Source organism: Salvelinus sp. IW2-2015, linkage group LG25 (genome assembly GCF_002910315.2).
Source record: "Salvelinus sp. IW2-2015 linkage group LG25, ASM291031v2, whole genome shotgun sequence".
Lineage (NCBI taxonomy): Eukaryota > Metazoa > Chordata > Actinopteri > Salmoniformes > Salmonidae > Salvelinus > Salvelinus sp. IW2-2015.
Genome location: NC_036865.1, coordinates 14,280,871 through 14,351,746, shown reverse-complemented (window position 1 = coordinate 14,351,746; position 70,876 = coordinate 14,280,871). Strand labels below are relative to the sequence as shown.

The window sequence follows — 70,876 nt, the reverse complement described above, 5'->3', positions numbered from 1 at the left end:
CCACAATGCAGATAGCCCGGTTAGCCAATGTGCGGCCCAATTGAGGTAGTATGTGCATGAAGTATAGTTAAAGTGACTATGCATATATGATAAACAGAGAGTAGCAGCAGCGTAAAAAGAGGGGTTGAGGGGGCACCACACAATGCAAATAGTCCGGGTAGCCATTTGATTACCTGTTCAGGAGTCGTATGGCTTGGGGGTAAAAACTGTTGAGAAGCCTTTTTGTCCTAGACTTGGCACTCCGGTACCGCTTGCCATGCGGTAGTAGAGAGAACAGTCTATGACTGGGGTGGCTGGGGTCTTTGACCATTTTTAGGGCCTTCCTCTGACATCGCCTGGTGTAGAGGTCCTGGATGGCAGGCAGCTTAGCCCCAGTGATGTACTGGGCCATACGCACTACCCTCTATAGTGCCTTGCGGTCAGAGGCCGAGCAATTGCCGAACCAGGCAGTGATGCAACCAGTCAGGATGCTCTCGATGTTGCAGCTGTAGAACCTTTTGAGGATATCAGGACCCATGCCAAATCTTATTAGTTACCTGAGGGGGAATAGGCTTTGTCGTGCCCTCTTCACGACTGTCTTGGTGTGTTTGGACCATTCTAGTTTGTTGAACAAGAATCTCTGGTCTGATGAAACCAAGATTGAACTCTTTGGTCTGAATGCCAAGCGTTACATCTGGAGGAAACCTGGCACCATCCCTACGGTGAAGCATGATGGTGGCAGCATCATGCTGTGCGGATGTTGTTCAGCTGTAGGGATTTGGAGACTAGCCACGATTGAGGCAAAGATGAATGGAGCAAAGTACAGAGAGATGCTTGATGAAAACCTGCTCCAGAGTGCTCAGGACCTCAGACTGGGACGAAGGGTAACCTTCCAACAGGATCACGACCCTAAGCATTCAGCCAAGACAACACAGGAGTGGCTTCGGGACAAGTCTTTGAATGTCCTTGAGGCCCAGCCAGGGCCTGGACTTCAACCCAATCGAACATCTTTGGAGAGACCTAAAAATAGCTGTGCAGCAACACTCCCCATCCAACCTGACAGAGCTTGAGAGGATCTACAGAGAAGAATGTAAGAAACTCCCAAAATACAGGTGCGCCAAGCTTGTAGTGTCATACCCAATAAGACTCAAGGCTGTAATCACTGCCAAAGGTGCTTCAACAAAGCACTGAGTAAAGGATCTGAATACTTATGTAAATGTGATATTTCCATGTTTAATACATTTGCAAACATTTCTAAAAACCTGTTTTTGCTGTGTCATTATGGGGTATTGTGTGTAGATTTATGAGGGAAAAAACTATTTAATACAGTTAAGAATAAGGTTGTAACGTAACAACATGTGGAAAAAGTCAAGGGGTCTGAATACTTTCCGAATGCACTGTACGTCAGTGAAGACCATCTCTTCCCATAGAAGGCACCCTATTTCTCTCTATACTCAGCCAGGGAGCAGAATAATCAATCAATTTTTTCAATCAATTTTATTTTTATATAGCCCTTCGTACATCAGCTAATATCTCGAAGTGCTGTACAGACACCCAGCCTAAAACCCCAAACAGCTAGTAATGCAGGTGTAGAAGCACGGTGGCTAGGAAAAACTCCCTAGAAAGGCCAAAACCTAGGAAGAAACCTAGAGAGGAACCAGGCTATGAGGGGTGGCCAGTCCTCTTCTGGCTTGCCGGGTGGAGATATAACAGAACTATGCAAGATGTTCAAAAATGTTCATAAGTGACAAGCATGGTCAATAATAATCATGAATAATTTCAGTTGGCTTTTCATAGCCGATCATCAAGAGTTGAAAACAACAGGTCTGCGACAGGTGGCGGTTCCATAACCGCAGCAGAACAGCTGAAACTGGAATAGCAGCAAGGCCACGCGCGGACTGGGGACAGCAAGGGATCACCACGGGCGCAGCTCCGACGCATGTCCTAGGCCCAGGTCCGTGCCGAGAGAAGAAAGAGTAGAAGGAGAAAATTAGAGAGACCAAGATGTTTCAAAATGTTCATAAATGACAAGCATGGTCAAATAATAATCAGGAATAAATTCAGTTGGCTTTTCATAGCCGCATTAAGAGTTGAAAACAGCAGTCTGGGACAGGTAGGGTTCCATAACCGCAGGCAGAACAGCTTGAAACTGGAATAGCAGCAAGGCCAGGCGGACTGGGGACGCAAGAGTCACCCAGGCCGGTAGTCCCGACGTATGGTCCTAGGGCTCAGGTCCTCCGAGAGAAAGAAGAGAAGAAGGAGAAAAATTAGAGAGAGCAAGATTTTCAAAATGTTCATAAATGACAAGCATGTCAACTAATAATCAGGAATAAATCTCAGTTGCTTTTCATAGCCGATCATTAAGAGTTGAAAAACAGCAGGTCTGGACAGGTAAGGTTCCATCAACGCAGGCAGAACAGTTGAAACTGGAATAACAGCAAGGCCAGGCGGACTGGGACAGCAAGGTGTCATCATGCCCGGTAGTCCTGACGTATGGTCCTAGGGCTCAGGTTCTCAGAGAGAAAGAGAAGAACGAGAGAATTAGAGAGAGCATACTTAAATTCACACAGGACACTGGATAAGACAGGAGAAGTACTCCAGGTAACCAACTGACCCTAGCCCCCCGACACATAAACTACTGCAGCATAAATACTGGAGCTGAGACAGGAGCGGTCAGGAGACACTGGGCCCCATCCGAAGAAACCCCCGGACAGGGCCAACAGGAAGGATATAACCCCACCCACTTTGCCAAAGCACAGCCCCGCACCACTAGAGGGAAATCCTCAACCACCAACTTACAATCCTGAGACAAGGCCGAGTATAGCCCACAAAGGTCTCCACCACAGCACAAACCAAGGGGGCGCCAACCCAGACAGGAAGATCACGTCAGTAACTCAACCCACTCAAGTGACGCACCCCTCCTAGGGACGGCATGAAAGAGCACCAGCAAGCCAGTGACTCAGCCCCTGTAACAGGGTTAGAGGCAGAGAATCCCAGTGGAGAGAGGGAACCGGCCTGGCAGAGACAGCAAGGGTGGTTCGTTGCTCCAGAGCCTTTCCGTTCACCTTCACACTCCTGGGCCAGACTACACTCAATCATATGACCTACTGAAGAGATAAGTCTTCAGTAAAGACTTAAAGGTTGAGACCGAGTCTGCGTCTCTCACATGGGTAGGCAGACTGTTCCATAAAAATGGAGATCTATAGGAGAAAGCCCTGCTCCCGCTGTTTGCTTAGAAATTCTAGGACAATTAGGAGGCCTGCGTCTTGTGACCGTAGCGTACGTATTTGATGTACGGCAGGACCAACTCGGAAAGATAGGTAGAAGCAAGCCCATGTAACGCTTTATAGGTTAACAGTAAAACCTTGAAATCAGCCTTGCCTTAACAGGAAGCCAGTGTAGGGAAGCTAGCACTGGAGTAATATGATCAAATTTCTTGGTTCTAGTCAGGATTCTAGCAGCCGTATTAGCACTAACTGAAGTTTATTTAGTGCTTTATCCGGGTAGCCGGAAAGTAGAGCATTGCAGTAGTCTAACCTAGAAGTAACAAATGCATGGATTAATTTTTCTGCATCATTTTTGGACAGAAAATTTCTGATTTTTGCAATGTTACGTTAGAGAAAAAGCTGTCCTTGAAACAGTCTTGATATGTTCGTCAAAAGAGAGATCAGGGTCAAGAGTAACCGCGAGGTCCTTCACAGTTTTATTTGAGACGACTTTACAACCATCAAGATGAATTGTCAGATTTAACAGAAGATCTCTTTGTTTCTTGGGACCTAGAACAAGCATCTCGTTTTGTCCGAGTTTAAAAGTAGAAAGTTTTCAGCCATCCACTTCCTTATGTCTGAAACACAGGCTCTTAGCGAGGGCAATTTTGGGGCTTCACCATGTTTCATTGAAATGTACAGCTGGTGTCATCCGCATAGCAGTGAAAGTTAACATTATGTTTTCGAATAACATCCCCAAGAGGTAAAATATATAGTGAAAACAATAGTGGTCCTAAAACGGAACCTTGAGGAACACCGAAATGTACAGTTGATTTGTCAGAGGACAGACCATTCACAGAGACAAACTGATATCTTTCCGACAGGTAAGATCTAAACCAGCCAGAACTTGTCCGTGTAGACCAATTTTGGGTTTCCAGTCTCTCCAAAAGAATGTTGTGATCGATGGTGTCAAAGCAGCACTAAGGTCTAGTAGCACGAGGACAGATGCAGAGCCTCGGTCTGACGCCATTAAAAGGTCATTTACCACCTTCACAAGTGCAGTCTCAGTGCTATGATGGGGTCTAAAACCAGACTGGAGCATTTCGTATACATTGTTTGTCTTCAGAAAGGCAGTGAGTTGCTGCGCAACAGCTTTTTCTAAAATTTTTGAGAGGAATGGAAGATTTGATATAGGCCGATAGTTTTTTACATTTTCCGGGTCAAGGTTTGGCTTTTTCAAGAGGAGGCTTTATCACTGCCACTTTTAGTGAGTTTGGTACACATCCGGTGGATAGAGAGCTGTTTATTATGTTCAACATAGGAGGGCCAAGCACAGGAAGCAGCTCCTTCAGCAGTTTAGTAGGAATAGGATCCAGTATGCAGCTTGAAGGTTTAGAGGCCATKATTATTTTCATCATTGTGTCAAGAGATATAGTACTAAAACACTTAAGTGTCTCTCCCGATCMCAGGCTCTCGCAGAGCTGTGCAGATCCAGGACAGCTAAGCCCTGGAGGAATACGCAGATTCAAAGAGGAGTCCGTAATTTGCTTTCTAATGGTCATGATCTTTTCCTCAAAGAAGTTCATGAATTTATTACTGCTGAAGTGAAAGCCATCCTCTCTTGGGGAATGCTGCTTTTTAGTTAGTTTCGCAACAGTATCAAAAAGAAATTTTGGATTGTTCTTATTTTCCTCGATCATGTCTAAACCAATTTAGGATGAGATGAAACCAAGGATCTCCAACATATACTCTCTGATTACAACCTCATTAAGACTAGACTAGTTATTCTCTGGCTTACTACTTAGAATATGTCAACCGTGGTGGTTGACTAGCTAGGCTAGTTARGTTGCTAGCCTAGCTAGCAGGCAAACATAACTAACTTTAGCTGGCTGGCTGGCTATGATAACTGCATATACCGGTAACATTATTTGATAGCATTATGTATTTCCAAAATGTTGGTTTACTTTAATGTAGTGGTAAACTAGGTGTTGAAAGCAACTGGCTGACGTAACGTTCGTAGAGATCGTAGAGATAACGCTGGCAGGCTAGTTTGCTGGCAACCTTGCAGGCTGATTTCTAACAATAAATTCATAAATGATTTGCTTGTAAATTGGCTGAAAATTGAAACCAGTAGTCATGAGTGCAAAAGTTATACATTTAAAGTTATTTCTGGTGGAGTTTACATTATAGGGAATAGGCAGGCTTTCTGGGTCCTCCCTATTACGTCCCACACGACAATGTTTTTTCTGCTATGACTCCGGGATTCTGACCAGTTTTATGTAATAACTCGAAAAATAGAAAAATGAGGTGTATTTTTGCATTGGGACTTTCTAATGCAAATCCATATGTTACATGTCCTTGGGTTTATGCTACCTACCCTTTAAGGAAAGTGATTCTGCCTTCTTGGTCTTCGCCTATACCAAGGATGGTGATTTGGAGTTTCTTATGTTTCATTATGATTACACCGTTAGTTTTGTTTGGGGCTGATGAAAAAGCAGCCAGTTTGTACATATTATTCTCTATTCTGTGTTTCCTTTTGGAGTAGGTGTGTTTCTTGGAACACTGCTATACCAATATGGTTCTTTCTAGAATATCAAGACAGCTGGAAAGCTTGAGCTTTTCTCTCTCTCTTTCTCTCTCTCGGAGGACCTGAGCCCTAGGACCATACGTCAGGACTACCGGGCATGATGACTCCTTGCTGTCCCCAGTCCACCTGGCCTTGCTGCTATTCCAGTTTCAACTGTTCTGCCTGCGGTTATGGAACCCCTACCTGTCCCAGACCTGCTATTTTCAATTAATGATCGGCTATGAAAAGCCAACTGAAAATTATTCATGATTATTATTTGACCATGCTTGTCACTTATGAACATTTTGAACATCTTGGCATAGTTCTGTTATAATCTCCACCCAGCACAGCCAGAAGAGGACTGGCCACCCCTCATAGCCTGGTTCCTCTCTAGGTTTCTTCCTAGGTTTTGGCCTTTCTAGGGAGTTTTTCCTAGCCACCGTGCTTCTACACCTGCATTGCTTGCTGCTTGGGGTTTTAGGCTGGGTGTCTGTACAGCACTTCGAGATATTAGCTGATGTACGAAGGGCTATATAAAATAAACTTGATTTGATTTGATTTGATAGGAATATTAAGGCCTTTCAAACTCCATGAGAGAATAGCTAGTGTTACCATAGTTTTTCTAATATGCAATTGATATCTTTAGAGTTGATAAGCCCATGGATGTTAAATAAAAAGCAGGACCCACAGGGAAATCTACCCATTGTTCGCTCCACACCCCGAAGACCATTTCTATAAATCGTTCCCCCTTCCCTAGCCCCCAGCCGTTTCTCCCTGGTTCCCCCTGCCCTGCACTATAATTACTGGGGTGTAGCATAACGGCGAGTGACAGCCTTACATAAGAAATCTCTTAAGCAGCATATTTTTGGTCTTAAGGTATACAAAAATTGAATAATAACAAAAGTAAAACAAAATAAGTAACCAATTCAGACCTTTACAATTAAGTTAGCAGACTTGAAGAGTACTGGTGGGTAATGAAGAAAAAAGTTAAACAAAAAAGATAATGCCTAAACAGTCAAAAATAGGATAGCTGCAGGATCAATATATTGTCCATTGTTCATTAATTGGCATGGTGTCGTCACTATGTAAATGTCCTGGACCATAGTCAATATAATTATAAGTTCAATGCTCAGCAAAAACAGTAATATTGTTCCTTGTACACAAACATGAGTTTGTAATCTCATCATTGTCTTATGCTGAGGGCAGCATCATAGCTACAGGCTAGGCTGCATGATTGTGCATGGATAACAGACCTGAATAATGAGCCTGTGAACCACACATTGAATCTATGGGATGATTTTCGATTGGCGGTCTTCTCCAGTTTTTCCACTTTGGTTGAATAGGTATCCACTTAAGCAATGAGCACTGCCAATGATTAATTTACCGGTTTTAATTGTAAATCGGGGGCAGAGGTAATCTCCTCACAAACAATCTCTCGTATAGTAGCAGCCAGCTTTTAAAAATAAATATATATAAGAAAATGGGGGTAGATCGACTTCAATATTGCAGGTAGATTGTGGCTTCCATCAATGTAATTGTCTGCATAATTTCCAATAACCCACATATTTTTTTGTAAATATACACTATCGTTCAAAAGTTTGGGGTCTAACTGGCAACTTCATTAAATAGTACCCGATAAACACCAATCTCAGCGTCAACAGTGAAGAGGCAACTCTTCGATGGTGGCCTTCTAGGCAGAGTTCCTCTGTCCAGTGTCTGTGTTCTTTTGCCCATCTTAATCTTTTATTTTTATTGGCCAGTCTGAGATATGGCTTTTTCTTTGCAACTCTGCCTAGAAGGCCAGCATCCCGGAGTCACCTCTTCACTGTTGACGTTGAGACTGGTGTTTTGCGAGTACTATTTAATGAAGCTGCCAGTTGAGGACATGTGAGGCATCTGTTTCTCAAACTAGATACTGTAATGTACTTGTCCTCTTACTCAGTTGTGCACCAGGGCCTCCCACTTCTCTTTCTATTCTGGTTAGGGCCAGTTTGCGCTGTTCTGTGAAGAGAGTAGGTCACAGCGTTGTACGAAATCTTCAGTTTCTTGGCAATTTCTCACATGGAATAGCCTTCATTTCTCAGAACAAGAATAGACTGACGAGTTTCAGAAGAAATGTCTTTGTTTTTGGCCATTTTGAGCCTGTAATCGAACAAAGAAATTATGCTCCAGATACTCAACTTGTATAAAGAAGGACAGTTTTATTGCTCTTTTAATCAGAAAAACAGTTTTCAGGTGTGCTAACATAATTGCGAAAGGGTTTTATAAAGATCAATTAGCCTTTTAAAATGATCATCTTGGATTAGCWAACACAACGTACCACTGGAACACAGGAGTGATGGTTGCTGATAATTGGCCTCTGTACGCCTATGTAGATATTCCATAAAAAGAATCTGCCGTTTCCAGCTACAATAGAAATGTAGAACAAAAACAATGTCTACATTGTATTTCTGATCAATTTAATGTTATTTTAATGGACAAGGACATTTCTAATTGACCCCAAACTTTTGAACGGTGGTGTATATATAAATATTTTTAATACATTTTCCTTTATTTTCTCCTAACCCTATCACCCCTCCCCTAATTGGAGTAAACTAATGGACAACAACACTTAGGCTTCTACTTCAAGCTTAAAAATTGTATGGAAATATTATATTTGACAATAGTTACCTTTTGTTTATTTTTAGTCCCATCCTTCAGCTACCCTCAACCCCTCCCATCTATCTCTTTAGACAATCCAGTTTTGATTTCTATTTGCCATATACTTTCCAACTGTGCTGTTTTGCAAAAGTTCTGAACCTACAGTTAAAGTCAGAAGTTTACATACACCTTAGCCAAATAAATTTAAACTCAACTCCTGAGTGCCTTGAAATTGTTTAACTTGGGTCAAACGTTTCAGGTAGCCTTCCACAAGCTTCCCACAGTAAGCTGGGTGAATTTTGGCCCATTCCTCCTGACAGAGCTGGTGTAACTGAGTCAGGTTTTTAGGCCTCCTTGCTCGCATAGGCTTTTTCAGTTCTGCCCACAAATTTTCTATGGGATTGAGGTCAGGGCTTTGTGATGGCCACTCCAATACCTTGACTTTGTTGTTCTTAAGCCATTTTGCCACAACTTCGGAAGTATGCTTGGGGTCATTGTCTATTTGGAAGACCCACTTGCGACCAAGCTTTAACTTCCTGACTGATGTCTTGAGATGTTGCTTCAATATATACACATAATTGTCCTTCCTCATGATGCCATCTATTTTGTGAAGTGTACCAGTCCCTCCTGTAGCAAAGCACCCCCACAACATGATGCTGCCACCCCCATGCTTCCCGGTTGGGATGGTGTTCTTCGGCTTGCAAGCCTCCCCMTTTTTCCTCCAAACGATGGTCATTATGGCCAAACAGTTCTATTTTTGTTTCAACAGACCAGAGGACATTTCTCCAAAAAGTACGATCTTTGTCCCCATGTGCAGTTGCAAACCGTAGTCTGGCTTTTTTTTATGGCGGTTTTGGAGCAGCGGCTTCTTCCTTGCCGGGCAGCCTTTCAGGATATGTCGTTATAGGACTCGTTTTACTGTGGATATTCTTGTACTTGTTCCTCCAGCATCTTCACAAGGTCCTTTGCTGTTGTTCTGGGATTGATTTGCACTTTTTGCACCAAAGTACGTTCATCTCTAGGAAGATGCCTGAGCGGTATGACGGCTGCGTGGTGCCATAGTGTTTATACTTGCGTAGTATTGTTTGTACAGATGAACGTGTTACCTTCTGGCATTTGGAAATTGCTCCCAAGGATGAACCAGACTTGTGGAGGTCTACAATTTTTTGGGGTGATTTCTTTTGATTTTCCCATGATGTCAAGCAAAGAGGCACTGAGATTGAAGGTAGGCCTTGAAATACATCCACAGGTACACCTCCAATTGACTCAAATTATGTCAATTAGCCTATCAGAAGCTTCTAAAGCCATGACAATTTTCTGGCATTTTCCAAGCTGTTAAAAGGCACAGTCAACTTAGTGTATGTAAACTTCTGACCCACTGGAATTGTGATACAGTGAATTATAAGTAAAATAATCCATCTGTAAACATATGTTGGAAAAATTACTTGGTTGAAAAACAAGTTTTAATGACTCCAACCTAAGTCTATGTAAACTTCCGACTTCAACTGTATATACATTTTATGGACACAGTATATTTTACATTAGTTCTTTTATTTTCATTGACACACTTCAACTGCACTCTACCCCTCCCATTCTATTGGTTGCAAGAATTTTGTATAATAAATTGAAATAGAAAAACTCAGAAGTTTTGATTCCGGTGACGTTTTCTGTATCAATTGGTAAACCATGTACCATGGTCTGGTGTTGAGAGCCGCCATGTTCCCAGAGTTGAATTGTGGAGGTACAATTTCCAGCTGCCGGAGCGTAATATACCTGCTACTTATTTCTAGTCACACAATGAATGTCCCACACCTAATAAGATGTTTAGTATTGACAAGTTTTAGGAAATAAGTCTGTTAGTCATTATAATTTGCAAAAGAAAGCCACGAAAAGACTACAGGTTTCAATGCATGCCACCGGATCCGGAACGTCCGTATTTTATTGTAAATGTTTACAATTCTACATGTGAGGTTATAGTTTGACAAAACAAAAAAGAACGATAATAAAACGTAACAAAAATAAATCCATCTGTTGAATAGACAATGGTATGGGTGGAGACGAGTTGATGCAGAATTCCTTACCATGAATGAGCTTTCATTAAACTTGCTTTAGAGATTTTAAGGAAAGACACCTTGTCTGACATTGTAAGCATTAATCTCTACCATCTCTTACTCTTCAAGCCAAGCTACATAGCATGTGAATAAGGTCCCTTGAAGTTTACCCTCTCATCCTTCCTACATGGCTAAATGGTCCATTTAAATGCAGGGACGCCATTTTAGAAACAGATGACACGTGGATTTCACTAGTGATGTCATAGTTTCCGAGGAATGTCTACTGTGACAATAGCACAATAACTGTAGTACTTACCTGTTTGTCATATCTCCACCATTAAGCCAGTGTAGAGAAAAATAACGAGTGCTGCTTATATCTGCTCACTTAGCCTGTGGTACAGTATATTTTCGATCTTAGCATCATCGAAGAACAAGAGTCAAAAGCAATAGCTCATTCAACAGTGGTATAGGCTACATTTCAACCAACCAAMCGTTTCATCATTTCATTCCCAGTTTGATAAGTTGAACAGTGGTAATAGTGGTAGACACTCAGACATTAACCCTTGCCAGTACAGTAGGGTCAATGCTGAAACATGGGCTTCTATTGTAGATATACTGAATGGGACAGTCACTAAAAACAGGAAATGACATAAGCAGACTGAGCCCACACAGGAATTGTCATGGTAACAGAATACCTGTTCATACAGAATTCATCACATTCATCATGTATTACACTCATTCATTCACTCAACTAACACATTGTTCAGCTCCAGCTCTTTCTGACGAGGTTAAAATGAAAGAATAACAGTTTTAAAAACTATGTAAAAGTGTAAAAAAATCACCTTTCTACATAAAAATACTGTTTGTTCCATTTGACATTTATCCCCAGACATTCTGATCAATATCTATAACTGCAGATACTTGATCGGAAAACAATACGACAAACATGTAGAGAAACATAATGCCTTTAGTGTCTTATACACACACAGTGGTCTGGGAAAATAATTGTGGAAAACCTCTTCTCCTGGTATATAAAAGTGCCTCAGATGGGCCAAAGTCAGTGGTCATAGGCCCGTCTGTAGTGTTCTTGGGTCAGTTTAAAATCCTTCATGTGGTTTGGTCTCAACGTTTCTTCATGTGATTGTTGGCCTCTCCTTGTACGATCCTATTAAATAAAGCCTGTGTGGATCTGCATCTCAATTGTTGCTCCATTTCAGTCATCTCAACCTTCCCCCGTATTACTTCACAGATCAGAGCAGATGAAGGAGAGAAGATGAGGAGAGGTATTGGACCAATCAGACGCAGCCAGTGTCCATGCCTCCTGATATATTTACAGTTCAGGATTGACAGGGGGTCTAAGCCAGGCTTCTCTGTCTGGGCTTAATTCTTGGGTAAAGCTGTTGAGAAAGCAGACACACAAACACCTTATTAGATACATTGGAACACTAGCAACCAATCAACATCTTAATGGAAAGTTATTCAGTAAAATGTTTAACTTGACGAAATGCAGTTCTGACACAGTGCGACTCACCCCCAGAAGGTTCCGAGGGATGTACCCCTCCGTGTCGCCCGTGCCCGCCCACCACCACTCGGTCTCGTCCTCGTCCTCTCGGCGGACGATGGTCATGCAGTCTCCCTCGTGGAACRCCAGCTCATCAGAATTGTCATTGCTGTAGTCCCACAGGCCGTACACCACGCCCCTGTTCATGATGCCCATCTTCTCCTGCACACCTGGAGGAGAGAGGAGACCGGGTGTTAGCGGAGCAAGAACACACAGAAATATACACGCACGCACACAAACGCCAAATGCAGATGACACCTACAGGTGTGCATCCAAATACACCATCACAGTATCATCAACAACCACACTGCCCACTGTCTCTTCTACGCAAAGAGAAACAGAGACTTTCCCCTGACATAACACTCAAGGCTGTTGTACCAGTAGCTGTTGAACTACTGACCGTAGAGGAACTGGGAGCACTGGGTGTATCCCTCCTCCATCTCCTCACACTTATCTGCTGCCGTCTGCATGTCGCTGTAGGTCATAGCAAACACCGCTGCTCCCGACTCAACCAGGAACTTACACACCTGCACGTTATTACAGGAGGCCGCGCAGTGCAGGGGAGTCCTGAGAGAGAGGGAGAAAGAAAAAACAAAGCATACATTCAAAAATACTTTCAAGTTAGACGAGTCAGACTCCCTCGCTGGCTTTTGTAAGGGTCAGAATCAGAGCTGTTGGTAGAGTCCACTCACCAGCCATCGCTGTCGGCTGCGTTGACGTTGACACCAAACTGGACCAGGAACTTRACGATCTCTGTGTGTCCGGCACAGACTGCGTTGTGGAGGGCTGTGATCCCCTCATCATTAGGCAGACTAGGGTCCTCCACCTGAGACAGGAGAGAGGTGGATCTTTAMAACTCACTTTACAAACACACATTTTACACAATACACACTCGATACAAATTWTCATCAGCTAAGACTACAAAACGTTAAGACTAAACTTTTTGAGTACGATGGTTTACCAGCTACCATGCTAACCTGCTATTACAAAAACACCTTACACATTTTTCTTCACTACACACAAGCACTTGTAAACACTGTTCCTCTGTGAAAGTCTTTTTTTTTTTTTTTTAAGACCTTAGTGGTCCATTTCAGGAAATATGATACGGTATTCACTACAGTATCTATACATCCAGAAATGTTACCTCGTAGATGATCCTCTGGACCAGGTCAAACTCTCCCTCCAGAGAGGAGTCCAGGAGCAGGGCCAGGGGGTTAAACTTCACCCTCATGCTGTGGTCGATCCTCTCAGAGCCGGTCTTACGCAGGTTGGTCCTCTTCCCCTAGTACAGACACACGGAGAGGAGTACACTTTTTACACAACGTCACACCTAGATGATATCGCACAGCCACGATGACACGCTCTCACGAGGAAGTGTCTGAGGGTGTTCGCTAGTGTCCTGTCCCATCTCTGTCTGGATGGATTTGATTTGTGCAAGTCTTTGTGTGTCGCATAGAAAATCTATTTGCAGTTCATATAAATGGGTTCCAATCCACAAAATATTAAGAAACTGAATGCAATGCATAAACGATTTGAATGAACATCCAGAGTATCCTTTGAATGAATACAGAATCTACTCAAGATTGAAGGGACCTGTTCCCTCTGCAACTACCCCAATACTGATCTGACTAACAGAGCCAAACCAGTCATGAAACAAACTGAGGTTTTACTAAACATCACAATTATTACACAACCAGATTATAAACTATTACTGGCCACATGAAAGAAAGGGCCCTTTTTTGGGTCTTAACAGGTGTCCATTGGGTTTAGTGGCAGAGAGCAAGGACTGGGAGGCAAAAATGAGTCAGACCACTCATCAACACTCCAAAGGGTAGGACCCCACTGACAAACCTGCCTATATGGGATCAACAATGGAATGCAGCTTGTTGTTTACYTACAGGGCAGAAAATAACCAAAGCTCATTTCAATGTCACCTTTGGACGAGGGAATGTGAATGCTTACTGAAATGCAGCCATTCTGTGTCAGATTAGGACATAATGAACAGGTTCCACTTTCTACTATACTTGATCAGGATTACTGTGCTTATATAACCAGTGAGAGGGTGGAGGGTAGCTAGCCAGGGCGAGATGAGGTCAACACAGGTGAACATGTACTGTACAACCTGAACAGTCAGGACAACCCCATGAGAAACAAGTGAGGCACATTCAGTACTGTAGAGTATAGTACAGTTGGCTATTGTTAATATGGCTTAGGACTGTGATGTTAAAGCTATTTGCAGCAAGWAGAAAGGTTGTGTCTGATTGTGGGCTGGTGTTTATGGGTGTCATGGAAGGCACTTAAAATGAGGTTCCTTACCGGTGGCAATGTGACCTGTCCTGTGACCTCCGGTGCCTGCATGCTGAAGGTGTCCTCCCCCAGGATCTCCTGCTCAGCCCCGCTGGGGTAGGGTGGTGGAGGGTAGGGGGGGAATTCTTCCATGAAACTCTCTGGAGGAGGGTGCAGGCTGGGTGGGCTGGGCTCCTCCATGCCTGCAGCAGCAGGGGGCGGTGGGGGGAACCGGGGCTGGTCAGGTCGAGGGGCAGGGTGGGGTGGATGGGGAGGAGGCGTGAACTCCTCTCTGTCTCCCTCTGGGATGGCTGGTGGGGGAGTCTGCTCTGCTGGGGGTGGGAGGAGGTGGTTAGGGGTGGGAGGAGGGACTTCACGCACCTCCAGTTTCACACTTCCCGGTTGGCTTCTCTCCCCAACAATCTGGGCACCTGGAACACCAGGCAACGCCCCTCCCTCCTCCTTTACAGCCTCGGGTGTGGTGGGCGTGGTGAGGATGGTCTCCATGGCAGCTAGCGTGGTCTTCTGATAAAGCAGCTTCTGGATGTTGGGCCCTGCGGGGCCCTCGGGCTCTGTGATGGAGCTGCGTTTCTTCAGGGGCCGCGGGGCGTTGTACAGCTTCTTCCTGAGGGCCTCCAGGTCCCCGTCACTCTGATGGCGGTAGGGGTTGGATATGAAGGGCAGCAGCTTGGTGGGGCTGAGGGGACGGGGGGTGCGCTCTGTCTCCCCCTGCTGGCCCTCCGCGGGGGGGCCCTGTGGTGCCCCGTGGTCCACCTCAGAGGGCTGGTCTGGGGAGTGCCGCTGCTCGCTGTATGGGTTCTCTGGTTGCTGGGGGCCACCACCGGAGATCACAGGCTTACCGTACACTACACACAGAGAGTAGGTCAGACTTTAAAATGGTCTTTGAAAATACCATCAACTAGACAACCTATTTTCCTGCTGGTACACAACAACACTCCAGGACAAGGATTGATGAAAATATAACGTTTCAATCTATTGTTGTTGAGGCAGGCAACACACAGCTTAAAATGTTTATAGTGGGAGTAGCCTATGTGAAGATGTGTGTTTGAGGATGAGCGCTGTAAGAGAAGGCGGTTCTCCTGACTGCATGGCTGAGCAGTGGTGTGTCAACATGCGTCAGCCAGGTCAGGTTGGTGGATTTGCCTTGAGGGAGATCCACAGGGCAGGGATGACACGTGCACGCTGGCCTTATTGACTCTTAGTGAAGTCTCCAAGTACACTAAATACCTCACTTTTACAAATTAGGACACAGACACTGTCAGAAAGACCCAAGAGCTTCTTCTGATCATGTGACCTGACCAGGAAAAACTCTAGGTTCTTGTTATATCCTATACGTATATCATAACTAGGACCACACATTTTTCCTGGCCGTTGCAGACTCCAGAGAGTTCATGTCCTCTGCTTCACTCAAGGGGAGAAATCCCACAGGGCTGAGACTAACTCATTACAAACCTAACTTTAGTCAGACATATCTGYGTATGTGCAACCCGTTAACACTAACAGGGTGACGAGGAAGATTGCTTTAATGATTTATTTAACGGTTGCCATGCCTCAGGGATTATTATCTTTAAATAGATTCACTAACTGCAGCTTGTTCTGAGTCGGGACCCTTTCCGCTGGCTAAATGAATCACTGTACTCTCCTAGGTACATAGCATAGGACTTACGTCAGCCTGCTTTAAAGTCTCTGTTAGGAGTTAATCTACCAGTCAGTGTAGAACAGAGAAAAGAACAAGAGCTGACAACACTGTTTCTAGTACACTGGTGTTCAGTGAAATGCTTTGGAGCCATGGTTCACATACCGGCCTTGATTGACAAAGTCATATTGCGAAATCAATCCTCTTCATTCATTCTTTAGAGAAATAGACAAATGTCTCCAGACAGACGGTAGTCCAGATACAGTCAACAGGAAATGAAGAGGAACCAGAAGGTAGTCTTACCACTGACAAATCCGTTGCCTCGGCTCTGGCTCCTGTTGAGAGACCCCTGTATGGCCGGTGGGTAGGGCTTGCCTGGGGTGGGCTGCTGAGTGTACATGGAGTAGATGGAACTGGCTGCCAGGGTCTGGGGCTTGCTCAGGTCCTTAGGCAGCTCTGGTGTGAAGGGTCTTACGGTGGCTGCCAGAGGGGGGTCCTGCTTGGAGGGCAGGGGCAGGGTCTGGCTCTGCGAGGGGGGCAGTGGGACGCGGGCCTTGGCCGCCTCCTGGGGGTGCTGTTGCTGGCTGGGGGGCTTGGCCTTGGGGAAGGTACCGGTGTTGAGGCCTGGCTTGCCATAGGGTGCGCAACTGGGGGCTTTGGGTTTGCTGGCGACGGGTGGGGGCACCTTGACTGCAGCTTTAGGAGCAGACTGGAGAACAGAGTAGACAGAGGAGCTGATTAGATGACAGGTACTCACATCCTACTCACACCCTACTCACACACCACCCACACACTCCTGATGCCAAGAGTTAATGTTCATGATAATTACATTACAGTTAACCCATTACAATACAACTTCTCATTTAACCGCAATACTCACAGGCTTCCACTCAAAGTTCTGCATGGAAAAACCCCATTGGGGATCAAATGTCCTGTTAAAGGTGTACTGTGTACATGTGTTTGTATGGTAGGTACATAGTGCCTTCGTAAAGTATTCAGACCCCTTGAATTTTTCACATTGTTACGTTAGCCTGATTGTAAAATTGAATGAATTGTTCCCCCCCCCCCAATCTACACATAATACCCGACAATGACAAAGCAAAAACAGTTTTAGAAATGTTTGCAAATTTATTTATATATATAAAAAATAAATATCACATTTACATACGTTTTCCGACCCTTTACTCAGTACTTTGTTGAAGCACCTTTGGCAGCTTTTACAGCATCGAGTCTTCTTGGGAATGACGCTACATGCTTGGTACACCTGTATTTGGGGAGCTTCTCCCATCCTTCTCTGCAGATCCTCTCAAGCTCTGTCGCGTTGGATGGGAAGCGTTGCTGCACAGCTATTTTCAGGTCTCTACAGAGCTGTTCGATCAGGTTCAAGTCCGGGCTCTTATTCAAGGACATTCAGAGACTTGCACCGGAGCAACTGCTGCGTTGTCTTGGCTGTGTGCTTAGGGTCGTTGTCCTGTTGGACGGTGAACCTTCACCCCAGTCTGAGTTCCTGAGCGCTCTGGAGCAGGTAATCATCAAGGTTCTCTGTACTTTGCGCCGTTCATCTTTGCCTCGATCCTGACTAGTTTGCCTTTTGGCAAACTCCAAGCGGGCGGTCAGGTGCCTTTTACTGAGGATTGACTTCCGTCTGGCCACTCTACCATGAAGGCCTGATTGGTGCAGTGCTGCAGAAATGGTTGGCCTTCTGAAAGGTTCTCCCATCACCACAGAGGAACTCTAGAGCTCTGTCAGAGTGACCATGGGGTTCTTTGTCACCTCCCTGACCAAGGCCCTTCTCACCCGATTGCTCAGTTTGGCCAGGCAGCCAGCTCTAGGAAGAGTCTTGGTGGTTCCAAACTTCTTCCATTTAAGAATGATGGAGGCCACTGTGTTCTTGGGGACCTTCAATGATGCAGAACTTTGGGACATCATATAGACAGATGTGTGCCTTTCCAATTCATGTCCAATCAATAGMATTTACAACAAGTGGACTCCAATCAAGTTGTAGAAACATCTCAAGGATGATAAATGGAAACAGGATGCACTTGAACTCAATTTCGAGTCTCATAGCAAAGGGTCTGAATACTTATGTAAATAAGGTCTGTGTTTTATTGTTAATACATTTGCAAAAAATTCTCGCTTTGTCATTAAGGGGTGTTGTGTGTAGATTGCTGAGGATTTTTACATTTCTATTTAATCGATTTTAGAATAAGGCTGTAACGTAACAAAATGTGGAACAAGACAAGGGGCCTGTATACTTTCCAAAGGCACTGTATGTGTGTGCGCATTGGAGAAACTACTCTAAGCTGTTGGTAGGAAGGTCGGCAGGTATTGGATTCAGTTCAATTAAAGTTCACGTTTTCAACTTGCTGGACACCAGCCATTTTGGGTCTGCAGTAAAAGCAGCTAAGCGACCATTTTGGTTCAGTTGCACTGTTCTTACCTGGGCGTCTCTGACCAGGTCGTCACTGCTCTGGTTCTTGCGGAGGGAGGAGGCGGGCACCTCAGTGGGCTCAAACATGGAGAACGGACGCACCCGCCGGTCCCTCTTCATCCCCTCCGTCTCACCTACACACAACACCACCACAGGTGTTACCATAACAACTAGACACAAACAGGGAAAACAATGGCACAACCCTATCTGGACTGTGTAGCTAATTCAAAGATAGCCGTGTTAGTGTGGGCAGGCGGATATGATTTGGCCACTACATACCTAGTCATTGTGTGGTCGAGTCTTACAGTAACATTTGTGTGTGGTTGGGCTGAGGTGGTGGTTACCTTGCTCTGTGTTAGCGCTGGAGTGAGAGGTCATTCTGGGCAGTATGGAGGATGACCCATGACTACTGCTGTTGGACTCTGGTCCAGAAGCGCCCCACTCTGCCAGCTTACCTGAGAGAGGGGGGTGGGGGTGGTAAGGGAGTTGTGGTTTAAGGGGTGTTTTCTAACAATACTTTCAATTCAAACCAATGGTAGGTCAAATATGTTCAGACAAGGTCTGGACGAAGCTGGGCTACAATATACATGATAAGCCTTTTGACTGGGACTCCCCTTTTCTCCGAAAAATGAAGACGGTACAGTAGGGTTTCCTAAACGCGGTCCTGTGGCTCCCCTTGGCTGCACGYTTTGGTTTTTACCGTTGCACTACACAGCTAATTCAAATAGCAGAGTCATCAGCAAGCTTATTTGAATCCACTGTGTAGTGCAACGGCAAAAACCAAAACGTGCACCGCACCGGGAAACCCTGCAGTACAGGAGTGCAAGATGTGGTAGATCTAGCTAGTTCTTCCTATCTTCCACATTTCCTCAATAACTGATTTAGAGCTGATTGGGCAAGTCTGAAACCACATGGCTGTCAGACCGTCAGTTCTGCTGGAGGTAATGTGTTTGTTCCAACTGACCCAGTTAGAAACRCTGCTGAATCCAGCGTGGAAAGAAAATGGGAACAGGCACAGTTTAATTCAACAAACAGGCAGTATTGCCTCACAGCAACACAAACAACAGAGATCTGGCAGAAAAAGAGATGACAATGAAAACATTAAATAAGAATGTATTTTCGTGTTCTTCCACAACAAACATACCCCCATGTGCGCACACACACACTCTCTCTCTCTCTCTTACATGCACACACAACAAAGACCATATTGCATCCACTGAAAGGGTAACACACAGCAAGCTCAAGCTGACACACACAAACACACACAGAGAGAGCACATACACACAGAGTACAGCACAACACCAGAGGGAGTGTGTACCTTTTCTCTTAGCCCGCAGGTCTTTCAGAGGCTTAAGCAAGAACATGGCTTCTAAAATGCAAACAAGAGACAAAAAGTAGGAGCCTTAGATATCCAGAGTTGAAGGTCCGGTCCGTTATAGGCCCAAGCAGGGGGCCCAGTGTGGGCATGGTGAGGGGTGCAGATGGCCTGGCTGGACCTGGGACCAGGCAGGGACCCTTCACGTCAGTCTACAACTCGATGGAGAAGAGCTCTGGAGGGGTTTGGACAGGCTGCAGAATCCCCTCTTCCCTTCCCAATCTGTCCCCCTCTTCTTTCCCACTGCATATTGGCTCATCACGCAGAAGTGATTGCATGCAACATCACAGCAGACTGGGGAAAATCTGTTACTTTAACTCCTACGTTTCCCTGGCTTCCGCTGGAGACTACGTGTAAAGGAAAAGACGGACCGAAGAGGAAAAGGGGGATAGATAAAAAGGGAAGGAGGTCCCTTGTGGTGCTGTGTTGTTTAGCAGTTGAAATCACTAGCTTTGGTGTGATATCATTCATTTTCAATGTCACCCCCTCCCCCAGTAGAAGGTGTGTGTGTAAGAGGGAGAGTTATTTTAGGCGGACTGAACGAGTGAGTGAACAAGTGCGTGAGTAAGACTGAGTCATCCTGTAGAGAATAAAAACAGGCCAACGTCTGTGCATGGCCTTTCACTGGTTGGCTGTGTGTGTGTGTGTGTGTGTCATTAGTGTTGTATTTATGCAATCTGACTGAATCAAAGCCCTTAGTGTGAGCGTTTTAGCGGCGTTCCCTCGTAACGGTGAAGAGGGAAAAAAATAGTTTTAAAGTTAATTTCCTGCAATTCTACTCATGTTGCCTTGAGGCGGAGAGACACATTTTTGCAATTTTGTATATGATAACTGATGATCAATGGGCCCCACACCGGTTACTACAAGTATAGATAGCTGGCCGCTAGACTAACTTACCAATAAATAAATAGCTGGCATGGGCTAATTGAGTGACTGCTTATGAACAACCAAATTTCAAAATGGCACCTTGTGTATTATTTAATCTAACGCTCAACAGTAAGTTGAGACCCCGGCTGAGTTCCTATATGTACAGTATATACAGTACTAGTCAAAAGTTTACACCTACTCAAGGGTTTTTATTTATTTTTTACTATTTTCTACRTTGTAGTATAATAGTGACGACATCAAAACTATGAAATAACACTTGGAATCATGTAGCAACCCAACAAAAAAAAAGTGTTAAACAAATCTAAATATATTTTATATTTGACATTTTTCAAAGTAGCCACCCTTTGCCTTGATGACAGCKTTACACACTCTTGGCATTCTCTCAACCAGCTTCATGCATTTCAATTAACAGGTGTGCCTTGTTAAAAGCTAATTTGTGGAATTTCTTTCCATCTTAATGCGTTTGAGCCAATCAGTTGTGTTGTGACAAGGTAGGGCTGGTATACAGAAGATAGCCCTATTTGGTAAAAGACCATGTCCATATTATGTCAAGAACGCTCAAATAAGCAAAGAGAAATGACAATCCATAATTACTTTAAGACATGAAGGTTAGACAATACGGAAAATTAAGAACTTTGAACATTTATTCAAGTAGAGTCGCAAAAACCATTAAGCGCTATGATAAAACTGGCTCWCATGAGGACTGCCATAGGAAAGGAAGACCAAGAGTTACCTCTGCCTCAGAGGATAAGCTTGTTAGTTACCAGCCTCAGAAATTGCATCCCAAATAAATGCTTCACAGAGTTCAAGTAACAGACATATATCTCAACATCAACTGTTCAGAGGAGACTGTGTGAATCAGGCCTTCATGGTCAAATTGCTGCAAAAGAAACCACTACTAAAAGAAACCACTACTAAAGGACACCAATAAGAAGAAGAGACTTGCTTGGGCCAAGAAACACAAGCAATGGACATTAGACCGGTGGAAATCTGTCCTTTGGTCTGATGAGTCCAAATTTGAGATTTTTTGTTCCATTCTCCGTGTCTTTGTGAGACGCAAAGTAGGTGAAGGGATGATCTCAGCGTGTGTGGTTCCCACCTTGAAGCACGGAGGAGGAGGTGTGATGGTGCTTTGCTGGCGACACATTATTTATTTATAATTCAAGATACGCTTAACCAGCATTGCTACCACAGCATTCTGCAGCAATACGGCATCCCATCTGGTTTGCACTTAGTGGGACTATCATTTGTTTTTYAACAGGACACTGACCCAACAAACCTCCAGGCTGTGTAAGGGCTATTTGATCAAGAAGGAGAGTGATGGAGTGCTGCATCAGATGACCTGGCCTCCACAATCACCTGACCTCAACCCAATTGAGATGGTTTGGGATGAGTTGCACCGCAGAGTGAAGGAAAAGCAGCCAACAAGTGCTCAGCATATGTGGGAACTCCTTCAAGACTGTTGGGAAAGCATTCCAGGTGAAGCTGGTTGAGCAAATGCCAAGAACTGCAAAGTTGTCATCAAGGCAAAGGGTGGCTACTTCGAAGAATGTAAAATATAGAGTATATYTTGATTTATTTAACACYKTTTTGCTTACTACATGATTCAATATGTGTTATTTCATAGTTTTGATGTCTTCATTATTATTCTACAATGTAGAAAATAGCAAAATAAAGAAAAACCCTGGAATGAGTAGGTGTGCACAAACTTTTGACTGGTACTGTTTATAGCCAAGTTATAATTTCTCATTGTGTATTTATTCCTTGCGTTATTATTTTTCTCAGATTTAAAAAAATCAATCTCTGGGAAGTACGCGTAAGTAAGCATTTCACTGTTAGTCTACACCTGTTGTTTACGAAGCATGTGATAAAGGGCAATATGATAATTTTACCTCAAGGCAACCTGCACTATACCCCCTCTGGTGGATTAAGTATGTCATTACAGAATTAAATGAACACTACTGGCAATGTACAGTAGATGAGGTAAATTGATAGTAGCTATGTTACCAAACTGAAGAGGATACCACTGAGCTTTCCCTGGCTCAACCTCTTGACTGCACAATGACACAGCAACATGAGGGCTGGAATTCCGGGCTCACGGGCTCACTTTGCCCGGGCCAAGAGGGAAGAAGAGAGACGGGAAAGGTGAAAGGTCGGGGTCACCATCTCACCTATGTTAGCTTTGTCCTGGGGTTCTGGGTGTGCGGGCAGGGTGGCGGTGCCATCGGGGTAGGCAGCAGGTTTGACCAGCAGCTCGTGTCTCACTGGGCCGCGAGGCATGGTGGACGACTGGATGTAAGGTCCGACAGCCGCCACACGAGACRGACCCTGCTGCTGCTGACCCACCGGACCATCAGAGGGCAGCTAGAGGGAGCAAGAGAGATGGAGGGAGAGGATGAATGGGAGAGAGTTAGACAGACAGTACAGAGTGAGACAAACACACAGATCCAGCAGGTTATGAGTGGGGGAGCATCAGTGGGAAAGAATAACAGGGTCACTCACAGACACAGATGTACATAAAGAGTGAAAAGTATAGCGCAAAGACCAAAATAATATATTTCTTACGCATCTTCCTCAGCTTAGTAGTAGATTAGACAGTTACTATAACATCCATTTGCCACTAGTCCAAAACACACAGAGTGGTTGACGTTATGGATGAAAATATGATTAAAAGCTCATTTAAAGTGGCACTCCTTTTCACTTTATTCTTCACCTGATTTACTTAACCAAAGACCTCTTAATTTAGTATGTGTACTTTACTGAATTTATACTTGGGATATCGCTTTCAACAGTAAAACTTTATATATATATATAATATATAAAATATATATATATATATTTTTTTAATCGCTGGAGGAAATCTTTAAGGGAGCTAAACMATGTTGAAAAATTCTCCACAACTACCCCACATAAAGCCTGATCAAGTCCAACACTAAAACATTTRGACCAAACCAGCTCGTTTTACTTTCTAACACGGCCAGAGCCTTAATCTGAAAGTTTTTCTGTTTCGGAAAAATCTTCAGCAGCTGTGTGAAACAAGGTCTTTACGCAACAGAGCAGATTAAATAAGTCGTGCCCTTTAAAAACAGATCAAATCAACTGCACTCCGTTACTGGAAACAAAATGGGGGGGGGGGGGCAGTAATCCTATGCCTGTTGCTGCTCTGCAAGTTCTGCAGAAGAGATCAGTGTGTGTCTGTCAGGTCCAGCTCTGTCATCAGTTACTGTACCTGCGGATGACTGTCTTTATAGCCTCTCCTTACCAGGGAAGCCATTCTTGAGAAACAAAAACACAAAAGGCAACAGCAGTTTGAACACACTGGTAGTCAACCCCCATACAAGTACATAAGTCACTATTGATMAGTTCCTCCCATATGTTTAGACAGAGCAAGGCGAGGTGATTCTAGGCTGGTATCTCTCAGGCTAGCCTTTCGAGACCAGTATGGTTGAAACATGCCTGCCAGGTGACATCATTATGATACCAGGGAGACTGTCACTAAACCACCTCCTCAGCGAGTCCTGCTCTATTCAGCCTTCAGCTCCTCTGCTTCCATATGTTACACCTTTACACATATTACACCTTCACACATATCACACCTTTACCTCTTCAGCCGTCTACTTTCTTTATCTTAGCTCTTCCCTTCATCAAACGAGAGAGGTAGACTACTTCAATATTGGATGAAATCCTTTCCCATTTGTGAYGTGTGGTTTTCATTTATATAAAAGGATTCAGTATGGATATTAAAGGAAGGATTCATTCCACTACTGTATTATTAATTCAGTGAGTTTTAGCGCGGCAGATCGGAGCGGGATCTAGTGGTATAGAATGTGTTTTGCTTAGTAGACACTTGCATCCAGAGGTGCTTACAAAGCAGACTATTTGCTCATAAACAGCTTATATACAGCATTGCACATTATGGCATTCTCTCTGCAAATATATTAACCAGGGAACATTGWGATCACAGTGGCATACAAACATTAAAAGGAAATGTACAACATTTTCAAATTCCTATTAATCATCTCCAGCACCACCCCAACATCAACATAAGTGAAAGTGGCTGGTGTCTATGTTTGAAGTCAAAAGGAAACAGGTAGATAAGTGTTTCTGATGACACCATTCGGCAACACTTACGACAATCTGGTGGGCATCATGTGATTTTAACCAACTATGAGTAGTCAAAGCTTAGTAGCAGGTCGCCTAGTGGTTAGAGCGTTGGGCCAGTAATCGAAAGGTTGCTGGATCRAATCCCTGAGCTGACAAGGTAAAAATCTGTTGTTCTGCCCCTGAATAAGGCAGTTAAACCCACTGTTCCCCAGTAGGCTGTCATCGTAAATAAGAAATTACATTTTTTATTTTCATCATCTGGTGAGCATCTTTTAGAAAATAGAAACCTGCCATTTTCACATAATATGTTGATGTTGGGGTGGTGCTGGAGATGAATATAAAGTAAAAAAACTTTGGATATGTCCCATTAAAATGATAAAACTTGGATTAGTAAGCATAAAGTTACCTAAATGGAGAGATGCATCTCAACTCCACACATTAAGTTAGTTTCAAAATGAAAGAAAAGGGTGTYAGAATCAATAAGACCACCAAATCACCAGGGATTGTCTATTCGTTTGACAGAGGTTAGGTTTTTCTATTAAAACACCTCTGATCGAGAATAGATTTTGCCAACCACGTGTAACATGTGAAATGATAATAAATCGTGCCTGTGATTCAGTAACACAGTTTCAGTGCCAGAGCAAATCCTCCACAACCTCAACCACTCTTGAGTTTCCATTTTACAAACACTCCTCAMCCGTACATGTTGTTCTTGTCCACTTATAGCTACAGCACATCTCACATGTCCTGACAATTTCCTCACAAAATCTTTCAAAGACACAACCGAGTATGTTTACATAGATTATGAAAGTGCCATGGAAACCACAGAAGTCAAAAACAACTCGGAGGAAGAGGGGTAGAGAGATAACACAGGCAGTGATGTCAGAGCTCAGGCCTGATACCATCTCCACTGGCATTCCTGTSCTCTAGTCTCCACTCCTCTCCTGGAGTTGTTTTGCCAAGCTGGGCTGAAGAGAGGGAGTGTTGAGTGTAAACTGAGATAGCAAATCAACTCTGTGACATCAACTCCTTMAATCCTGATCTTTGGGAGCCATCAGGTGTGCAGGCTTTTGCTCCAGCCAGGCACTAAAATAACTGAATCAGGTGTTATAGTAGGGGGCTGGGGGGAAAGTTCCCCACTCTGAGTCCCAGGGACCAGGATTGAAGAATGCTGAATAGACAGAGACAGAACAAGTGAACTGTGGAAGGAGAGATCAGAGGGTATTTCAGTCCTGTAAGACAGTGATTTGTTTGTCAGTGCAGAAAGGCAGTGAGAGACAGTGTTGAGGAGTCTTACTTTTTTGATAGGGGCCGGCTCTGAGGGCCAAGGCATCTGTGGCTTTCAGAGGTAAACAGAGATACAGTGTGTTTATACTCTCCAGCCCCTAGGGGGCGCTCAGGTTATCACTTTTGATGGGGTATGCTTCACTATGTAAATATTTCCATTTCTTTGACCAAGTCTTGAGATGTCAAAGTAAGTGTTCTGCATTCGTGTGTGTGTGTGCACTCACCGGCAGGTTCTCTTTCTGCTGCAGAGCGGCCTTCTTCTTCCAGAGGCGGTCTCGGAGCTCACTGACGCGTTTGTCCATAGAGGCCACCTCCATGTTGCGCTTGTTCAGACTGTCTCTCTGATGCTGCAGCTTGGCATTCTGCTCCTGGTTAAGCTTGTTACGCAGCTAGAGGGGACAAAAGATGACATGCCAGAGAGCTGAACTAGGATGGAGGACAGGGTAGAGGACATATGAGGCTTTGAACTAGTGGTTCTGACAGCTCAGTTGATTAGTTAGGTCACAGTGGTAGGCATATTTAAGGGTTTGAGTCTCACATGAGCGACATGCTAAACGTATGTGATTTGAAAATATAGACATGGGTCAAATTGCACGCATATGTAAAATACTTTCAAACAATTGAGCTCCTGGGATTGAGTTTTCCAGGTACAATGGAATTGTCAATAGTCCCAAAAGTGCAAACTCGAAGCATACACACCTGCAGCTCCTTGTAGAGGTGGTCCAGTTCAGCCACAGAGCTCTGGTTGTCTTTGAAGCYGTCCATCTTGCCATTCTTGAGCATCTCCAGCTGTCTGTTGAGCTCCTCAACCTTGGACACAGCCACCACCAGCTCTCTCTGCTTCTGTTGGAACAGACCATTCATCTGCTCTATCTCCTCCACTACAGAGAGAGAGAGACGGAAAAAGAGAAAGATACACGCAAGATACGCACACACAGGTTAGAACCAATCGATTAGTCAGTCATCCAACACAAATCCACCAATCAATTCACCACTCAATCAATCAACCGAACAACCAATTCCTTGCCCATTCATTGCAACACTGTGCTCACCCAGCTTGCCGTTGCTGAGGCGTTTCTGCTCCACGTGGCCCTTGAGGGCCCGGACCTTCTTGAGCCTGGTCTCCTGGTTCTCCACGTTCTCCCTGAGACGCTGCAGCTTCTCCTGGTCTGATGCCTGCTGCTGCTGCCTCTCCTCCTGCTGCTGCTGCTGCCTCTCCTCCTGCTGCTTCAGGTAGTGCAGGCGCTGCTCCTAAAGAGGGAGAGAGGAGGGGTAGGGGAGAAAGAAGACGGGATGGTTACGGAGCCCTGCTTGCTTCAGAAACCACCACTGCACAGAGTGCTTAACCATAATTTCATAGACTGCATAATGGATCATTTTAACAGGCCAATGTGACAGGAATCTCCTAAAACAGTGTCTTTATTAAGCTCCCTTACAGGTGATCTGTGGTGATGGGACGGCATGTTTATATGGCTGCTATCTCAGGGCTACATTCCGAAGCCTGTTGTGCTATCCTCTGGCTTCCCCTGACAAACACAGTTAGGATGAGCAAAGACAGACAGGCAGCACAGGTGGGCACGCAGCGTGGAACCAACTGTGTTGATCCAAGCAAAGGCAGAACAGGAAGAAAAAAAACCTCAGTTTTTTCTCAGTTTGGCTGAGAAAAGAGAGACTGCAAGAGAGAGAGAGCAGACAGGTCTCTCTTGAAACAAGAGCATTGATCTCCATGAAACTTGAGCCTTGATAAATAAATGTAAGCAAAAAAATATACCAGTGGAAACAGACTACGGTTCAAGATGCCTCAGCAGCTACAGACCCCTCGAGGGAAAGAAACCCATCAAATCAACCAAACTGGATTGCGTCAGCCTATTGCCCTCATCCAGCCAATACATCTTCCTTATCTGAAAAAAGTCCTTTGTTTGAAGCATGGTTATAGTGATTGATGACCAGAATCACATGTTAATGAGATGGGGAAAACACAACTGAAAGGCTTACTGCACTACATCCTACAATAATGTTCTGTCATGACGTGGCCCTTTCTGGGTATAGATCATGGCTTCTCACTCTCTCCTACACCCAGGTTCTGTTATCTGAGGTCGTAAATTCCTGGCGGAGACTCTCTCCCCCTTTTCATGTAGGATGGAGAGAGTTCGACAGTAGAACAAAGGAACTCCCGCCAAATTCTACTACATTCCAGAATTTGAGACTGGAACAATATCCATATTTTGGAGAATGTGTAAACGGTCGGTGGAGAAGCCAGCTATGACACGGTCCGTTTTGTTTCATGTTTGTGACCTCATGAAAGACAACACAGTCACATTACCCTAACTATGTTTATATAGGTGCCTCTGTTATGAGGTTTGCATCTAATTATTGTATCAAATKAATGAGTAAATATGAAACTATTTGTGAAATTATGTAATGTGATGTTACACCTTTAATGTGAAAAAATTGTAATTCCCTTTGAAGTTGAATGAAGTCATTGACCTGCCCCCGTGAGCACAGACATGATCAGGCATCATAGAACMACCTTTCATATTGTTACGAATAAAAGCTTCTCCTAAGAAAATCCTCTTCAGACCACGCGTACCTCGGTGTAAACTGCAGTGGCACAGGTCTGAGTACCAAGACTGAGCAAACCCACAGCGTGAGCTGTGTTAGACTTCCTAACCATACCACGTGGAACATTGGCTACACGCCTGGAAATAATTAAACTCAGACAATCGATCCCTACAGAATAAGAGCAAATCTTAGATACTAATTACTAGTCTGCAGCTAGAAATTCTGGATGCGAAGACAGACAACCGCCGAAACATCTATTCTATGAGAACATTTCTGGATGGTACTCTGAAGTAACCATTCTAACCACGAAAGACTTTGATCTTCAGGCAGGCAGGCAGAGACAGACAGAGACAGACAGACAGACCGACCGACAGAGACAGACAGACTCTCCAGCAGACGGATTCCAACAGAAAAAAATCACGACACATGTGCATAAATATATATATTGCTTGCAATTATTCCCAAATGAGTGAGCGTTCATGTGCAAAGGATTAGCATTTAAATTAATATAATTATAGTAGTATAGTGTGTAGTGATCCCTTTTGTCTTTCCCGCTCTTGCTTAGTCCACACCCACTTCCCTTTGTCCAYCAAGCCGTCATATCGGCTTAGCCCACTAGGCAATCTTCCATATCATTTGTTAGTAACAGATCTACTGTTTGTTTGTTTATGCATTTCTGTGATTATTTAGCTAGTTAGTAAATAAATGATTAAGCCAATTGGTGTATGGAGGATTTATAGTAAAGGCTGTGTTCGTGCAGATAACCAACAATTTACGACGTTTGGAATGAGACTGACGTAAATAATAATTCATGAATAAGAACACTAATTGATCAGATATTAGGAAAATTGTAACTTTGTAATCTGAATATTTTCCTTGGTGCCCCAACTTCCTAGTTAATTACATTTACATGAATACTTTAATCACGTAATAATAATTRCAGTTAATTGATTTGATAAAATAACAGTCTTCACTTTTAATGATGCCAAAGACACGACAGTTTTTACATGTGCCACAATTCATCTGTGCCACAATTCATCTACACAACTATCCCTTATTTTACACCTCATGTGTGTAGTGCCGAGCGATTAGTGCTCTTTGAGGTCTGTTCATTTTCGGTTTGATTATTAAAAAAATAATCAGTTTTAAATTTTGGTTTTGATTATTTTATACACTATGCATTATGTGGGTTGAATGCTGCAACACAGAATAAAACAAATAATAAAAAGACCCAAAATGGTAGTGACTGCCCATTACTGTTTATCACTTATTTATTTACATTACTTAAAAATATTTCAGTTGTGTATATGTGAGACTCATTTCAGGAGTCTAGGCGTATGTCGGGCGTCACTACTTCAAAGGAGCGCCATTTAAAAGTTATTCATTTTTGGGGCAGAAATGCCTTCTGGAACATTTGAACTTTCATGTGCCTTAATAACAAACTTGTATGCCATCTGTAAATACGAATAAAATTGTTAAAATAACGAGCCTAGTTGGTTTAGCCAAGAAAAAAGGCAGCAACATTCACGCTAACCATGATTGGCTGAACATRAGTTCGGAATGGTCTGCCATGTAGCACCTTCTGTCTATATTATGAGCTGGTCAGTATGTGTAGGTAATCCTTTCTAACGTGCTGTTTTGAAAGATATCAGCTAGTAGAACTGCTCAAGTGTTGCTCTCCACTTTCTGGAGGATAGAGTTTTGAAAAGTGGAATTAGAGTATGATAGCTCAGGAGATGGATCAAATTCTGSYGTTTKATTGCAAATATGCAGACGGAGTTGAAAAGAGAACACACAGAAGGCTGTTGTATAAAACACCTCTCCGGATAACATCTTCAAACTAAGGGCAACCATGGCATCCGTGACGGCGAGGGAGAAGCGTCCATTCATGTATACTTGTAAGAGAGTCTAGCTATCTACATATTCAGATATCACACGTTTCTAATTCTGCCAGAAAGTATTATTCATTTCAAGTTAAAGTGTACTGTTAGCTAGCTAGCTAATGTTAGCTGGCTGGCTAGCTAGCTAACGTTACGTGTATAATCTCTGTAGTAATATTATGCATATCTCAGAGCCATTTGCATTGCTAGTTATAGCCTAATGTTAGCTAGATAACATAAAAACTGGTTGGTTAGCTACCTGCAGATTCATGCAGGGTAGTAACGTTATGAGTTGGGATTATGGTTAATTGTTTGGTTAGCTACCTACATGTCTAAACAAAAAAAGACTCCACTATGCAAGACACTATTTCAATAGAATGTGACTGCGACAACTGTTGATTGACGTAGCAGGTAAATTCGCTCTGGCCATCTACTCCGATTTCAGAGCACTCGTCTGTGTGCCAGAGTGCAGAATAATTTACGAATGCTCAACACCCGTTAAATATGTCTGATGTCAGTAAACGTTGACAAAAAAGCGTAATTCAATAGCTCTGCTAGGGCGAGTAAAATGGTTAGTGAGCTGTTCTCTCATTTGTGTCTGGAAGTAGCTGGCAAGCTAGCCTACGTTAGTCAGTTAGCCTGGGTGCTTGACTGTTGCTGTTAGGTCAGAACGCTCGGATCAACCCCACTCCTCGGCCAGAGCATCCAGCGTGCACTCTGATTGCGCCGAGAGCGATTTACGAATGGACAATCTGACAATGCTCTGAGTTTACCAATGCCCAGAGCACACTCTGGCACTCCAGATTACATTTACCAACACACCCGTAGTATAAGCCAGCCTTTAGTCTTGAAATCTTTGGTTGTTTCGTACATAGCCTCACAAGTAAATCCTTAAAAGAGATGGGTGGGGCTAAAGCTTAAGATGGTGTAAGTGTCGAATTGCCAAGGTAAAAATATGTCGTTCTGCCCTTGAACAAGGCAGTTAACTCGCTGTTCACCAGTAGGCTGTCATCGCAAATAAGAATTTGTTCTTAACTGACTTGCCTAGTAAAATAAAAAGGTTACAACGATGCTGAATGGGTGTAGACAAAGAAGAACTCTCCCCTGTAGGTACCAAAACATTCAAGGGCCATTTTCTCAAGTGAGGTTACAAGTTAATCAACTTTCAAAGCAGAATTACTTTCCCATTGTTCCTCTACTTTTATCCAATGTAAAAACCACAATTTCAAATGTTGCTACATAAGACCGAATCGAGCCGGTCGGTCACATATTACATTTGTTTTATTTGAGAACTATTATTTAATTCAAAGTCATCTCTATAGAGCTGCTGCCTATGCGGTCTGACAAAGTCACTATTTGTGTAGTTCTTCAAAGTAAATACGGCATACTTTTATGACTGCTGAATATTAACTAACAATCACTTATTTTCAGGTAGCGATACCTCGAGAAGCAACAGCTGCTCTGTATATCACCTCACGATCACACATTCTTCTCTCTTCTGTAGCAGTTGTAAAATAAACACAGACCGGGCAATAGATGCACAATGGATTATGGTCATTGTACACTGAACATAAATATAAACATAAAATGTAAAGTGTTTGTCCCCTGTTTTATGTGCTGAAACAAAAGATCTCAGAAATGTTCCATTAGCACAAAAAGAGCATTTCTCTAAACTTTAGTGGACAAATTGGTTAACATCCCTGTTAGTGAGAATTTCTGTTTTGCCAAGATAATCCATCCCCCTGACAGGTGTGGAAAATCAAGAAGCTGATTAAACAACATGATCATTAAACAGGTGCACCTTGTGCTGGGGGACAATAAAAGGCCACTCTAAAATGTGCAGTTGTCACACAACACAATGCCACATATCTCAAGTTGAGGGAGCGTGCAATTGGCATGCTGACTTCAGGAATGTCCACCATAGCTGCTGCCAGGGAATTGAATGCAAATTTCTTTACTATAAGCCGCCTCCAACGTCATTTTAGAGAATTTGGCAGTACGTCCAACCGGCCTCACAACCCCAGATCACGTGTATGGCGTCGGTTTGCAGATGTCAACGACGTGAACAGAGTGCACCATTGTGGCGGTGGGGTTATGGAATGGGCAGGCATAAGTTACGGACAACGAACACAATTGCATTTTATCAATAGCAATTTGAACGCACAGAGATATTGTAACGAGATCCTGAGGCCCATTGTCGTGCCAGTCATCCGCCGCCATCACCTCATCTTTTAGCATGATAATGCAAGGATATTCCTGGAAGCTGAAAATGGAAGGAAGCTGAAAATGTCCCAGTTCTTCCATGGCCTGCAAAATCACCAGATATGTCACCCATTGAGCATGTTTGGGATGCTCTGGATCAGCGTGTACGACAGCGTGTTCCAGTTCCCGCCAATATCCAGCAACTTCGCACAGCCATTGAAGAGGAGTGGGACAACATTCCACAGGCCACAATCATCAACATGCAAAGCAGATGTGTCGCATTGCATGAGGCAAATGGTGGTCACACCAGATACTGAATGGTTTTCTGATCCACGCCACTACCTATTTTTGAGGTATATGTGACTAACAGATGCATCTGTATTCCCAGTCATGTGAAATCCACAGATCAGGGCCTAATACATTTATTTCAATTGACTGATTTCCTTATATGAACTGTAACTCAGTCAAATCTATGAAATTGTTGCGTTTATATTTTTGTTCAGTACAGTTAATTACCACGTTTTATGCGCTAAACTATGTAGAATATTGGCCCGTTGGAAACTACAACTCCCTACTACATCGCACAGTTCAGGCTGGATCTGATTTATTTCTCGAGAAACTGTGCGATGTGCGCATTGACCTCACGGAAGAAAAACATACAAAACGGAATTCAAATAATTGAACCAACGTCAGTCAATTAGTTGTTTAAAAAACAAAAAATAACCGACATTTCAGTTAATCGCTCAGCACTAYCTGTGTGTTTCCTCTCCTGTGTATTACCTTCACCCTTAAGTCACCCACTCAAGACCACTACATCAACAGGGTTATCTTGCAATCTCTTTCTATTCCATAAAATATTTTTTTCTCCTTGATAACTCACCTTCTGTGCTCCTTGCCTCCACTTTTCTCCATCACTTTGTCCTCGCCTTTAATCTTCCCCTCTCTCATCCCCCCTCGTCTCTGTTTTCCATCCTCTCCATTTATTTCCATCACTTTACCTGCACTCTTTCATCTCCCTCTCACTTTGTCTCGCTCTTAGCAACTCCCTCTCGCTTTCATCCCACCCCCTCACCCCCTCTTTCCCTCGCTTTCTTTCTTCCTCCATGTCTCATCTCCTCCTTTCCACTGCCCCCCCCTCTATCTTTCTACCTTGTTACCTTGGAGGCGAGGAGATGTTGCTTTGCGTCTATCTGCTGCTGCTGTCTGGCAGCCATCTCCTGCAGCTCAGCCAGAGTCATGTCCATCCGTGGGGCCGACACCTGCGCAGGGTACAACAAGGAGAGACGGTCAGCCACACACACAAAAAAAGATTTGGCAAAGTAAGACATACATACATACATATTGTACATATACAAACACATCATCTCTCACTCCAAGGCAAATGTTGTGTGTTTTGCATCTGTGTCAAGACAGGCCTGAAGCTAAGTAGGACAAGTACAGTCTCTGCATGTGGGTAAATAGCACACACTCGTGTTCAAATATGGGGACGTTTTCTGCGTCATTGGTGACACAGGAGTAACTGAACTCGTTTTTCCCCTCTCTCCCTCTACTTCTCTTCGGAAGCTTTAGATGTTACAGGTTTAAAAGTTTACTAATACAAAGAGCAGCAGAGGAAATGGTAAAACAAGTTAAAAAGAGCTAGATCAATGAGTCACAACAATTCAGAGGGAAAGTTAATGTTTGATTAATTGACTAATCCAATGACTCATAGGACAGGAAATGCAGAGGGGGTTCAGCAATCAGCAATGTAGCAACTATACTACACAGTGACTGAATGAAAAACAGAGTTTGTCTAAAGTCAGTGGTTTCTGAACTCACCCCGTTCTCCATCCGTCTATCCCAGGTGCTCTTCACCCCGTTCCTCTTGGAGTCTGATCCTCGGGAGCCACCTGAAACACACATCCAAAACCTCAGTCAAAAACAGTCAGAGAGAAGAGTAAAGCAGAAAAAGTTTTCCTGACTAACATTAAAAGCCACCAAGCCTGTTAGGAAACTATGAGAAACTCACGCAAAGTGTTCATTGGATCAAAAGCTGATATGAGTGAAGCAAACGTCTCTCGCCCTTATATACACCACACACTGACACACCACATACAGTACACACCTACATACGTTCTGCAATAGGCTCCTTCGGATGGAGGGGAGGAGTCACAAGCAGGTTACACAAACACAGATGGGCTAGCGTTAGCGACGAGCTAAGCCACTCAGCCAGCACAAAGACATCAGTGTCGCCCAGAGACCGGTCATAATCTCAGGATTTACTACAGTGCCCTGGGTCTCTGAGGGGCTGATCATTGACTGTGTGTGTATTTGTGTCTGTGTGTTGAGGGTGTCTTAGGGAGCCAGTGGAACTGATTTCATCCCTCGAGCACCGGCCCGTGACCAAGCAACTTACATAATAGTTTTGGACAAAATCTGCTACAAACATTGGCTAGGCCTGGAGGACTACTCAGGGGCACAATAACATGCTAAGCTAACTAACTCATAATTAGCCTATAAGGTAATGCTATGACAAATGAACTGAATAGCCTACTTAGCTAACTTAATAGTGATGGGGAGAACTATGTTTTGATAGTTATATATCGCAATATTATTTTTGGACAATATTATATTAATACATCGATTTGTAAAAATAACAAATAAATAAACCCTTGAATGAGTAGGTATTATTTTATATATCATGTAGTAACCAAAACAGTGTTAAACAACAATATAAAACAGATTCTTCAAAGTAGCACCCCTTTGCCTTGATGCCAAGAGTGTGCAAAGGTGTCATCAAGGCAAAGGGTGGCTACTTTGAAGAATCTAAAATATATTTTTATTTGTTTAACACTTTTTTGGGTTACAACATGATTCCATGTGTTATTTCATAGTTTTGATGTCTTCACTATTATTCTACAATGTAGAAAGTAGTAAAAATAAAGAAAAACCCTTGAATGAGTAAGTGTGTCCAAACCTTTGACTGGTACTGTGTGTGTGTTTGTGTGTATATATGGGGAGGAGACAGGGCTTAAAAATCATTCTTTAACCTAAGACAATTGTGTACCATTCAGAGGATGAATGGGCAAGAACGGGGTACGGTAGTAGGTGCCAGGTGCACTGGTTTGAGTGTGTCAAGAACTGCAAAACTGCTGGGTTTTTCACGCTCAACAGTTTCCCATGTGCATCAATAAATGGTCCACCACCCAAAGGACATCCAGCCAACTTGACACAACTGTGGGAAGCATTGGAGTCAACATGGGCCAGCATCCCTGTGGAATGCTTTTGACCCTTTGTAGAGTCCATGCCCTGATGAATTGAGGCTGTTCTGAGGGCAAAAGGGGGTGCAACTCAATATTAGGAAGGTGTTGCTAATGTTTTGTACACTCATTGTGTGTGTGTGTGTGTATATATATATATATATATATACACACACATACATACACACACACACACAATGAGTGTACAAAACATATATAAATAAACTGATTATATATAAATATATATATATATATAAACTGATTTTCACATGATTTCCCTTGTCTCTTTGCAGCAGACATAGTGAGCAATATGTTTGGAACATCAAATTGCAATATCGATTCGCAATACATACAGCATCGTGAGAATCGCAGTAAATATCGTATCGGCACCTAAGTATTGTGATAATATCGTATTGTGAGGTTCCTACCACTATAACTTAATATAGTCTATATAGTTAGCTAGCTAAGCTTTTTGAGAAAGAAGAGAAAACACTGCTTAGCTAGCTAACTGTACCACAAGGCTAACTAACTCTGTGGAAAGAACACAATGCTAAGCTAATCAATTTTAGTCCATCACAAGGCAACTAACTACGAAGACATGACCTCAGAACAAACAAGCTAACTGTGCGGGAAAACAAGTGCAGGCTAAGATGGCCAGAAAGGAAAACGACCATCTAATCCCAGATACAAGCTGTGAAGGGTAGAGGGTTTAGGAATTATGCAACGAGGGACAGGGGATCCACATCGCCTCGTGGACAGTAGTAACAACCTTATAGGGATGTGATTTGAACATCCCTTCACAGTGACAGCCCTAGAGCATTATGCTAATAAGGCTTGTCTGGAATTTGAAGTCTTGTAATAGAAATCCATAGGCATTCGAGGATCAAGGGGGTCTTAGGCTTCYGTTGCTCAATCCCTGTCCTATGGGGAGGGAGGGCTGTCTGGGTTTCTACTTTCTAACAACTTGTTACGTAATTGATTACATCGCTGTGTCTGAGATTGTCTTTACACTGTCTGATGTATGTACAGTTCATATGAGGAAATCAGTCAATTGAAATAAATTCCAAATGTATCTGTGTGGTGTGCTTGTGTTCTTCTGTACGCACTTTGTCCTGTCAGGTCATTGGGAACTCACAAGATTCTCTGCTGGGCGCTCGGTCATGGCGCAGGTAGAAGCGCACCTCTGCCCTGTGCTGCCCCCAATGCTGGAGCACGTCCAGCATCCGCTCCCCGACTCCTATAGGTCGCTCTGATGAGGGGGGGGGGGGGGGGGTAGAATAGAGAACACACACAGGTTTAGAGAACAGAAGCAGTGCACCCCCCAGGCTTCGGAAATATTAACATGGACACCCCCTATAAAATGTGTTTTGACCCACCTATCAGTATTCATGTGTTTTACATACAAGGACTAAAGTGACAAGCGCAGCAAAAATGAAGGAAATCTCAAGGTGTGTGTCGTATGACGTGTTGTGTGGTTTGTTAATCCGGTCAGACCACACTGACTGACTGGACTAGGCTACATTCGAAGGAGAGGCATTTAAATCAAGACTTCCATTTTCACTTCATCTTTCTGTCAGGGAAGGACAATGATCTGTTGTTGATGTTTTCAGCTGACCTGTTACACAACCACTCCAACCTCTAAACATATTGCATCTTCTCTTCATTACACAGAAGTACTAAACACATGGTTGATTAGTGCACCAATGTATTTCAAACGTTCCAACCACGTTGCTCATGCCTTGGTGGTTGAAGATATCCCTCTAGTGGTGTGGGGGCTGTGCTTTGGCAAAGTGGGTGGGGTTATATCCTGCCTGTTTGGCCCTGTCCGGGGGTATCATCGGATGGGGCCACAGTGTCTCCTGACCCTCCTGTCACAGCCTCCAGTATTTATGCTGCAGAAGTTTATGTGTCGGAGGGCTAGGGTCAGTCTGTTATATCTGAAGTATTTCTTCTATCTTATCCGGTGTCCTGTGTGAATTTAAGTATGCTCTCTCTAATTCTCTCTCTCTCTCGGAGGACCTGAGCCCTAGGACCATGGCTCAGGACTACCTGACATGATGACTCCTTGCTGTCCCCAGTCCACCTGGCTATGCTGCTGTACCAGTTTCAACTGTTCTGCCTGCGGCTATGGAAACCTGACCTGTTCACCGGACGTGCTACCTGTCCCAGACCTGCTGTTTTCGACTCTCTAGAGACAGCAGGAGCGGTAGAGATACTCTAAATGATCGGCTATGAAAAGCCAACTGACATTTACTCCTGAGGTGCTGACCTGTTGCACCCTCGACAACTACTGTGATTATTATTATTTGACCATGCTGGTCATTTATGAACATTTGAACATCTTGGCCATGTTCTGTTATAATCTCCACCCGGCACAGCCAGAAGAGGACTGGCCACCCCTCATAGCCTGGTTCCTCTCTAGGTTTTGGCCTTTCTAGGGAGTTTTTCCTAGCCTTCATGCTTCTACACCTGCATTGCTTGCTGTTTTGGGTTTTAGGCTGGATTTCTGTACAGCACTTTGAGATATCAGCTGATGTAAGAAGGGCTATATAAATAAATTGGATTTGATTCTCTTATAACAAAAAAGGATGTGAAATAATCAGGACAGTATTAAAGCACGGCCTGTTTATTCTTGTTGGAATTATCTAAACCTAAAGAATAAAACAGCTTTGTAAAAAGAGGTGCAAAATTTATCTGGTTCCACCTGAGCACTTACAAAATCTTCCCCTCAAGGACACAGAGGTACTCCAGCCGGAACACAGGCACCCAGTCTCGTCTCTCATGGCAACCACACACAACCATGGAAACGGTCCACTTCTAACCCCAGGTACTTGAGTTCTAAGAATTCTTGGAGAGCAGCTGTGGGGATTGTTCAAGGCTGAAGTCGTATTTCTCCACTTGAGAGAGACTTGTGAGAGATGTGTTATCTGTGTGGTGGTCTACAAAGATAATACACCTAGCTTGTTAGCGTCAGAGACAACACGGACAAAGATCTGGCCAGCTGGCACACAGCCAGCCTTTATTCTGTGTTCCTTCCAAATTAGGATGTTCTCTCAAAACTCTCCCTATGTTCTATATCATCTTGGGGTTTGTTTAGAAGACAAGATGTGTTTTTCCCAAGTAACCAGTAGATCATAGACATTGGTACTAGTCCAGGTGCCTAAATAACAGGCATAGGGGTGGTAGTTGTCAGGCATATACAGGCGTGAAAGGGGAGGAGGCTCACCAGATCCACGCCACATCTCAGCCAGGTGGCATTCAGTTTCTCCGGGCTCCTTACATAGCTCCACCACGTCCCGGCACAGTGTCTCTGGGGTAACGGGCACCTCTGTAAAATGCTGGTCATTGTTACTGAGGTAGACTGTCAGGAACATCTGGGGGACAGAGAAGAGACAAACATGGGATATTAGCATGAGGACATCCTTTAACATTTTAAATCGCACCATATTGTAATGTCTACTGTTCACATAAACAACTTCACAAATGTTATGAATGATCAGAGTTGATGAAGGCTAGAGATGCCCACTGAGGCATAAGACACATGGCAAAAATAGTTATCCTAAAAACACAATCAATATTGTAAGACAGTGACAACTTCAAGGCTATCAAACCTGCATATCTAACTCTCAGTGATAGTTATCTAAAAGCCCCATACCTGCCTGCACGACACCGATAGCAACATGCTGTCTTAGGGCTCTTTAAAATCTGTGTTGCGGAGAACACGGACGGAATCACGGAATCCAGACATTAAAACGGAATTCAACAATATTCCAAAATGTATTGAACTTAGTAGGAAATGAACTAAATGTATTGAACTTATTAGTAGGAAATGCTTTAAATTTTTCCAAGATTATCATATGACATGAATAAACTGCATCAATGATTTGTATTTCCCTTAACTTTCTGGAGGCAACAGCACAAGACTGCATGTCTGTGTGTCCATTTTTGTCTACCACTTTGGGTAGTCGTCAGCGATGCTAATGTGATGATAACCGTCTTCTGGTAGATGGAAAGGCTTTCCCAAAAACCTTCTCAATTAAATGTTAACTACAAGGTAGCCTGTGCCGTCCTGGCAGAATTGTGAATATCGTGATTATTTGTATTAATCCAGTGATTAATACAAATCCAGCAAACTCTGCAATCACATGAGCGCTACAGAAACATAGCTAACCAAATAATGGTCTCTGGCTGGAGCACAGTTTAATTAAAGAGCAACTACACCCAAGAGACATTTCTTCGATTTTTCACAAACCTCAAAAGTGGTCTCCTGATGTGGTTTAAGCATCGTTGTGGACTTAGAACATCCAATTTTGTTGTTTTTCTATAAATAATAAATTGTGATTTTGAGATCGAAAACTTGAAACTAGCAGAAACAGAAACCTGGAAAAACAAAACGGAATCAGACAAAAAATAAAACAGATGTATTGTCTGTGCCCTGGTTCCTCTGTATCCACATGAAAACCAGAGTAGAGTACCTAGCATTTTTCCCTGCTGATGGCCTGCTAAATGTTAACCAAGGCTGTCGGCACGATGACAGCCCTAGTGCTAACAAGCAGAGCACTTTGAAGGGTAGAAATACTTAAGCCACTGGCTGAAGGGCAGTCTATTCAGCCAAAATCATTTCTCTGCCAAATTTCACTGTGGAATTTGAAAATGTGAAATTGTTGCCGAGACTGCCCCTGCATTGGCCTCAAAACGGTGAGATCTAACACTGAGAATGACTGCGAGACGGGACTAAAGTCTTTGGTAGTTTACTAGAAAGCATGCCTCTAAAAACCCATTGGATTTCAAACACAGTGGATTCATCTGTGAAATTGTTGCCGAGACTGCCCCTGCATTGGCCTCAAAACGGTGAGATCTAACACTGAGAATGACTGCGAGACGGGACTAAAGTCTTTGGTAGTTTACTAGAAAGCATGCCTCTAAAAACCCATTGGATTTCAAACACAGTGGATTCATCTAAAAACACTGAACAAATAGAACCCAGCCTAGTCATAAACAGATGCACGTTTCAGAAGCTTTGGGCCACTCGTGGAATCTGCTCTCTGCAGTAAACTGCACAGGTATTGGCGTGACAGATTGAAATGAAACTGTTATAAAATAAACGACGCATTACGAGGTCTCCTGTGGATAAACCTATGGTACCAGGTGAACTAAACACAGTCACTGTGTGTGTGTGTGTGTGTACGTCATCCCTCGTTGACCCAACCCAGCCCAAGGAACGTCATTCTATCGTTTCCGTCGACTTTACTCCTGTTATGTCAGCTAACTTAAATAGAATAACATCCTTCATAGATCCAGTTTGTTCTTCAGTTAGTGCCCCTTGGTTAGACAATAAAAGTGATGTAGAAACAGTATACTATTCACTTTACCACAGTAAAGAATACGCAGCCCAGCCATGCCTAGGAGGGCTACATTAGGGACATTGGGTCATTCAGGTCACCCAGGCACAAAGGCTGAGGGCAGTGCAGCTAAAGCCCTCTCAGTGAAAACAAAGACAGGCTATAGTATAGGTTCAAAACAGTGGGCTCCACATCACTGCATCTCAATGGTCTAAAGTGGATTCCCCTCCTCCTCCTTGTCGCCTGATGTGAGAGCACCAGAGAGGTTAGAGCTGATTCCAAAATGGCATCAACTACACTGCATTCACTTAACCTGTATTTGTACAACACTGACATTGTCCTAACTAGGTAGCCAGTAGGGTCTGGATGATACCAGTAACGTTAAATAAAGGTTAAATAAAAAAAATGTAATACATCTTGTTAGTTATACTTGTTAGTATTGTGGCAAGGAAACAAAACACAAAGCGGATTTAACTTCTTTAGTTAAACAGCCCTAATGTTGGGAACCAAATGATGTTGCCATCCAGTCACATGTATTTCTTTTCCAAGCTATACTACACAATATTTTACAGACAGCAGCTTTTAAAGGACAATTTTTTGCCATGGAAATAAATAATTGTCACAGCCCTAGTAGCCATCCATGTAAGAGTCCGTTCTAACCATAAACTGTTCTCTTCTGGCCTTTTTTTAAATGCTCAGGTCTAAGAAATCAAAAGAGATCTCCCAATACACACAATTAACATCACTGCCGATAATGCAATCTAGGTGGTCCAGACCTAACCAGTAGTTTGGTTAAATACAGCAGCAAATGGCCACTTTATTGAATGATTAAGTAATTAGCCATAGATCATGCTTGGCTTACTACAGTAGGGCGATTTGATTTATTTAACCTTTAACTAGGCAAGTCAGTTAAGAACAAATTATTATTTTACAATGAAGGCCTACCACAGGCAAACCCTCCCCTAACCCGGACGACGCTGGGCCAAATTGTGCACCACCCTCTGGGACTCCCGATCACGGCCGGTTGTGATACAGCCCGAACCAGGGTTTGTAGTGACGCCTCTAGCACAGATGCAGTGCCTTAGACCGCTGCGCCACTCGGGAGTCCTATGATGATGGGGGGTTGTATATAAAAGGGTCACAGTGGTTCAAGCCACATCCTCTAAAGGACCACCCCAGATAAAGGTAAACGGTTTTAAGAACGACAGATAAATCATTCAAACGTTCACCTCAGAAAGGGACATCCCACCTAATGAAGTTCCTAAATACAGAATTGTTAGGGGTTCAAACAGAAAATCTGGGTGAAATTCATATTTGTTGCCGTTATTATTCCAGTTCTCCGCAGATGTGGTTTAAAAAATTGCAACTTCCTGTGAGACGTTAAGATCCAGGAGGGTGCAACTTGACGTGATGGTAAAAGCCCATAGGCCACATCCTCTCATGCAATGCCATGTCAATTGGCCAGATTGTGGCGCTATAACAAGCAATTGAAAACAAGCAATTGAAAATGCAAACTTTGAAAGGTCACACCCCTCACCCCATTTGACCTAGAGTCAAGGAATTTGGTACATATGTCCCTCTCCTCACAAGGAACAAATGTCTCAAGTACCCATAAGGTCCGCCATGAAGAATTTTCCGTCATTTAGGATTTTGTGAAAAACACACACCGCTACTCCTCTGGCACCGAATGACAAATCTGCACAAAACTTGATATTTAGCATCTATGGACCAATATTTCAACACAATATTTTCCAGGGTAGCATCTCAAACATGTATGCTACTGACCAATAAACATTCATGTGGGCGTGGTATGGCACATAAATATAATATATGCATATAAATCATGTTCTGATGCTGATTGGCTTCTTTTTAGGCAGTTACAAAACAAGTGTAATTTTCTTCTCAGGAAGGCCAAGTCTGAATATTTTAAAAACTGTTATCAGTTTTGGAAGGCTATTAAGTCTAGATCTGGAAACAGTAATGTCAAGGAATTACCGTCATGTGTACTAAAGGACTTTGTTGCTGTATATGACAAAACTGAAATGCTGAATTGTTTCAATGAGCACTTTGTATCATCTGGTAGGCTGTTTGATTGTGTCCTCTGTCTCTGTATAACCCTGTGTGGATGAACCAGTGTCCTCTGTCTGTACAACCCTGTGTGGATGAACCAGTGTCCTCTGTCTCTGTATAACCCTGTGTGGATGAACCAGTGTCCTCTGTCTCTGTACAACCCTGTGTGGATGAACCAGCGAGAGCTGGACAAACTTTTTGCTTTTTGCCATTCTCAGTGCAGGAGGTAGATAAAGCCCTGAAATCCTTAAATCAGAGAAAGCCTGCAGGTCCTGATCTTCTTGATCAGTGTAGATCTTTCGGAGCATGCAGTTGCATGGTTTGCTAACTATCTGTCTGATAGAACTCAGTGCACTCAATTTGATGGGCTCATGTCTGTTAAATTGTCTGTCTGTAATGGTGTGCCCCAGGGCTCTGTACTTGTCCCCTCTTATTCACAATTTATATAACTAATTTAGACAAAAATGTGCAAAATGCACAACTTCACTTTTATGCTGATGATACTGTTATTTACTGTTGTGCCTGGTCTCTCACAAAAGCTTTCCAGAACTTGCAAACTGCTTTTTATACTGTTCAACATACCTTGTGTCAATTAAAGCTTATCCTCAATACTGACAAAACTAAACTAATGGTGTTCTCTAATGCAAGAAATAGACCTCTGAACCTTTCACCTATTACTACCTGTCAGGGCAATGAGATTGAGACTGTAACCTCATATAAATATCTTGGAATTTTAGTTGATGACGGCCTCTCTTTTAAATTGCATATTCAACAACTTACAAAAAAAGTGAAGCTAAAATTGATATTTTATTTTTGGAATAAGGTCTGTTTTTCTTTTGAAGCCAGAAGGAGGCTAGTATCAGCTACATTTATGCCTTTACTAGACTATGGGGATATTTTATATATGAATGCTTCCGCTCAGTGTTTGAGATTAATTGACACCCTTTACCACGGCGCATTGAGATTTATTTTAAACTGCAAAACCCTAACGCATCAATGCACTTTGTATACCAGGGTTGGCTGGCCTTCTATAGTCACTCGTAGGCTCAGACACTGGTATACTTTTATTTACAAAGCCATTTTGGGTTTACTACCATTTTATTTTGACATTTTTATTGTTCAGAAATGTCTCTTCATTCACAGGACTTTATCCTGCTAACTGTTCCAAATGTCTGAACTGAATTTGGTAAAAGGGCTTTTATGTACTCTGCGCCATCGTCTTGGAACACCTTACAAATTACTTTTAAACTGGAAGAACTTCTCCCGATTGGTGTTTTTAAATCACGGATGAAGGATTTTGAGACTGATTCCCTGACCTGTCAATGTTTTTAATTTGCTGTTTTTGATTTTGTTATACTCTTGTGAATTCAATGGTTTTTACTAGATTACTTATAGCTTTTCATGTTGTCTGTCTGTAATTGTGTAATGAAAAATATTTCAAATCTCAACTGAGCCCTTCCTGGTTAAATAAAATAAAAATAACACATGGCTATTCATATTGTAAAATAAAACATGATACATGTTCCAAACACTGTCAAGACTCAACATTTCCAAGCACATTCAGAATGACCACACAGTGGCACTACAATGGATACATGTTAATATCTGTTGATCTGTTGGACTGAATGAATTAGACAGATGCACACATGCTCTAGCTAACATGTAGAGTTTGTCAGTTTGGCTGCATAGTGGCGCTGTTGTACATGAAAAAACAATCATATAAAATGAGTGTATTGCGTTCAAAGACGAGCATCCATAGATGCAACATACCAAAGTTGGTGCCGATTGGTCGAGCAGTTCTGGAGAAGATGTTTATTGGTTGCGCTATGGGGCCAAAGCTTGAAACCTGCCATGGCTGCTGGCAGCTCATTTTTTTAATAGTTGTTTTTATTTGTCCTGGTCCTAGATCTGTGCCTAAAGCTGAACCCAGAACTGTGCCTAATAGAGAAACTTCAACCCTGAGCCAGCACTCCAATCCTTTATATACCACTGGACTACAGTGTGTGTGGCTCATTCAACTGATCTAGCAGAGTAGAAGCTTTATCTTTGCAGGAGAGGTTGGTCAGATCTGGTCAGCAAGGTTTCAAATAACAGTGACCCAGATACTTAAGCGTTTTATGGACGGCGGCTGCTTGGTTGTAGTGGGGCAACAAACCATGTAAGACAAGCATATAGTTCTCTGACGCTTCAATATGGAGCTTTAATGCATTAGATTATCCTCTTTTTCCAGGAGGGAAAATATGCTTTAAATCCCAGCAGGACAAGAAAAGTCACTCAGAAACAGGCACAGCAGCTGACATCACGCTCTTAGAAGGAAGTAGGACATCCAGGGGAACCTGTTCATGTTTGGAGAGAGAGAAAGGAGACAATAGAGAAATAATGAGAGGAGATGAGAGAATGAGAAAGAGAGCGAGAGAGATGATCAAGATAGAGGTTGTGACATACGGTAAAACCCTCTGGGGCTCAGCATTGAAGTCGACCATCAGGTCCTAAAAATGGGGCTCTATTGTCCCTCAAACCCCTCTGACATCAATGCAAATCATATCAAACACTTATCACCAAAACAGTATCATGCTTTTAACTCACCTCATTGTGATGATCAATTTGAAAAAATAAATAAGTTAAACACAGTAAAACACAGTAGTTGTGGATGTTGTTTCAAAGCCTAAAGTGACAAAAATGGACAGCGCTTTCTAAGGTGATGATTCATTCAAAGAAATGTGCAACTTTCTCTAAAACACCTATAGTCGCACCATGCTGCCCAAAGAACGTATTAGAAATCAAAACATATAGGTTTGCATCATTTACCACTAAAGTTGGCAAATAACTAAATCTGGCATATAGTACCTCACTCCTTTATGGGAAAATTATCATTTCCATTTTATTCATTCCAGTTCCATTATTTTATGATTTTATAGTAAGAATATAATTGCACGGGACTTAAAAGCATTTCTTGTCTGCTAAATGAACAAGCCTACAGCATGGTGCAATGCCTGATAACATACAGTTGGCCAGGGGTCGGCAACCTTTTTTGCGTGCCAGTTATGATTTTCACACCGGAAGAATTCCATAGCACGCTAAACAGAAGTGATGTCCATTAACACCACGTACTTGAACTTTGAACACAGATTCTCTTGGTAAATGATAGTGTCATTAACCACGGGGTGGCCAATCTTATCTTCAAATCAGCTTTGTGAATCCTTTATGTTTCCCCACCAGAGCGGGGGCACCGTCAGTTGTAATAGCAAATGTTGTTTTTTTAAACCGACACCGCTCTCCTCAAAATGATCTGTGAAGGCTTTTGCTACATCTTCCCGTTTAGTAGTACCATGCATGGGTTTGAGACAAAGCAGCTCCTCACGTAACTGCTCTGAGTCACAGTATCTTGCAACAACTGCCAGACGTGGAATGTCATTCACATACACACTTATCAAGAGCCACACTAAACACAGGGGCATCTTTTAACGCTACAGTTTGCTGCTCCTTTATATTTTTCAACCATCTCGGTAACTCACCTTTCAACAGTTCTGGCAGACACAGTCATGTCTTTTATCTTTGTTAGGCAATTGTTAGGCAATCAATTAAATAAAKCCTGCAAACTACTGAGGAAAGCCTCCTTGATATATTCCACATTAGTAAATTGTTTTCAATGTTTAGCGATGCACTTTGTAGCTCCCCTCTGTAGCTTGCAATTGACTGCATGTAGATGTGAACACAAAGCTTTGCATTTCATACCTGGACACGGCCCTYTTGATTCTTTCAACCTTGTCCGCCTCATCCTTTAACCTTTTCCTCATGTCTCGTTTCAAAATAATGCCGTACACTTCATGTCCAACAAATCAACAGTTTTACAACAGAGAGCGCAAATAGACCGGTCCTTCAGTAAAACGAATCCATAGTCCTTTGTCTAAGTGGCAATAAATGAGCCTCTTACCTCATTTCTTTACTGATGACATTTTGCACCCTGAACTTTTTTAAATAACAAAAAAAGGCTTGCTAGCTATCTGAAAACAAATCTCTTATCTTCAGTGCTGCCTTGGTATTGAATTAATAATATGAAACCCCTGCAAAATCATGAACACCCATTGGCTAATCAGGATTGACATACCAACGCAATTTCAAAACCAAAACCAATGCATGCAATTTCAATTATTTTCTCCAGTTTATAAAATAAAACGTTGTAGATAGTAAAGACATCCAAACTATGAAATAACACATATGGAATCATGTAGTAAACGAGTGTTAAAAAAATGTGTTATATTTAAGAATCTTTAAAGTAGCCACCCTTTGCCTTGATGACAGCTTTGCACACRCTTGGCACTCTCTCAACCAGCTTCACCTGGAATTCTTTTCCAACAGTCTCATGAGGCATTTATACATTTATTTGAGCAATAAGGCCCGAGGCCTTATTTGTGGTATATTGGCCATATACCACAAACCCCCGAGGTGTCTTATTGCAAATATAAACTGGTTAGGAACATACAGTAAGTTTGGACATGCCTACTCATTCAAGGGTTTTTCTTTATTTTGACTATTTTCTACATTTTAGAATAATAGTGAAGACATCAAAACTATGAATTAACACATATGGAATCATGTAGGAACCAAAAAAGTGTTTGAAGAATCTAAAATATGAAATATATTTTGATTTGTTAAAGTAGCCACCCTTTGCCTTGATGACAGATTTGCAGGCTTTTGGCGTTCTCGCACTTGTTGGCCGCTTTTCCTTCACTCTGCAGTCCAACTCATCCTAAAACCATCTCAATTGGGTTGAGGTCGGGTGCTTGTGGAGGCCAGGTCATCTGACACAGCACTCCATTACTCTCCTTCTTGGTCAAATAGCCCTCACACAGCCTGAAGGTGTGTTGGGACATTGTCCTGTTGGAATACAAATGATAGTGGGACTAAGCGCAAACCAGATCGGATGGCGTATCGCTGCAGCATGCTGTGGTAGCCATGCTGTTTAAGTGTGCCTTGAATTATTTTTTATTTTTTTAAACACAGACAGTGTCACCAGCAAAGCACCCCAACACCATCACACCTCCTAATCCATGATTCACGGTGAGACCACGCATGCGGAGATCATCCGTTCACCTACTCTGCGTCACAAAGACACGGCGGTTGGAACAAAAAAAAMTCAAATTTGGACTCATTATACCAAAGGACTAGACCACCGGTCTAATGTCCATTGCTCGTGTTTCTTGACCAAAGCAAGTCTTCTTCTTATTGATGTCCTTTAGTAGTGGTTTCTTTGCTGCAATTCGACCATGAAGGTCTGATTCACGCAGTCTCCTCTGAACAGTTGATGTTGAGATGTGTCTCCGTGAATCATTTATTTGGGGTGCAACTTCTGAGGCTGGTAACTCTAATGAATTTATCCTCTAAAGCAGAGGTAACTCTGGGTCTTCCTTTCCTGTGGCAGTCCTCAAGAGAGCCAGTTTCTTCATTGTGCTTGGYTTTTGCAACAGCACATGAAGAAACGTTCATAGTTCTTGACCTTTTYCGAATTGACTGACCTTCATGTCTTAAAGTAATGACGGACTGCCGTTTCTCTTTGCTTATTTGAGCTGTTCTTGCTTTTTTGGTTACTACAAGATTCCATGTGATATTTCATAGTTTCATAGTTTTGAAGTCTTTCCTATTATTCTACAATGTAGAAAATAGTAAAAAAATAAAGATAAACCCTGGAATGAGTAGGTGTCCAAACTTTTGAATGGTACTCTATAGATTTTCTTTGTTTTGTTTTTTTGTGTTAGGTTACCGACCTCTGCAGTAGGCCATTTCATACTCTGTTCTTCTGAAAACATATTTTCTTCCTATCATGTTTCTTTTGACCTGACTAAAATCAATAACGGATTTATTGTGATGGTGTATATTMAATTATTATACTTTTTTAATGTAGATGTTCCAAATGCGCGCATCAGCGGCTTGTATGCAGCTGTTGTGCTGTAGCCTGGAGATACTACCGTGAGACCAGCAGTCTTTTGTGTGTGTAAGCTGGAGATACTACCGTGAGACCAGCAGTCTTTTGTGGTGTAAGCCTGGAGATACTACTCGTGAGTAGAGACCAGCAGTCTTTTGTGGGTGTAAGCCTGGAGATACTACCGTGAGACCAGCAGTCTTTTGTGGTGTTAAGCCTGGAGATACTACCGTGAGACCAGCAGTCTTTGTGTGTGTAAGCCTGGAGATACTACCGTGAGACCAGCAGTCTTTTGTGTGTGTAAGCCTGGAGATACTACCGTTGAGACCAGCAGTTCTTTTGTGTGAGTGTAAGCCTGGAGATACTACCGTGAGACCAGCAGTCTTTTGTGTGTGTAAGCCTGGAGATACTACCGTGAGACCAGCAGTCTTTTGTGCGTGTAAGCCTGGCGATACTACCGTGAGACCAGCAGTCTTTTGTGTGTGTAAGCCGGGAGATACTACCGTGAGACCAGCAGTCTTTTGCATGACAATAACCAGCTGACAAAACGTCATGTCCCCCTCAGCCGTAAAGGAGGTGTGAGAGGTTATAGAGAGGGGGGATGGGTAGTAAAAATATACTGTACTGCATAATATGTCTAGTATATTGCCTATGTCTATGGGACAGCCGTTGCCAACAGCTAGCACATATTCAATTTATTTGTCTTAATGTCATGAAACTATTTTCTATTATGCCCATTTCTCTTTTATACAACATTACCTATAATAATGTTCAAGTTTATACAAACGCTAGAGGAGAATATTAAACTAAAGCATGGAGAGTGGTGTTGAGACTACCCTAGAGTGTATTAAATATTCATTGTCCCGTGTAGCTCAGTTGGTAGAGCATGGCGGTTGCAACGCCAGGGTTGTGGGTTCGATTGCCAAGGGGGACCAGTATGAAAATGTATGGACTCAAAATTGTAAGTCATAAACACCACAGCCAGAGAAACAAACACTGGTCAATAAAAAACCTGATAAGACAATTAAGCAGCAATAACACCAGCTGTATAACAAAGCACAGGAAAAAGATCTAAGACAAGTCGGCCAAAGTCAACTGATATGCCTATTCAGTAAGAAAACAATTAACCCAAGCCACATAAAAGCACGCCATAAAATCCTTGCTATATACTAGCCTAAACCTTGACACCTTCACCCAAGATAGAGAGCGTAGCAGCGTCAGCATTACCCAGACCACATGCTGTGCTGCATTCCYCGCTTGAGGAATATGGGTCGTTTCTAATGGCCAAGAAGAGAGTGCCAGCTGCCAGTCAAATAGATAGCAGGTGCACCCAATATCCTGTTGTGATTAGACAGGCATGGGTCTGCCTGATGAAAGCCAATGGTAGCAAAACAACATCAAACCCTGTCCGTCTGGGATTCATTCTATGAAAGCACTTCTGAGAGCAGGAGAGCAACCACAGCTGATGACACTAATGTAACCTTTCAAACATGACCCTGGGGGTTCTTGTGTGTGTGTGTAAACTTTCAACTACATTGAGCTTGTCAWGTTGCCTAGACCAAGGTGATTGAGGTACGGAGTGCCCTGCTGTAAGATCAGACTGACCCACCTCCAATCCTAACGTTAACTATTATGGGATGGGAAATGAGTTGACCCTGCATCAGTAGTTTTGGGCAGGTTCCTGGKTGGGAACAGGCTTATCAGGCCTCTCCAGTTGTTTAAACATAAACACAAACACAGACAATTACAGGAAGTAGGAGGAGGTTAGTGTGTGTGCGTGTGCCACTCCCACTCAAACAGATAACGCACACGTGCTCTACTACATAGAAGCGCGGGAGACAGACAGGGAGAGWGAGACACATAGAAACAAACTCAATTTGTAATCTACAACATGATTTGTAAAAAAGTGAGGGTAGCCTAACCGCATTCTCAAGAAAATTTGATATCATTATAACAGTCCATTTTTAACCTTCCCTGACACACACTACTATCTACCTGTAGGGGCCAATACCAGTGCATGTCATTCTCCTCTAGCACAAATTAAATTTCTCTTTTATTGAGTTAGCATGAGAGAGAGAGAGAGCGAGAGGGGGGGGGGTATCAAAACTGTCCCCTTGGCAGTTTTCATTATAAGATCCTCAGGGCTAAACATGAGGCACAGTAATAGAGTTAGACTTCAATGTCAAAGTAACCAGCAAAATGAAAGGCTTGCTTAAAGAGCAAACGTCAATACCACTGTGTGTGCATAAATACACTATACAGTGCATTCGGAAAGCATTCAGACCCCTTCCCCTTTTCCACATTGTTACGTTACAGCCTTATTCTAAAATGGATTTCTACRACACCCCATAATGACAAAGCAAAAACAGGTTCAGAGATTTTTGCAAAAAACACAACAAAAAACARAAATATCATATTTACATAAGTACTCAGACCCTTTGCTATGAGACTTGAAATTGAGCTCAGGTGCATCCTGTTTCCATTGATCATCCTTGAGATGTTTCTACAACTTGATTGGAGTCAAACTGTGGTAAATTCAATTGATTGGACATGATTTGGAAAGGCACACACCCGTCTATATGAGGTCCCCCAGTTGACAGTGCATGTCAGAGAAAAAAAACAAAGCCATGAGGTCGAAGGAATTGTCCGTAGAGCTCAGAGACAGGATTGTGTCGAGGCACAGAACTGGGRAAGGGTACCAAAACATTTCTACAGCAATGTAACGTTTGGAACCACCAAGACTCTTCCTAGAGCTGGCCACCCAGCCAAACGGTGGAGATGGGCCTTGGTCARGGAGGTGACCAACAACCCGATGTTCACTCTGACAGAGCTCTAGAGTTCATCTGTGGAGATGGGAGAACCTTCCAGAAGGACAACCATCTCTGCAGCACTCTACCAATCAGGCCTTTATGGTAGAGTGGCCAGACAGAAGCCACTCCTCAGGAAARAAGGCACATGACAGCCCACTTGGAGTTTGCCAAAAGGCACCTAAAGGTCTGATGAAACCAAGATTGAACTCTTTGGCCTGAACGCAAAGCGTCACGTCTGGAGTAAGCCTAGCACCATCCCTACGGTGAAGCATGGTGGTGGCAGTATCATCATCATGATGTGGGGATGTTTTTCAGCAGTAGGGACTGAGAGACTAGTCAGGATCAAGGGGAAAAACATAACAGAGCAAAGTACAGAGAGATCTATGATGAAAACCTGCTCCAGAATGCTCAGGTCCTCAGACTGGGACGACAGTTCACCTTCCAACAGGACAACAACCCTAAGCACACTCCAAGACAACGCAGGAGTGGCTTTGGGACAAGTCTCTGAATGTCCTTGAGTGGACCAGCCAGAACCCGRTCAAACCTCTCTGGAGAGCCCTGAAAATAGCTGTGCAGCGACACTCCCCATCCAACCTGACAGAGCTTGAGAGGATCTGCAGAAAATAATGGAAGAAACMCCCCCAAATACAGGGGTACCAAGCTTGTGGCGTCGTACCCAAAAATWCTTGAGGCTGTAATCAATGCAAAAGGTGCTTCAACAAAGTACTGAGTGAAGGGTCTGAATACTTATGTAAATGTGATATTTCAGTATATTTTTAATACATTTGCAAACATAAAAAAAAAGAATTGCTTTGTCATTGGGGTATTGTGTGTAGATTGATGAGGGGGAAAACGATATATTCTAAAATTGATTAAGGCTGTAACGTAACAAAATGTGGAAAAGGTCAAGGGGTCTGAATACTTTCACACCGCTGCTGACAGGTGTTAAGAATCGAGCACACAGCCATGCAATCTCCATAGACAAACATTGGCAGTAGAATGGCCTTACTGAAGACCTCAGTGACTTTCAACCTGGCACCGTCATAGGACGCCACCTTTCCAACAAGTCAGTTTGTCAAATTTCTGCCCTGCTTGAGATGCCYCGGTCAACTCTAAGTGSTGTTATTGTGAAGTGGAAACATCTATRAGCAACAACGGCTCARCCGCSAMGKGGTAGGCCACACAAGCTCACAGAACGGGACCGCCGAGTGCCCTAGTGTAACAAATATTCTGTCCTCGGTTGCAACACTCACTACCGAGTTCCAAACTGCCTCTGGATGCAACGTCAGCACAAGAAATGTTCAATCAGGAGCTCCATGAAATGGATTTCCATGGCCGAGCAGCCGCACACAAGCCTAAGATCACCATGCGCAATGCCAAGCGCACCGCCATTGGACTCTGTCGCAGTGGAAATGCGTTCTCTGGAGTGATGAATCACGCTTCACCATCTAGCAGTCTGACGGACTACATCTGGGTTTGGCGGATGCCAGGAGAACACTACCTGCCCGAATGCATAGTGTCAACTGTAAAGTTTGGTGGAGGAGGAAAAATGGTCTGGGGTTGTTTTTCATGGTTCGGGCTAGGCCCCTTTGTTCCAGAGAAGGGAAATCTTAAAGCTACAGCATACAATGACATTCTAGACTAATTCTGTGCTTCCAACTTTGTGGAAGGCCCTTCCTGTTCCAGCATGACAATGCCCCCATSCACAAAGYGAGGTCCATACAGAAAGTATTTGTCGAGACCGGTGTGGAAGAACTTGACTGGCCTGCACAGAGCCCTGACCTCAACTCCATCTTACACCTTTGGGATGAATTGGAACACCAACTGCGAGATAAGCCTAATCGCCCAACATCAGTGCTCGACGTCACTAATGCTCGTGGCTGAATGGAAGCAAGCCCCTGCAGCAATGCTCCAACATCCAGTGGAAAGTCTTCCCAGAAGAGTGGAGGATGTTATAGCAGCAAAGGGAGGACAAACTCCATATTACTGCCAAAGATTTTGGATTGAGATGTTCGACGAGCAGGCGTCCACATACTTTTGTCATGTAGTGTAGTCAGAGATACCTACGGAGTGCTGCCAGGCCTCACACACATGTAAGCGCACAGACACACACCCTTCTCTGTCCATTGCAGATATTGCTGGGGTAAGCAAGTGCGCCAACTAGGTCTTGTTGAGCGAGCCCCCTCTAAGGAAGTCAAGAGACTGCATCAAGACAGACTGCATTTCCGTGCCTTTGTCTGTCTGTCAGTCTTACCTTCCGTCCTCTCTGCAGAACTCTGGGCCTGAAAACTTGACCCGCTCCAGCCGGGCAGTACTTCAAAAACACAAGGCAGAATCCTCTATACATTATTCCTTTAAATCTACCTCCATTAACGGGGAAGATGGAGGAGAAAATGTCATTGGTGAGAACGGTAGCCTGTGGTACACAACTCAGCTGCAACAGATTGTGCTGTAGTCTGCAGTAGGCTATATCACTCCCTACTTAAATTCAGCATAACCTCCTGTCCCGGTCTGCACTGCACCATGTTTCCCTCAAAACTCATCCTTTCCTGGTCTCTCCATCCTGCATATCGTATTGTGATGAAAGAGATCCAACTATGAGCTTCCTGTGAGAGATGAGAGAAATGGGGGCCACATTAAGCAGAAGGAGCCAACTTCTATCCATAATCTTCCCTTTCCTATCCTTGACAAACTGGTTTTAAGCTGAGCAACAAACACAATCCCATGTTTTAGAAGGGACACGTTATAATGTATTTATTAGGGCCAATTTGGAATGAGCAGGAACAAGTTTAAAGAGATCACTGGCGCAGGTGAGTGAGCGAGGGACACGATGCGTTTCCCAGAAGTGTAGGCCTAGTTTCAKGTAAATCCTCTGACCACCCCTGGCTGCTACAGTGTTCTACTCTGACCTCTCTCATCCTTACGGGTGGCCTAGGATTACTGCCCCTGACATTACACTCACAATAACCTCACCGTCTCTCAATCGCTCTACAGTACAGCCACTCTAAACACCCTTACCCCTTCCACCTGAATTCACCAAGGACGTCAAGTCAATCACTGGATTCYAGCGCAGGTAAGAGGACGCCAGGTCAGGTGATTCTATGGTGCTGTGCCTTCTCCCTTCCTCTGACGGGTTTGCTTCAGAAGTTACACCCATATCCATTCTCAATAAGCTACTACAAAGAGGACACCCACTCAGAACATTTATCACTGACGGCAGATCTCAGTGTGTCATGTACTGTACAGCTGGAGACTTTAGATTTGAATATCAGCATATAGGCCTAATACACCCACTCCTCTACAAACCACATCCATCCAGCACTAGGCCCATTTTATTATTAAATTGCATTTTTTACCACTAGCCTTAAGGAGATGATTCGTTATGGTCCAATGATTATTCCAAGTGGGGTCCTTGTGTACACATGAACATACTGGATGTCCTTGGATCTCCCTCATATAGCTGAGCCAACCTCCACCTGACGGGTGTGAATGTCAGGTGTTGCGTAAGAAGGGGCCCTCCCGGAGTCAACACAAAGCCAGTCAGTGGTCACACAGAGAGAAAATCTCTTCAGGTCTCTGTTGACACACAGCAAAGTCAAGCAGGGCTGCCCACAACATCACCCCATTAGTCTTGTGTGGTTGCTGTTGATTCAGACAATATGTTTAGGTCAACATTGAACACATTGCTGTTAAGGAACAAATGTGTATAGGTCTAAGAAGTAATTGTGACAAAAAAACGTGTCCCTTTAAAAATATAAGAGATTTGTTCATTAAAGGATAGGCCTATAGGCAAACCAGAGATTCACCTCAATGCCCTCAAACTGTCATAGGTTGGTTGTAATCAATTCAAATCAGCAAAAAACATTAGCTTTGATCACAACACTTTGTAAACATCAGCTCAAGACCAAATATGTTAATCAGTGCTAGCTGTACACAGAGCTTGGCTGGACAGAAGATAAGTATTCACCATAGTAAAAGCATTGTGTACAACTAGCCTGCAGCCACAATGGTACAAGAGGAAAAAAACAGAGAGCATCTCTTATCATAGACAGACAGGACACGCACAATGTCCTCTTCTACACCATGTCATAAAGAGTCCCTGGGCCTATTGTCCTCTGAAAACAGGGAACCTTCTTTACCGCCTTCCCCCATCCCAGCTACCCATGACGTTGCTGCATTATATCTACAACAGAGTACTGAACAGTACATACAGGTCCAGGGGACATTCATTGTGCAAGCACAGACAATACTTCATGTTCCAATGTGGCTCTATTGTGATGGGGATTGTGCCGACTGCTAACCGTACTGATAAAATCAAATGTTATTTGTCACATGCTCAACTAACTGTGAAATGCTTACTTACAGGCCCTTCTCAACAATGCAGAGAGAGAAGAAAAAAAACATCAAGCGCTATGATGAAACTGGCTCTCATCAGACCGCCACAGGAAAGGAAGACCCAGAGTTACCTCTGCTGCAGAGKMTAACTTTATTAGAGTTACCAGCCTCAGAAATTGCAGCCCAAATAAATGCTTCACAGAGTTCAAGTAACAGAGTTCATCTCAACATCAACTGTTCCAGAGGAGACTGTGACTCAAGCCTTCATGATCAGATTGCTGCAAAGAAACCACAACTAAAGGACACCAATAAGAAGAGACTTGCTTGGGCCAAGAAACACGAGCAACGGACATTAGACTTGTGAAAATCTGTCCTTTGGTCTGATGAGTCCAAATTTTTGATTTTTGGTTCCAACCGCCATGTCTTTGTGAGACGCAGAGTAGGTGAACGGATGATCTACACGTGTGGTTCCCACAGTGAAGCACGGAGGTAGCCACACTTAACCAGCATGGCTACCACAGAATTCTGCAGTGATACACCATCCCATCTGGTTTGCGCTTAGTAAGACTATTATTTGTTTTTCAACAAGACAATGACCCAACACACCTCCAGGCTGTGTACGGGATATTTGACCAAAGAGGAAAGTGATGGAGTGCTGCATCAGATGACCTGGCATCCGCAATCACCCACCCTCAATCCAATTGAGATGGTTTGGGATGAGTTGGACCACAGAGTGAAGGAAAAGCAGCCAACAAGTGCTCAGTGTATGTGGGAACTCCTTCAAGGCGGTTGGGAAAGCATTCCATGTGAAGCTGGTTGAGAGAATGCCAAGATTGTGCAAATCTGTCAAAGGCAAAGGGTGGCTACTTTTAAGAATCTAAAACACTTTTTTGGTTACTACAAGATTCCATGTGTAATTTCATAGTTATGTCTTCGTTATTATTCTACAATGTAGAAAATAGTAAAAAAATAAAGAAAAACCCTTGAAAGAGTAGATGTGTCCAAACTTTTGACTGGGACTGTACATAGGGTACCGGTACAGAGTCGATGTGCAGGTGGAAGAGGTAATAGCACAGAGTAGACGTGTTAAAGGGCTAGATAACACACCACACACGCTTGTGCACACACAGCAACAGGGCAAAGGTCTCCTGTGGCCTATAGCGATTTCCGCCATGGAAACATGGCATGGTAAGGATATATATTGATGTCCGTGTGAATGGAGGTTGGCGATAACAAATGTCTGGGTGTGAATAGTGGAGCTAGGTCATATCTCGCAGAAAGGAGTCATTCTGAAAACACTCGGTCACTGCTGCCTGAGAACATGACAGGAAAAATGAGGGGGAGAGAAGCACACACTGTAGGCTACCAATATGTACAGTAATACTAAGATAAACATGGTAGTGTTTGTACGTGTGTTAGGTACACACACACACACACAGATCCACACTCGCATAATTACACACAAATGATGACAAAGTGAGTCGGTGAAACATCTTAATCTCAGTAACATTTTACTTCTGGCATTGACATCCACGTACGTATTTTTGCAGTGGATTTCGGGGAAAACCCATCAGAAAGAAGCATTCCTAAGATTAGAGGTCCTGACAACTCCTGGGGGACAATCAACCACAACCTGAAGAACTTTCCTTTCATCCGGGATTTTTACCAGCTGGTGCCATACAGAGTAGTGCACAGCACACTGACTGGTCACAGACAAACTTGGACTTTGCACCAGAACCTAGGTACCTATACAGTCAGTATCAGTTAGGAACATAGCCTGGCATTTTTCAAAATATACAACAGTGCCAGACATAATTTCAAGTTGTTTTCTATACCGCCTCCTGCCCCTCGCTCTGCTCCTTCTCCTCTCTTTMTTTCTCTATATTTAAAAGTACTGAGAGATGGAGCTCAGCACTGCAGCAAAAGGACTAGACCTCTCATGATGTTGGCAGGGGTCCAGGTTCAAAACTGCTGGGTGCCTTGTTTAAGGAAAAACAATAACCACCATATTCAAATTCTGTGTCAAAACTATCTGATTTTAGGATATAATGATATTTTGAGAAAAAAAAAGACTTTGCACATCTCCCATGGACATAAAAATGTAGACATTGGGGTGATTGGGCATCAAATTAGACTACTATGCAAATCCTCAGAGCTGTGTAGGGTGGGTTATTCAATGCGAACAATAACAACAACTACCTAGTGAATAAAACACTTAAAAAGGTTTCCTGCATTAAATGTTTTAGCTTATCAGAGTCTATGCAAAGAAACATCAATACTCCGTTTCTTAAAGATGAAACAATATTTGAAAATCTGTTGATATTCTATAGTTTCCTTCGTGAGTCTTGGGTAGCCAAACCTTAGGTTGCATCATCCCCAAGTGTAAATTGTAATGTGCTGTAACTTGAGTTTTCCTTTACGGCTGAAAACACATTTATTGAAAATGGATATGGCAAAAAAGTAACCAGCAAGTACGTCAATGTAATGCCTGCAACTGGAGTGTGCTACAATGTTGCGTAGGCTATCAACTAGCCTATGTTGCTGTATAAACTCAACGTCTGACAAGCAAATAGCCCTGTAATACAGTGTCACAACGACTTTTTTTCAAGCAATTAAAGGCAGAAACTCTCACCGGCATCATTTTTGCCTCGTACCGCATTTAACCAGATTTGGAATTCCTTGGCTCGTAGTTTCGAGGAAAACTGAAGGCGTTCGATTGCTTTTTAATCCTGATCCTGTCCCGTAGCCTGTCCGATAAACCAGTCGAAGAGTTGTCTCTTCTTGTTATTGAAAGTAAGTAACTTATTAAGTAACTTTGGCTGTAAAATAAACCAAAGATAACTACATGTATTTCGTAGGCTGTATAGCCTAATCAGTCTCCTCTCCGCATATGCCGTGGACCTGTTGTAAAAATAAAAAAATACAAGGCCTTCTTGAAATGAAAGTTTTCAGTGGCGATTGCATCGCTTGGAAGTTGGTAGTCGCATTCGGAAACGCGTTGCGTTCAAAACTCTGTTAAATTATTACCATTACCCAAACCGATCAAATAACACGATTATGTACGATGTATTTGATATATTTTTTTTGCGATAGTTTCCTGAAGCTGTAGGTGCCTATCAGCCCTGAAACACCGCTAACAGCGTAGTTCGAATGAGTGATCGCAGTTTATCCCAGAGTGACGTAGGAGGATGTAATTCATCCCATTGGAATGTAAGCTCCGCCTCGTTTCGGACAGTGAATATATCCCCACCTACTGGGTTGAGAGTGTAATGAATCTCACCTTTCCATGGCCAAGTCAACATGACATGACTATAATCTTCTCAGCCCAGGAGTCAGCTGAGTTGGACCTCTATGGTTGGACCACCTTGACCTCCCCGCTTGATCATTCCTGCCGAACAGCACCTTCCTTTGTCCACCTGTTTCACAGACAGCCAGACAGAGATTTACATAATATTACATCAGCCTATTTTGAAGCTACTGATGTTTTTAAATGACAAAAACATAAACTATACAACCTCATAATTTATATTTTTGTCATTAAAACAAATCAGTAGCTTCAAAATAGGCCTATGTAATATTTTTTAAATGTTATTTTGGATTGTGACGTGGTAATAGACAAATAGTACCTGCTACCTGGGGGAGGGGCAGGTAGCCTAGTGGTTAGAGTGTTGGGCCAGTAACCAAAAAATTGCAGATCAAATCCCCGAGCTGACAAGGTAAAAATATGTCGTTCTGCTCCTGAACAAGGCAGTTAACCCGCTGTTCCTAGGCCGTAATTGTAAATAAGAATTTGTTCTTAACTGACTTGCCTAGTTAAATTAAATAATGGCATCTTTTTGTAGGCCCTAACTTTTTTTAAATGTTATTTTATGTAACCTTTATTTAACTAGACAAGTCAGTTAAGAACAAATTCTTATTTACAATGACGGCCTACTAAAAGGCGAAAGGCCTCCAGCGGGGACGGGGGCCTGGGATTAATAATAAAAATACATGTAATAAAAATATAGGACAAAACACACATCACAACAAGAGAGACAACACTACATAAAGAGAGACCTAAGACAACAACATAGCATGACAGCAACACATGTCAACACAGCATGGTAGCAACACAACATGACAACAACATGGTAGCAACACAACATGGCAGCAGCACAACATGGAAGCAGCACAAAACATTGTACAAACATTGTTGGGCACAGACAACAGAACAAAGGGCAAGAAGGTAGAGACAACAATACGTCACGCAAAGCAGCCACAACTGTCAGTAAGAGTGCCCATGATTGAGTCTTTGAATGAAGAGATTGAGATAAAACTGTCRAGTTTGAGTGTTTGTTGCAGCTCGTTCCAGTCGCTAACTCCGCCATGGTTTGTTGGACAAAGCCTATGTAGGAATTAATGGGTTTTTGGAGGATTTTGGGATAATCACCGAAAACAAGGTCTGTGGTAAACACAGGCTTATGAAATSTTATACGTTTTGTTCTATGAGATCATCTTCATCAGCTAACATCCCTTTTTGTAAAATTTGGAAGCATTTAGGTAATTTTAAAAAGCACATAAAGGCTTTATAATTCACGAAGGTCATGTTAACTGACTGATATTATCTCATAGAACAAACGTATGAGATCTCCTAAGCTTGTATTACCCTCATACCTTATTTTCAGTGTTTATCTCAAAACCCTATTATTTTCCCATTAATTTTCCCCATAGAAATGGCTGAACGAACCAGAGGTMATTTCCAGGGTTTATGACTACAAGCTGGCACGCTCTATATTTTTGTACTATGGTCATGAGGCAGAATTATTCAATAATCAATTATACATGTATCACTGATGGACAGTGAATATCAAGAAATATTTCAGATTGTGCCGTGGAATGTTTTTAACGGAGTAGGCCTAATTACAAAAGGAGGCTACTGTATTTGTTTGAATTTGCAGTAGAAATTTATAGAAACAGATTTTTTACATTGACACATCAGATAGAAACTGTTGAAAAGAGTGGAATAGGAATAGCTAGTGTCATGGTAAAGAGAGACACCTAGTGGTGAGAAAAAAATGACTTGTATATTAGACGGGTTGGTTGTTTAGCAACAAAAACGAGAATACGCGAACCATGGGGCAAAACAGATGGGGTTGCTTAGATTGTTGACAACATGAAAGCTGTATTCCGTCTTGTATGTTTATTGAAAACATACATAAATGAAACTTCGAAAATACATCATTACAAGTTGTTGGTAAGCTAGCGAAATTTAGCCATATTAGCATTGACGGAAATCAGTCACAAAACAGCTCAAAACAAGACATGGTATCAATAACAAGATAAAACTAGCCATTTACGATTCCCCACATGGCAGTTTCTTGTCATTCTAGTCATTGCTAGCAATCTGGGGCCTGTTGCACAAAAGTAGAATTAAGACATCCGGAAAATGACTCAGCTGAGCTCAATGAAGCCAAAAACATGTGCGTCCAGCTTAATTGGTTGCACAAAGACCAAGCCAGGATGAGCAGACACACGATTCATTAAGCCAGGTGAAACCAATCCTGGATAGGTGCGCGCTCACGGCTCACTCAAATAGACCCCGCCACAGATCACAGAGATTAACTGATTTACCATGGCAACTAGAGCCGCGTACTTTTCCCCGTCGAAGCACAAATCCTCATGGAGGCATACGAGGAGGTAAAAGATATAATTAAGAGAAAAGGCAACACGCCCCACAGTGATAAAGCAAAGAGAAAAAGCGTGGCAAAGTATGCAGACCGCCTGAATGCGTAAGTAGTGCACAATTACACACTCACCGCTCCGCTGAAACATCACAATTACAATTCAAATATTTAATTCACATCTCCAAAAATGCAGTTGACTTTAATTATGAAACGGTTACATTTTTAATTGAAATGCACTGCAGATATGAGTGAAATTGTGTAAAGTAACTCCATCACATCTATAAAGCTATGATACATTTTTTGATATTTTACTGAAAACAAGACAAAAATACCAAGTAATTTTTTGCAGTGTGACTCCATTAAATGTGTGTGTGTGTGTGTGTGTGTAGATTAAACATGAACGGGCCAAAACGGACATGCAGCAGGTCAAAATCAAATACAAGAACATTCTGCAGAATGGTATGGTCCCTGACTAATATTTAACAAAGCACAAGCATATATGTACCCAGAAGGTGCCTGCTCACACATTGTCTTTACTGTTTTTAGCAGTGAAAAAGAATACCCACAGACAAGGCACGGGTGGTGGGTCACCAAAGGCTGACCTTACCCCAGCAGAGACATGGCCTTGGAGCTAAATAAAGCAGGCCCGTCTTAGAGGGGATCCTGGGGAAAGAGACGAGCATAGGTTCCTCCCAAGATGCCACCCGCTTCATTCAAGGTATGTCCTTCCATCTCTACATGGGATACAACCACATTCATATTGAATCAATTTGGACTGTCTGACTTTGGTTTACCTATTGCCTTGCAGTGGTCTGGCAGCACTGTGTTCCTGTTAGAGCCACCAGCACAAGCACCAGACGATGCTGATCCAGTGAGTACTCCATCAAAGGCATACTGTAGGCCTGGCATATCTTGTCACTAGCTTCAATATGAATCCGATTAAATGTGATAGGGTGAAGCCCCAGTGCAGCAGCAACAGCACATGATGGAGACGATGATGAGAGAGGAGACCATCTCTCTGGATTCCAGAAGGCATGAGGTATCATGTAAGACTGTGAAAGTACTATTTACTCTACAATGGTGAGGAGTCCTCATCAAAATCAAAAAATCTAATTTCTTTTACAGGACCCAGATCTATACAGTGGGAAAACCAGCCTGGCAACATAGTGCGTATTAATAAAAGGACACCACATCCTGCCAAATTCCAGCTGCGCTAATTGTATTGTGTTCACAGAGCTCACAAGCTATCAGAAAGTTGTATGGCAACCACCTCCGGCGCCAAATAGAACTGGCAGACATAGACATTCAGTACAAGAAGAAAAAGATGAAAATCTTGCACTGGAGTCCGAAATAAAGAGGACAATTAGGAAACTGGACCTTGAAATAAAAAAACTTGAGAGGGAGGTGAATATGCCTTCAATGTACACTGTATGCTAACTGTAACACAAATGTATTAATCATTATTTTCTTCTCCCCCAGCTCCAAGAAGATGACACAGCTCAAAATAAAAATTAGGTATATTCTCGTAAAGTCAAGTGAGCCGTGACATATGAGCTCTTATTTGAGCACACAGGACGGTGGCATCTTTCTAAGGTTTTTTTATTTTCCCAGCAATCAGTACAACCAAGTCATCGTTATAAGGCATCGCCCTCTTTTGCCCACCCCCCAGCACCAGGTGTGGCCACTAGCCTATATGAAGGCCCAAAATTGTGTGTTCCTTTCTGCCTCTGACAATGGCATGCCCATTCGTGCGAGATGTGGTGGATGAAGAAGCACTTGTGTCTGAGGAGAGCCTTCAGGCGAGAAAGGGTCTTCAGGACCGGTTGGACCCACTGCCTTCCCTGATGACCATCTATATGAAAGATACAGGTTTTCTGCAGATGGCATCAGGTATCTATGCAGACTACGGGTCCCAGGATTAAGCACCGCACTGCACGGAGCCATGGCACTGAGTGTGGAGCAAATGGTTTGTGTGGCCTTGCGCTTTTTTGCTAGTGGAGCCTTCCGTACTCATGGGGATGCAGAACAGCTGAACAAGGCCACAATTTTGCCGCACAATAAGGAGTGTGTGTCTGGCTATCAAAGCATTAGCAATGTCTTCATCTCCTTCCCTGGCCACAGAAGACTCTGTGACATCAAAGAGGAGTTCTATAGGATTGCAGGTAAGAGGATCTACAAATTACAGGACAACTGTTAACACATAGTAGATACTCATACTTTGTGTGACAGGTTTCCCCAATGTCATTGTGCAGTGACTGCACACACATAAGATAAAAGCCCCTCAGGTGCCCATGAGGCCGATTTTGTGAATAGGAAATCCTCACAGCATTAATGTTCAGGTGAACATAACTTTTTGATATTGTCCATTGACGAACACTCTGCATTGCCAGTGATGTGCATTGATTGGTGTAATATTCCTCATCTTATGATTTCAGATGGTCTGCAATGCTGACTGTGTGATCAGCAATGTTGTGGCAAAATGCCTGGCTCAGTCCATGACTCCAGAATCTTTCGGGCCTCTGAAATCTATCAGTGCCTATCACAAGGTAAGCCACACAACCCCTATTTATAACCATCATGGCTGTGCAAGAATATCACTGTGTTTATTAGGTAGTAATGATGAGATTTTGTGTTGACAGGTGAATTCTCTGGTGTTATTGCTGGGAGACAGGGGGTATGGCTGCCAGCCTTTTCTCCTGACACCTTTCACAGACCCCCAGGAAGCACAGCAGGCCTACAACCATGCCCATGCCAGGACCAGGGCCAGAGTTGAAATGACCTTTGGCCTCCTGAAGGCACGCTTTCACTGCCTTCACAAATTAAGGGTCAGCCCTGTTAGGGCATGTGATATTACTGTGGCTTGTGCTGTCCTCCACAATGTGGCCTGCCTGAGGAAGGAGAGGGCCCAGAGTGCCACCAGCCATGGACTGGACAATCCGGCAATCTCCCTGATGACGACAGTGGTCGGCTGCTGAGGACCAATATGTGTTGAATTATTTATTGTTAGTATGTGTGCTTTCAATTTTGGTTAAATATGTCCTGCGGTGGCAGAGGAATTTGGGTTTTTTGGGTTCGTTTTTTGACGAATTTGGCCTCTTATGATGTTTGTGCGGTATACTGTGTGTAATACAAGGCTGCAGGGAGGCTACTGCATCCATTCATTTGTCTGTTCAGTTGATGTGTATGGATTTGTCCTGCATTTATTTTAGTGTGCAGACATGCAGGGTGTGTTATAACAGACCTTTGAATGTGTATGTATCATTTTGTATAATATGCTTGGATTCTGTGCTTTCCATCTTGTAGATCACTGTGACTTCAGTTTCGAAAGGAGCTGATGGTTTACCTGCTTTGTTTTGTCCTTATTCAATAAAGGAACATAATGTTACACATTGTGTTTTTTATTCATATGGAATGTGTATTTGTTTATATGACAGAGTACTAGGCCACACTGAAGAAAAAGGAATAAAGTCATAAATTTATGAGGCTGGTTCTTTCTGCAGAAAAGCTACATATTGTTTTTACAGTTTTGATACTTATGACAATGTGATACTTAATATTCTGGCACATCAGCATGTCTTTGTTTATGAAACCATACTGAAGTACAATTTCACGAAATGCCCCACATCTGTCATTTTAACAACTGTCCTCCTTTAAAACAACTGGTTACAATATTATGACTTGTGTTTTTTTCCCCTCTGTGGCCCTAATATTCTATCATTTTAATAATACCTTATAGTCTATGGAAACTGTAAATTATCTAATGATAGCAATCATCTAAAAATCATTTTCAAAATCATTGAAATTAATGATCACAAACGTTTAATAAAACAAGTGGTCTAGTTATATGTGATAACAATGTATAGTGAGCAGTGAAATAACTATTGGTTTCCATTTGTGGTGACTGCTGACTGACATTAGGGATGAGATTAAATAGATCCTGGAATTTAGCCTGGTCTGGAGCAGGCTAGCTCCACAGAATAAATCTCCATGGTAATTTATACCATAACATATCCTCCTGCCCCCTATCCATCTTTAGTGCAACCGGATTACGGATCAATTGAGCCAGGATCACCAAGATATCCTGGCTTAATCCCTTATCCTAGTTTTGTGCAACAGGCCCCTGGCCATCCAGAATCACAACAACACACTGACTTCTGCCCCATGGAAGTACGTACATCGTGTTTGTGATGTTGTCAACCCATCTATGGAGAGTTGGATATATCCACACAAGTTAAACATCCTGCATAGCATAAGCATAGCATACCAATCACTGATTATCAGAGAGGTACCTCTAACCTCATCTGAACTTTGACCAATTTTCAACATAGACCTTTTTCAGACCTGAAACTGTTGTCTATCATTTGCAGCCAGAGATAGCAGTATATCTTATTAAATTAATGATATATACCCATTGTTTCTTAAAGATTATAAACTGGGTGGTTCGAACCCTGAATGCTGATTGGCTGAGAGCCGTGGTATATCAGACCGTATACCACAGGTATGACAAAATATTTATTTTTACTGCTTTAATTACAGTACTGGTCAAGAGTTTGGACACACCTACTTATTCAAGGGTTTTTCTTTACTTTTACTATTTTCTACTTTGTAGAATAATAGTGAAGACAACAAACCTATGAAATAACACATATGGAATCATGTAGTAACCAAAAAAGTGTTAAACAAATCAAAAAACATTTTATATTTGAGATTCTTCAAAGTGGCGGCGGTCCTAGTGGCCGGGGACTTTAGTGCAGGGAAACTTAAATCAGTTTCACCTCATTTTTATCAGCATGTTAAATGTGCAACCAGAGAGAAAAAAATTCTAGACCACCTTTACTCCACACACAGATACGCATACAAAGCTCTCCCTTGCCCTCCATTTGGCAAATCTGACTATAATTATATCCTCCTGATTCCTGCTTACAAGCAAAAATTCAAGCAGGAAGCACCAGTGACTCGGTCTATAAAAAAGTGGTCAGATGAAGCAGATGCTACACTACAGGACTGTTTGCTAGCACAGACTGGAATATGTTCTGGGATTCTTCTGATGGCATTCAGGAGTACACCACATCAGTCACTGGCTTTATCAATAAGTGCATTGAGGACGTCCCCCCAAAAAGTGACTGTACGTTGAATCTGACAATTCATCTTGATGGTTGTACAGTCGTCTCAAATAAAACTGTGAAGGACCTCGGCGTTACTCTGGACCCTGATCTCTCTTTTGACAAACACATCAAGACTGTTTCAAGGACAGCTTTTTTAGTGCTAAATACTGCTGCTAGAATCCTGACTAGGACCAAAAAATATGATCATATTACTCCAGTGCTTGCCTCCCTACACTGGCTTCCTGTTAAGGCAAGGGCTGATTTCAAGGTTTTACTGCTAACCTACAAAGCATTACATGGGCTTGCTCCTACCTATCTTTCCGATTTGGTCCTGCCGTACATACAGTACATACACGYACGCTATGGTCACAAGACGCAGGCCTCCTAATCGTCCCTAGAATGTCTAAGCAAACAGCTGGAGGCAGRGCTTTCTCCTATAGAGCTCMATTTTTATGGAATGGTCTGCCTACTCATGTGAGAGACGCAGACTCKGTCTCAACCTTTAAGTCTTTACTGAAAACTAATCTCTTCAGTAGGTCATACGATTGAGTGTAGTCTGGCCCAGGAGTGTGAAGGTGAACGGAAAGTCTCTGGAGCAACGAACCGCCCTTGCTRTCTCTGCCTGGCCCTCTCTCCACTGGGATTCTCTGCCTCTAACCCTATTACAGGGGCTGAGTCACTGGCTTACTGGTGTTCTTCCGTGCTGCTGCTCCAGTTTCAACTGTTCTGCCTTGCGGCTATGGAACCCTGACCTGTTCACCGGACGTGCTACCTGTCCCAGACCTGCTGTTTTCAACTCTCTATAGACAGGCAGGTCAGCGCGTAGAGATACTCTCAATGATCGGCTATTGAAAACCACTTGACATTTACTCCTGAGGTGCTGACTTGTTCATCCCTCGACAACTACTGTGATTATTATTATTTGACCATGTTGGTCATTATGAACATTTGAACATCTTGGCCATGTTCTGTTATAATCTCCACCCGGCACAGCCAGAAGAGACTGGCCACCGCTCATAGCGGGACTAGGACTATGGTGGTCTGCTTGAAGCATGTTGGTATTACAGACTCAATCAGGACATGTTGAAAATGTCAGTGAAGACACCTGCCAGTTGGTCAGCACATGCCCGGAGCACACGTCCTGGTAATCCGTCTTGCCCCGCAGCCTTGTGTATGTTGACCTGTTTAAAGGTCTTACTCACGTCGGCTACGGGAAGCGTGATCACACAGTCGTCCGGAACAGCTGATGCCTCAGCATGCCTCAGTGTTGCTTGCCTCGAAGTGAGCATAGAAGTGATTTTGCTCGTCTGGTAGGCTGCGTAGTCACTGGGAAGCTCACGGCTGTGCTTCCCTTTGTAGTCTGTAATAGTTGGCAAGCCCTGCCACATCCGACGAGCGTCGGAGCCGGTGTAGTATGATTCAATCTTTGCCCTGTATTGACGCTTTGCCTGTTTGATGGTTCGTCGCAGGGCATAGCGAGATTTCTTGTAAGGTTCCGGGTTAGAGTCCTGCACCTTGAAAGCGGCAGCTCTACCCTTTAGCTCAGTGCGAATGTTGCCTGTAATCCATGGCTTCTGGTTGGGGTATGTACGTACAGTCACTGTGGGGACGACGTCCTCAATGCACTTATTGATAAAGCCAGTGACTGATGTGGTGTATTCCTCAATGTCAACGGAAGAATGATTATTTCCTTATACAGCTGACTGAGTGCGGTCTTAGTGCCAGCATCTGTCTGTGTTATAGCTGAGAACTCTCTAGGCAAGTAGTGTGGACTGCAATTTATCACAATATACTCTACTTCAGGCGAGCAAAATCTAAAATCTAGAGACTTCCTTAGATTTCGTGCACCAGCTGTTGTTTACAAATATGCACAGACCCCCCCCCTCATCTTACTGGAGTGTGCTGTTCTATCTTGCCGGTGCAGCGTGTATCCCGCTAGCTGAATATCCATGTCGTCATTCAGCCACGATTCCGTGAAGCATAGGATATTACCGGTTTTGATGTCCCGTTGGAAGGATATTTGTGATCGTACCTCGTCTAGTTTATTGTCCAATGATTGCACGTTGGCGAGTAATATTGACGGTAACGGCAGCTTTCCTAGTTGCCTTCTGCGGGTTCGGACGAGGTATCCGGCTCTTCGTCCTCTGCGTGGCTTCCTTTTGCAAATAATTGGGATGTCTGCCCTGTGGGGTGTTTGGAGAATATCGATGTGAGTCCTGCTTGTTGTTGTTGTTGTTGTTGAAGAAATATGTGTCTAATCCGAGGTGAGTGATCGCTGTCCTGATATCCAGAAGCTCTATTCTTCTGTGAGATACGGTTGCAGAAACAGTATGTACAAAATAATTTACAAATATCGCGAAAAAAAACACATAATAGCACAATTGGTTAGGACACCGTAAAACRGCGGCCATCTCCTCCGGCGCCATTGAGTGACACCATTATCCCAGAAACCCTAGACCCACTCCAATTTGCATACCGCACCAACAGATCCACAGATGATGCAGTCTCTATTGCACTCCAAACTGCCCTTTCACACCTGGACAAAAGGAACACCTACGTGAGAATGCTATTCATTGACTACAGCGTTCAACACTATAGTGCCCTCAAAGCTCATCACTAAGCTAAGGAACCTGGGACTAAACACCTCCCTCTGCAACTGGATTCTGGACTTCCTGACAGGCCACCCCCAGGTGGTAAGGGTAGGTAACAACACATCCGCCACGCCGATCCTCAACACGGGGCCCCTCAGGGGTGCGTGCTCAGTCCCCTCCTGTACTCTGTTCACTCATGAATGCATGGCCAGGCATGGCTCCAAMACCATCATTAAGTTTGCTGATGACACAACAGTGGTAGGCCTGATCACCGACAACAATGAGACAGTCTATAGGGAGGAGGTCAGAGACCTGACCGTGTGGTGCAAGGACAACAACCTCTCCCTCAACGTGATCAAGACAAAGGAGATGATTGTGGACTACAGGAAAAGGGACCCGAGCATGCCCCCTTTCTCATCGACGGGGTTGTAGTGGAGCAGGTTGAGAGTTTCAAGTTCCTTGGTGTCCACATCACCAACAAACTWACATGGTCCAAGCACACCAAGACAGTCGTGAAGAGGGCACGACAAAACCTATTTCCCCTCAGGAGACTGAAAATATTTGGCATGGGTCCTCAGATCCTCAAAAGGTTTTACAGCTGCAGCATCGAGAGCATCCTGACGGGTTGCATCACTGCCTGGTATGGCGACTGCTCGGCCTCCGACCACAAGGCACTACAGAGGGTAGTGCGTATGCCCCAGTACATCACCGGGGCCAAGCTTCCTGCCATCCAGGACCACTATACCAGGCTGTGTCAGAGGAAGGCCCAAGAGGCTTCTAAACAGCTTCTACCCCCAAGCCATAAAACTCCTGAACAGCTAATATGGGCTACCCCAGCTATTTGCATTGTCCCCACCCCCCCCCCCTTCTATGCTGCTGCTACTCTCTGTTATTATCTATGTAGTCACTTTAATAACTCTACCTACATGTACATATTACCTCAATTACCTCGACACCGGTCCCCTGCACATTGACTTTGTACTGGTACCCCTTGTATATAGCTCCGCTATTGTAATTTACTGCTGCTCTTTATGTATTTTATTCTTATCTCTTATTTAAATATATATTTTTTAGTATTTTCTAAAACTGCATTTGGTTAAGGGCTTGTAAGTAAGCATTTTGTAAG

General features: G+C 43.1%; 1 protein-coding gene and 1 long non-coding RNA gene across 2 annotated transcripts; one reads left to right on the top strand and one right to left on the bottom strand.

The window, feature by feature from the left end:
* Nucleotides 1-10,292: 10,292 nt before the first annotated feature.
* On the bottom strand, nt 10,293-59,559 carry LOC111951812 (apoptosis-stimulating of p53 protein 2). Its single transcript, XM_070434948.1, is given in 21 exon segments — nt 10,293-11,839; nt 11,974-12,173; nt 12,404-12,570; nt 12,696-12,829; nt 13,148-13,285; nt 14,320-15,155; nt 16,250-16,655; nt 18,387-18,511; nt 18,722-18,832; nt 22,812-23,004; nt 23,870-23,888; nt 23,890-23,915; nt 26,042-26,083; nt 26,256-26,420; nt 26,731-26,912; nt 27,084-27,282; nt 33,833-33,934; nt 34,494-34,564; nt 37,050-37,163; nt 39,141-39,288; nt 59,024-59,559. Coding segments are annotated over 21 exon segments (3,447 nt in total). The 5' UTR covers nt 59,051-59,559; the 3' UTR covers nt 10,293-11,797.
* A 3,847-nt stretch (nt 59,560-63,406) lies between these two features.
* On the top strand, nt 63,407-63,762 carry LOC139022973 (uncharacterized). Its single transcript, XR_011474040.1, has 3 exons — nt 63,407-63,458; nt 63,534-63,569; nt 63,666-63,762. It is a non-coding gene; the product is annotated as an uncharacterized lncRNA (long non-coding RNA).
* Nucleotides 63,763-70,876: the final 7,114 nt, after the last annotated feature.